General features: G+C 40.0%; 1 long non-coding RNA gene across 2 annotated transcripts; it reads left to right on the top strand.

The window, feature by feature from the left end:
* The first annotated feature begins 58,195 nt into the window (after window positions 1-58,195).
* LOC111926934 (uncharacterized) lies at window positions 58,196-71,410 on the top strand. 2 transcript variants are annotated; one of them, XR_015283463.1, is made up of 5 exons: window positions 58,196-58,695; window positions 63,838-64,003; window positions 65,568-66,777; window positions 68,024-68,228; window positions 70,082-71,410. It is a non-coding gene; the product is annotated as an uncharacterized LOC111926934 (long non-coding RNA). The 2 variants fall into 2 exon arrangements; XR_015283464.1 differs by lacking the exon at window positions 63,838-64,003 and having other exon boundaries at window positions 58,307-58,695; window positions 65,568-66,642.
* Window positions 71,411-72,089: the final 679 nt, after the last annotated feature.

Genomic DNA, 72,089 nt, shown 5'->3' with positions numbered 1-72,089 from the left:
AACTTGATAGTCTTATCACAGTGTATGCTAAACATACGATAAAAAAATCCAGCTAGTCCATTACCCCTAATAGCATCTGTGAGTTTCTAAAACTGACATTTCTGTCGACATCTGAATTGGTCACTGGAGGTGGTAAATAAGATGATTTGCCACAGATGCGAGGAAGCGAATCCCAGAGCTCTGCAGAGAACAAATGAGAGCTCTGTTCGAGCCACAGCAGAGCCTTCTTTCCTCCCTGTTTGAGGCCAAACGCACCCACAAACAGCTGCAATAAAGCCATCGCATCAGTTACGGCCCTACCACTGCTGGGGAACAGCACAAAGTTGCATTTACTTGTTAAAAATGATTGATTTTAGCTGCCCTCCATATCCACGCTCCACACAATTCCCCTGCACGCTATACCATCTGCTTAATTCTCCCAGGTTGGCTGTGGCATACCGTGACACACAAAAATCAATCAAAATCACTCGATACGTCAGCAACCAAGGAAGAGCGGCTGCATGTCTGATCTCACCACTTGTTTTGCAGAGTACTCTTGCTGCCTGCCCAGCTAGTGTGGAGACAGTACGTTTCTCCCCTTTCCAACAATGTGATCTTATCTCAGGCAGCTGGCCTGCACTCTGCACTTTCATTTTTATTGTGTGGGTTCTCAAACTCTGATGCAAATAGTCTGCTGAACATCCTCCCTCCACGGCATGTAGAGGCTTTTTTTTTCCCTCTTCAGCCTCCTTCCACGCGGCGCGCTCCAGCGTCAGGCTGGCTCCGGCCAGCTCCCATTGTTCACATTGTTATTTTCATGTCAAGGGCGTGAGAGGAATTTTTTTTTATTTTTTTTTTCTGCCAGAACAACCATTTAAAGCCTAGGCCTTGAAAATACACTTGCCATTTGCAGGAAAACAGTTACTGGATTCCCTGCAAGGCCAAAGGTGAGGGACAGAGCCAGGCAGTTAAAAAAAGTGAATGCTGATACAAATGAAAAGCTGAACCAAAGAAGGAGGCCATTCTCAGAAGAAAACTACAACACCAAAAGTTTAATTTGTTCTGCAGTGGCCTACATAGAAGGCAAACTGCCACAGCAGATTAGACAAGGGGTCCACTGGGGCTGCCGTGCCAGCACCGCCGCAGCTATCTCTAAAAGCGCGAGAGAAATGATGCGTGTGACCTGGAGTGACAAACGGGAAGAGGTAAGTGGCCGGCTAATTGCGCACGGCTGTGCCTGAGCTCTACAGGAGGCTCCTGCCCATCACCTGCTTGTGAGCAATACCACCACTTATTCCTTCAGGTACTATGATACAAATGCTGCATTGTGCTGCAAAATTGACAATCTTTCAATGGTAAGTCCACAGTGTTTATTTCATGTGTCTCCACCTCTTCCAACTGCAGGCTGCAGCAGCTGACAGCGTGTTGGGAAAGGAAGTATATCCTTTGATTAGCTCTAAATTTACTAAACTAACTTTACATTAAGGAGTGTAAAGGGGCTTCATTCAAGAAGAAAACCAGGAAGGAAATGAAAATGTTTCAATGTTCCTTTCACAGGTTTTGGGGTTTTAAGAATATTTTTAGATATGATCTCCTTCACAGTTCAGAAAGCCTCAGGCCTGTCTCCTGTAACCTTGCTTTAAAATCTCTTACACACTGATCCTGCCTCCTCCTGTGACCGCTTTTATCACATCTTTTCCGACTGCTGCCACTGAAGAGATGGCAACCTTTCACATGATATTCCTGCCTGCCCTCAATTCTATGCCATGTAGGTTTACACCTTCTGGTTGAATTTTAATCCCCTCTTTAATATAACTGAGTATCCTAGCAACTCTGATGGCTATCATGGTGTCCCTAAATACCCCCACCAGGTTACTTGTAAGAAACTAAGTGTTTGGAAGAAGGAAACCCATGAGAATTCATGGAAACCCCTCAACATTGGTAGGGTTTTCAGCTAATATGGAATTTCCCACTTCTCTCTGAACCTCCAGTGTTCATGCTCAGAACCGATTTACTTTCTGCTCCCTCTTAGAAATCTTTCAAACCCTTACAATGCTCTTGGTTCAAGTAGCAGCTTCTCCTAATTATGAGTTCCCTCTTAACTTTTGTCCACTCTGAGTTGCTGTCAGTCATCATTTATTTATTCTGTGGCATCAGAGCATGCCCCTTGTTTGGAATAGCAGATACCTGCACTTCCAAATCTTACCTCATCTGTTCAGGATAGGCTCCTTGCCTAGTAGCTCTGTATTTGCTTTCAAAGCTTTTATCAAAGAGGTCCACTAAAAAAAGGTCTTAAAAGATAGAGGCACTTGGCCAGGAACTGATTCTTCAGGACCCTACATTGGCCTTTCATCTCTCTAATTATGCTCTAAGTGACTCAGCAAGCAGTCAATAACAGGCACTACAACAACAACAACTTCCCCTCATTACAAACAGCTAGTTATAACTGGCTAAAATACAACAGTTATTCATAAAGCTGTCTGGTCCCTTAAAGAAATCATCAAGTCTATTTGTTAATCACTTGGGATATCATAACTCCATCTGAAGAAGCATGCTGAGACCCCTCTGGTCTTCACCAGGATTGAGGTGAAGCCCATAATTCATTATTTTTGTGACTCCACACTATTTAATCAAAAAACCTTAGATGTTTACTGGTATCTTTTAGTCCTGGTAATTTTTTGAACTTCAGGTTCTCAGGCAGCTTTAAAGTTTTCCCCTTAGACACTCCAGTTTCTGTTAAAGAGACACAAATAAAAACTTGTAAAAAAATTATTTACAAAAGTCAGGTCTCTTTTCCTGTCCCAAGCTGATACTGATATGGTACTTAGAGTTTTAGCTCAACTTGAGTGACCCCAGGTTTTAATTATGCTCTTCTGCATATTTCTAGCCAGATTCCATCATGTCACTATGGATGGTCATGGGAGGCCAAACTACTGACCTTTCCCACCTCTGCTGCCAACACATTCATCTAAATTACTCATCCCTTTCTAAAACAGAAGCTTTTTTCCTGCTCTTCCCTCACATCCAGCAAACCTTCCTCTTCCACTCGTGTTGCATACATTCCCACACAAGTTTTCTAGATGGCAGCCTAGAGAGTTATGGCAATGGTAGAAGGGCTGGCAGCAGAAGTCAACACTAGTTCTGACAGGGTACGGGGAGTAGATGGGTCCCAACTGTGCTCACGATGGCCACCTTCGACAATCAGCCTTTATTTCACCCTTAAAGAGCTCAGCCCTCCCAGGTAGGAGGGAAAGGAATGTGAGGTACCTCCTCACTAGCACAGGGTTGGGAAGCTAAGTTTGGCATGACTGTTGGGTAATCCAGATGTAAGGCAGACAACTACTCCTTCCTCAGAGGAGCTACCCACCATCAGTGTGCAGTCACAACTACTGCTACAGTCATGTCTCTCAGGGGAGCTTCTCTGGCAGCCCTGTCCTCTCACCCCACAAAGAGCATATGGAAATTATGCCATTTGCCCCCAGAAGCATAAAGGAGTCAAGACATGCACAAGTGCATGCAGGAGTCCATCATGGAGCTACCAATGCTCTCTCCTAAAGCCTTCCCTCATGCTGGGGAGAGGATGACCAAGAGACTGACTATTGGAGAGGAGCAGTAGATCTCGGCAAAGTGCTTTGCTACTGGCTGGCCTGTTATTAAAAATAAGACCAGCAACATTATATAGGAAATTGAATTCCCCCAAACTTTGAAGAGTTTATCTGATGTGGGAAGAGATCAGGTCATCTCCCTCAAGTAACTATGTGCAACACATACTTGAGTGAAATGTACTGAGACAGCTAAGGAGGCACCTCGCTTTAAACAAAGACTATAACCACATAGTTTGTTCTTGTAGTCATCAGCCTTCTAAGCACTAATACTTTTGTCATGGGCTTTGATTAGTAAATCATTGCTTTATTTTACTGCGAGGCTTGCCCAGCTCTGTGGAACAAGATAAATTATGTTAGAAAAACAATAAGGGAAGAAGACAGATACAGTGCTGAACAATGTGAAAACCAGAAGTATGCTGCAGGAGTTTGCGGGGCAGGACTATGAAAGGGCAGGTGGAACAGGATGCTTACCCCCTGCTGGAAGAATACAAATCTCATTTAACCTGTGCCTCCTCTCCACATCCTTCCAGAGCAGCTACTGGGGTGCAGGCACAGAGCTCACAGGGAACATTTCCATACCCCTTCCTTCACACCACTTGCCACGGAACTGGTAGAGGCAAGCCAGGACATCAATTCACTTCCAAACCTTAAAGAGGAATAGATGCATTTTGGTAGTCATTAAACAAGCTGTCCTTCATGCACTTTGTCTAGGTGATACAGTTCTCTGATGGAAGGATGTTAGGGACACTAGCTCTCCCACACACCCTGAACATGTCCAGAGGAGGTGTAGGACTCTCACACACTACTCTGTTTTAATAAACTTTGCTGTTTCTTTTAGCCTTACGCTCTGTTGTGCTCATAAAATTCAGTTATGGCCATGAAGTGTTAGCAATTACTTAGCAGTAATTAGCCATGCTAGCAACAGGTATAAATCCCCAGAGAGTACTCTCATTTTTCTTCCTTTTGGACATTTTGGACATTCACTGAGTAAGAGTTATTTCTCAATAAAACTGGAGCTAATCTTTTCTGCACTTTAACTCATCCCTGAATTTTGAGCATGCAATTGATAAAATTGGAGGGAAAAAACACCAAAGTAAAGCAAAGTGAAAAATGGCTGAAAGTAATCAAAATAAACAGAAAACTGCACTGGATTATGCTTTCAAAACTGTTACTAAATGCTCTTTGGATTTGTCAGCCATCTAAAATAACTTGGGCTAAAAAATTTGCATTATTTTTCTTACACTGAGAAACTGTGCTCTTGACTACTCTCTTATGTATTTTTGGGGGTTATTTTTTGGTGAGGGTTACATGAAGAATTAGACAAATTTATTAACTACCCAGAGAACACAATCATTTACTCACAAGCAATATAAAGAATACATGCAGTTAATCTGATACATTCACAGCAGACCTATTCCTGTCTAACTACTTCTTGGAAGACTTAATTGGCAAGATCTCCCTAATGAGCTAGAAAGGGAAGACTGAGGATAGAGTAGGGAGCACCACCCCATACTTTGGAGGCAACCATTCTATATCCTTGGTGGACTGGGTTTCTGACTCTCAAAAGACATAAAATAAGTGAAGAATGAGAGTGGATCTGACCTGCCAGATGATCAATTTCCCATGGGAAGCCAACAGGTTCCCTGCAGAGGATTTTTGATTTCTCCCTGTCCCCTCACGTAACACAGTGCTACCAGAGGCATAGTCATGCCTCTTACTAATTTTCTTCTGCTTTGATACACAAGACTTGCATTCTCAACTTCTGCATTTTACTTGATGCAGAGGAAAAAGCATGTTTTGTGCCAAATAATTACTTGATTTGAAAGGGTTAAATTTAATAGATGCCAATGTAATTCTTTAAAATCCCATCCAATACTTAATTGCTGGTAACAAAGACTATTTGCAGCACACGGTGTTGCCGGGAATACTCTTCTGCTTCAGTGTTGCTGGCAAGGAAAAGGCTTGTCGACAAATGCTTATTTTTCTGTGGCACACTTTGCACACCCTGATTTGGCTGATGCCACCAGGGTGGTAATACTGATGAGAGGGGTACACAAAATACCTAAAGGTAGCACAGAAAGCTCCCTAATCTAATTATAAAAATAACAAGACCAAGGTCAGAATAACCACCTCCAGACACTCCAGCCCCATGGCACCATGGGCACAGGAAGGCATCTAAGCACACTGCTTAGTCCCACCTTTCAGTAACCAGATGCTAGTTAAGAGGGACCTATGGAGATGAAGGGAGAAGGGTGAAGAAATGAGGGGAGGTATAATAAGGTATGCAGACCAGGTGGTTGGGACTGTCTGGAGGCACCTACTGAGTGGCCCTGCTCTTGATTCCTGCAGCTTGGGCAGGGCAATACCACACACCAGACCTGTTGCTCAGACCATACCACACTCATCAAACTTGCTATGCTCTCACTAGGAGCAAAGGGAGGCAGCTGAAAAGAATGAATTCTTCTCTGACTAACAGGACAACATCCAGGATGGGCAGAGCAAGTGTGCCACAGCAACAGTGCCCATGCAAGGCACCTTTCTGGCAAGCCCCAGTCTTCTGAGCCCCTATTATGCACATGGGCAGCTGGCCACTGAACACCTTATCACATTCTCATATTCCCATATTCTTTTGGCTGAAATGAGACATCTTACCCAAACAGCAACAGGAAATGTTGGGCAACATAGTCTCTCCACAGAATAAAGCAGCAGGTGAAAAAACAAAAAAAAAAAAATAAAATCAATAGTTTGGCAGCTTTCATTCCTTGCAAAAATTTCTTCTCACTGATGAAAGTTTCCTGAGACACACAGGAGCCACCACCTTTCACCTGTCCCCACCATTGTCCTTCAGTCCCGGTGCCCATACTCCAGCCCATACGCACAGACACTTCTTTTCAGAGCAATGTAATGCCTTGCTCCCAGGAGACCACTCTATACTTGGAGCCTTTGGAAATGAGCATTAGTCACCTTTCTTTCCCCTGGAAAATGCTGTGTTTTCTTACATGCTTTTTCTTGCCCTTCCTTGCTGATAATCCTCATGGCCTTTACGTTCCTCTCCCACAGCTCACCAAAGGGCACCCCTGCCCCATGGGAAGGCCTCCTGTATCCCATAACTGACTATGGGAATCTCCTGATTCTTTGTATTCACTTTTGAGACCATTACAGGTGCAGTGCAGATTGTGGCCTCCCAAGGCATCAGATTAAACACATCCTGTGACTTTCAGCTAACCTTCCACTGAGCAGCACTGTAATACTCACTTACAGACACTATAAGTGCAGAAGCACTTTTTAATAGCAATAAAAATAATGTTCTTTTCACTCTGCTGAAAACATGGAAGATTTCCAGAAGCAAGTCAGGCAGTCAGCCTCCCCTCAACACCCACTCCTGCAGGCGTGCGTAGGGAAGATGTTCACTTTCTGACATGGAAGCCTGTCATTCCTCCAACCCCTCTCTCTTCTCTGATGCCCACATAGACACTCTTACACTTTCTTCCTGGATACCTTCCCTCCTTCAGAGATTGGCTGAACCACCAAAGCAGATCACAGGCCTCTGTATTCAAGGTGCAGCTCAAAAAGTAAAAAGAGCATCTTTCTATAAGACCACAGTAACATTCTAGGGTCTGGCTCAGTGAAAAAATATATTTGTCACCCTCTCCACACCATCATAAATTAACTTAAAGTGATAAAATTATTCATTGAGACTTTACTACCTCCTCTGATGAAGATTGCGTTGGCCAATTATTTCAAGGAATGCCACATTACAAATGGGAACTCATTCACTGAATTGTTTTATAGGCCAGTGTTCATCAATTTTGCATAGGCTGCTTTGTTTTTAGAGCTGATTTCTAATCCTAACTCACATCACAGACACACATCTCTGCTTGGATTAATTAAGATCTCAGAGAGAGCCTTCTGCTCCATTACCCTCCGTTACTGATTTATAAAAGAGGCCATGAAGCAATGTTCTTAATGATAATGAAGAGGATATTTTATCTCTTAATTCCATTCCTGTGCTTAAAATGAAGAGAGATGTAGATATTTCAGGGAGTAAGGAGAAAATCTTTACTAGCTGCATGGCATCCTTCATTGGCAGGTGCAATCCTTAATTTTTCTCTCCATAACAAGCATTTTGGTTAGTGATCCTTCACACTATCAAACAGTGACTAATATGACATAGACAACCACCACCCAACACTAAGGGGACAGACCATCAGGAGCAGGAACTCATTTTTAACACTAATGATGTGAAACAGCTCGAGAGGACCAAAAGCAGTAAAGGTCATAGGAAACTAAGGCCAGTACTAAGAGGTGAAGACAGGATGACTATGCAATTCCTGAGAGTAAGGACAAGACAAGTGGGGAAAGCACTGAGAAAAGACACCAGGCTAAGTGAGTTCTCCTGCAGGCACTAACTGAGATGCTTAGCCTCCTCAGATGAGAGAAACCACCTAAGTTTATTTTATACAACCAAAGTAAAAAATTCCACATCAGCTGTGAGCCACAGACAAAAATAAATTCAACAAGTTGGGTAGTGAGGATTTGCCCCTACCAAGCCCCACACTGTTTGAAGGGACAGAAATCCAGCTCCTGGCAAGAGAAAGCACCAAAGGGAAGGTGGAAAAGCTGAGTTACAGAATCAGGAGTGGATAACTGAAGTGGTCAAAACAGCCACAGTTCTGGCTCTCAGGACTTCGACTTTATTTGAGCGGTAATCCAAAACAATCTTATTCCCACTATGAATTTCCCATAAACAGGAAGCAGCAGTGACATTGCTAAAAATGACAGCTTCACAGCACAGTAGAAGGGAATCCCAGGATATTCCTCTCACAGGCAGTCACTGCTCTGCAAATGCGGGAGAGTTGCAGACTTTGGGAGGACAGCCTGTATTTCCATGGGATGAGACCTTGGTAAAGAGATACACCTTTTCTCCAGCATGTCCTTCATTGCCTGCTTCTCTGCACCTCCCAGCATCCACCCACAGATACTTTCACTTAGAAAATTAGACTATCAAAAAAGGTTATCTTCATTTTAAACTGTTTACCTAATCTCACCCAACCTCAATTTTGACTATGTTGTTTTTGTAAAGCTGAACACAATTGGCAAAACAAAAGTGTTTGTCTTTTACCTATCTACAACATCATCACACACAAAATACACTGTCAAAAGCAGGTCTGCTTCTATACAAAAACAGCAAGCTAGGTGGGTAACCCACAGAACCTACTGGAGGATTTACCTGGATTTATCTCTAAATACCTGGTAGCATCCAGGCAATTCTCTCTCTGCATTTTATACTAATTGGGCAAAAATATATACCAGAATTTATTTCCCTTATACCACACAAAAAAATTAACAGAATAGATAAGCCCTGACTCCTTCAGAACCTGTAAGTGACGTTAAAGAGGTGATGGGCCATGTAGGTGTGCGCCATCAGGCATATCAAAACTATATCCCATTTACCAGTTTGTACAAGTCTGCTAAAAAAGGATGTTTATCTCAGAGTGAAAACTGATATTTGGCATTTTTGAGAGATTTTTTTAATGAGATATTGTATACCATGACTTAAATGCCCTTGTTTTCAGTCTCAGGAAAATGAGTTTTTATTAAATACTTTTTCTGTACAGAGAAAATTATTCTGCTCTGCTACATTTTTTTGCATTTTTTTATTTCCTTACACCAGCTTAATTTTGGGAAGTCATGCTAAGGAAGGCACAAACTGAAGCCTACAGCATTTGCATTAGTAGCTATAGAACAAGAAAGATACAATTCATGTTGTCTAGCATTTCTCCACCAAACTAAAGGCAAATTTTACTCTTGCTGAAGCCCTAATCCTATCTGAATTCTTCAAAAGACAGGCAGAGTTGCTCTGTCTTGTACCACACTGAAGACATACATTACATACAAGTAATTTGATAAACAAATTATTTTGCAGTTAAGATGAGTTTGGCAGATAAAAATGGAATCACACTAATTTTGTCTGATTGGGTCAAAACAGCATTCCATCTTGGCCACTAGAAGAAAATAAAAGGAGAACCTGCTTGCATTTTAAAGAGCACTGCCTGAAGGCCAGATTTCTTTCCCACCAGTGCCAAGCTGCAGAGCTCTGATTTTGTAGGTGTTCAGAGCCAGACAGGACCTTTCCCTCAGACTGCTCCCTCAGACACAGCTAATGAGAGCACCACTCTGCTACAGGGCTGACAAAAGATGATGACCTTTATTCCATAGGGCTGTTTCGCTGACACTGATGGCTGTGACTTCTGCAGCTGAGTAAAGACAACAAAGATATGTACTTGTAGAATACTTGTGCCATTCATTTGCCCCCCCACACACTATTATTTCTTATCCACCCTGTGTCCCTGCATCTTAGCCAGAACCTCACAGTTCCCAGCAGCCAGGTCTTTCCGTCTGTTGCTAAGAGCAGTAACTTGTAAGAAAGCTGTTGAGTAATCAGGGGCCTCACAGCAAGGAATACTTGCAGGAAGTACCTGCAATATAAACATGCACACACATGCTAACAGGTAGACAGTGAATCATCTCACACCCCGTGAATCCTACACAGCCCATATGAAGCATCACACAGCAAACACTGAACTACCTAATCTGTGCATGGAAGTCTTTTTCCAGTTTAAGGGGAATGCCTGGGCAATATGAGGTGAGAGCTGATTCTGCATCAGTGCCTCAATCAAGCCTTTCCAGGACAGGAAAGGCAAGGCCAGAACAACACATTGGAGAAACCACTTCAAGGGATCAGACACACCAGCTCAGGGACAGATCTAGGAGCCAAACAACAAATCAGACCCCACCCTGGCTACAGATTTCCAGAGATCTAAGGACTGCCCAGCTTCCTGGGCACAATAAGCCCAGGGAGAAAACTGCGCCTACCTTTTCCAGGTTCACTATAATGACGGCAATTTCTCACATACACTCGGCAATGATAGCTCAAAAGCCATGCAGCAGAGCAAGCAGAGTTGAAAACACCCTTCCTGGCTTTATAACTACACTGTAAACAATCACCTTTGCTTCCATTATATTCCTACCCAGACACTCAGATTTTTTTTTGTTTTATTATTTTAAGAGGAGAAACATACACGTTCTATTTTCCATCAAGCTTTCCACATATGTGTTTTCCTGATGATCTTCTGATGATCACCATTCAGATCTTCCTTCACAAAGACCAGGTGACAAAAAAAAAAAAAAAAAAAAAAAAGCCATTTATTCTCCCCACATTTACCACATTTATAAAGCTGACAGTTTTTTCTTCAGGACTGACTGGGAGCAATGGGGGTAGGAAAGTTATTTGTTTGTTTTAAAATGATAACAGGCAGACTTGGAGAACAAACGGAATGAAATCTCAGAGGGCTCAAGCAGTCTTAAAAAAATTCTCCACAAGCAGTTTAATAGCATTAAAGGTTGATTCATGCAATAAATAATGCATCAAAGGCATATAATTTTTACTGTTACAACTAGAGCTCAAGTCTACATGTATGTCCTCATGCATAATCAAGACCTGCAATACAACTTAAATCTGAGTCAAACTGCAAAAAGGCTTTTTCATCCTCTAACATGAAGCATACATTAAGAGCATGCTCTCTTTACAAATTTCAGCATAAATTTGGAGTACACTGATTTAGATACCAACATGAATTATGACATGAATTGAAGAAGATATCTCTATTTGAATCTTTAAAACTTGTGCTTTAAGTGGCTGCATCCCAGCAAAGAGAAAATAGCAGAGTCTAAATTCTAAGGCCAAAAGCTTGAAAGTATTTAATAATTTTAGATGCCCCCTCCGAGACACTTTGGGTCTGCCAAAACTGCAACAAAATAAAAGCTCATAATTTTATAAATGTCAAACTCACTCCAAATTCAGATGTAAAAGCTTAGGTCCCTAGCCCCATATTTTGTTACATTCAAGTTTAAATACTGACAGTTTCAGCACATAGTCCATACTCCTTCATGAGATCCTGATTCCTATAGTCAATATAGTTTAGCACTTTCCTGTATGCAGAGTGATGTCCTAGGTTTCATTTCAATTGTATTTGCTTCCCATTTCTGAAAATCCTATTATTTTCTATTTAGGAGTCCTGACACAGAAGTGTAGCATGATATTTAAGAGGCATACAAGTCCTTCTGTCCAGAGGTTTCAGTATTTTGTCAGAGTAATGAAATATCACAATCCTCTCACAGATTAGAAAACTTAAAGTGAAAAAGACATTTGGTACTAATGGAGATGGTCTTAAAAAAAGAGTGCTGCTTTAAATGTCAAAATTGCAAACCGCAGAATTACAGCCTTCTACAAAGATAACACATTAAAGAGCCTGCAATAGCCAAACATTGCATCTGAAGTTAGGCAAGAAATTAGCCAGATACTTAGCAGAAGCAAGGCTTTCTTGGAAAACTAAAGGAAGCTACAATTTCATAGCAAGAGATCTGAATGCTGTCAACTAAAAACAAAAAACTTAAGCATTAAACAATTATCCTTCTGACAAATAGTCTTAACAGGGTATTTCCATAACAGAAAATATGTGGCTCAAAGAAGTTATGCACCATTTAAGTGCCTCATTTGGGAAATGTAATCCTTTGATGGTACTGGTATGTGACACCAGTCCCCTTAGTGGCTGAATTTTAGTAAGTCCTATGCACAACCAAGGATTCTGACTTAAGAATCTCAGGACAAAAAGTTACACTGGGGACTCCCTAGAAGTGAACATTCTTCACCTCCAAGCAAGAACCCCTGAGATAGTCATGATTCAGAGAACAAATTTCCATTGCTGCATACAAAATAGCAGTCAAAGCAATATCTGTTTCAGAACTTAAAGTTATGCTGAAACAGACAAATACCAGTTCACTTACGTAGCTTGCTGACTTGCTTTCTGCATTTCCACATTTCCAGTTGAATGTGAAGATGTACTTTTCCCAATTTCTCTGCTGCTTCATCTTCTGCATACAGGCAATGCTGGACAGCACATCACAGCAGCTGCATCCTTCTTCTTTTCAAACTCCAGGCCAAGATTCTGTTTACACATGTTGATAAAAATTCTTTTGATAGGTACAATTTGCAATATTAAATGAACAGAAGCTTGCCATCCTGATGAAAATTTGCAAACCATAAAACTAACTTGGTCAGAGAATCAAGGCTTACCAAAAATGGCTTCCATAAGAAGCCAACAACAGCTCCATAAGAAGTTGTTTGTTTTCACTGGGATCTTTAGAAAGAAAAACCATGAATTTGAAAGTGGCATATTAAGAACAGTTTTCTGTTTATTTTTGTTTTCTTGCTGTTTTTTATGATAAAGGATGATTTGTCAGGGAAAAACTGCACTTTTGGTGCAAAAGAGGTACCCAAGATCCTGTAGACTACATAGGATGGGGAAATACTTGTCTAACTTGTAACTCTGTGGAGTGAGAGAATAATGGGTGGTTCTTGTTTCTGTCAACTTTATTTCCTGCAGTATCACCATGGCAGTGCAGGGAGCCCTCATTCTTCATGGCTCCAAACACCTCAGAACAGGAGCAAGTTTTTGCAGTAGGAGGCCATCTCCCCACACAAAACAACATAGTCAGTTGTTAATTGGACTGTTTAAATCCAGACTAACTCTAGGGACCTCAGCAGACATACTGAATATCCATGTTAACAAATATTAATATAAGGTCTCTTGTTCTACACAGGTGAGCAATTTATTAGAGAGACTGGAACAAACAAGACTTAATGCCTTAATTGCATTTTTTACACACAGGTCTCCACCCTTCACACTAAATCTAGCCCTGACAGCTAACTAAATACTTCTGCTCCAGAACCCAGGTAGGTAGTAGGTTGGCTGGTGGCTCACTGGCTGGAAACTCCTCTGCCATGTTGAAAGGTCTTTATAAATAATGTCAATATTTCATGTAATTGTTTTTTCAACCTGGTCAGGTTTCTGTGCACTCTAATTGTTCTATATCAATGTGGTAAACACTTCCTGCAGACAATTTGTTAGGAAGTTAGGATTTTATATAACCCAGGAAATGAAGTCACCAGACCTGTGGGCTGCCTGGAGTGATTCAGCCCCCTGGTTCCTGCAATAAGCAGGCACTTGAGACACAAAAATCCAGAGGCAATAACAAACTAGTGGAAAGAAACAGGGTGCATACTAGCTTCTCTGTACTCAATTCATACTTAAAAATTCAGAAAGTTACAAAGAACTTCCACAAACTTTCAGCCATTTATTTTTATCCCTGGTGTCAAAATTATAAATAAATTCTGATCCCTCTTCTCCTCTTGTCTTCATTGCACTGGGGAACAGAACGGGACAGGATGTGTAGGAGGGGATTGAAGTTTCTTTCTGTATCTTTTCACCAAGGGAGCAGTACTTTTCCTTCTTTACTTTGTATTTCTATTGGTTACAAAATACGTGTGTCATTTTCTATTAATGTCCTTGGTTTTGCGTCATCAATCACTTATCAATGCTCTGGAAAAATGCTATATAGCTACAGCTAATGCAGCATTCCCTGAAATGGCCTAAGGGTTCTGAAAAGTTCATAGCTTTTAGTTCAGAATTAACTTGGACTTGGATGTTTCTGTGGTTTTGATTGTTTCAGCCTGTGAGAAAGCTCAGGAAAACGTAACATCTAGACAGTGGAACAGGCTGTTCAGAGAAGTTGTGGACTCCCCATCCCTGGAAGGGATCAAAGACAGGTTGGATGGTGCTTGAGCAACCTGGTCTAGTGGAAGGTGTCACTACCAATGGAAGGGGAGTTGGAACAGGATTGATCTTTACAGTCCCTTTCAACCCAAACCATTCTATGGTGTAATTTTCTTCCTTGAAAGTTATTTTACCAGTCTTTTTGAAATGCAGCTTGTCTCCTTCACTGTGAGTGTATCTCCTGAGCCATGCTCTTTAGCATCTTCAGCACGTATGGAAGTTCTTGTCTAGCCATCACCACCAGCTACAGCTGTGGTGTGTGACCTCAACTCTGCCTTCCACTAAAGTCCTCTAAATATGCAAGAGGAATCAAAATATTAGCTAAGCAGAATAACATTTCCTTCCAATGGTCATAACAAATGCCATTGCAAACAAGGAGGAGAAAGAGAGACAAAAGAGAAAATGCAGAAAGACTAAAGGAATTTCACACTGCAGACAAAGGAATAATCCTTGGCTGCATAATATCCTGGAAAATATTCCACATTTAATAAAGGTTTAAATCAGGAAATTTATCCAGCCCATATATGTTCCAGTGGTAAGATCAAACCAAAAAATCACCTTTTTCTGAACTGACTGGCCTCGGGGACAGCTGCCGGAACCCGAGGACTTCTGCATGTCTAAGCTTTCTACAGAGGAGAGATTACTCTGCAAATCACTGTCAGCTCCTCTTCCTATATGGTCCTTACTGTTGGTATGGGTGGGTGGGCACACTTAGGTATCTTTTCCGCTACCCTTCCAACACTTAGGCAGAGAGTTGAATTGGTACAGCTCCTACCAGCAGCCATCCTGTTACTGTTGTTATGCCTTTCTCCCACAAGTACACCACAACTGCAAATCTCTCTCTGTTGCTGGCACACAGGGCTTAACAGTGTTGTATAGTGTTGCATTACCCTCACAGTGTGCTGCACACACACACCAGCAGGGATTAGCACAAGCCAGTATCTACCTGTGAACTCTGACTCCAAACTCAGCAAAATGTAGCCGTATCCAGCACATACCTTTTTTGGCAGGGACCACAGAAAAGTCTGAGTTGCAGAGGAGAAGGGGGAGAAATCTGAATGATCATACAAGGGCTAAACAGCCAGCGTAGTAGCAAGCAGATGAGAAGAGAGAAGGAAAAGTCTGAGCCTCCCTTTGTGCGCTTGAATGCTGACAGGTGAGAGGAGGCTTTGCACTATCCCCATTTCAACACTACATAGGAAGAGAATGAGTAGAAGACAAGTACTTCTGAGTTTCTTGAAAAATACCAGTAAAAGCAAAGAACAGAAAAAAACCAGATAGATAGAAAACAGGAGATAGAAATGTGGAGATAGAAAACACCTGTTTTCTGTAACTGTGAAAGTTACAGAACCAACAGCGTTAGGGGAATAAGGAAAATGAGGATTTTGGCTCCTCCATTACAGAACATAATCATGTACCATTAGGTACCATTTCGACGTGTTTACCCTACTTTGATTAAATGCATGTAGTCACTTTCCTTATACCATCTTTGATAATTCAAAGCCATTATATGTACTGCAGAATTTACTTTATTTTGTTTACTTTTGCTCTCACTGAGATTTTTTTTTCAGAGGTCACTTGATCCTGGAGACAATGATAAAATTCATCTTCAAAAGATGAGTGGAAATAAAATTTGAATTTAAAAATAAAATAAAATCCTGCTGGAGACCATCCTGTGTCGCCCTGAAAACTCAGCTTCTGAGCTTGCTGACATGGTTTTCTAAAGACTTTCCCAGGACAGTAACTGTAAACATAGATATGTGTACATTCTTTCTGTTACATGTCTTGTGATGGGCATCTCTCATGGCCAGTTCAGTGAGAAAGTGTTATCCTGACCATCCAATCCCTGGCTGTGGTCAGAAGCCTATAAATCCTGGGAGGAAAAATAAACTCTCTCCTTCTTTTCACCACACCTCGACCTGTGTCCGTGTGATCTATTCAGCACCAGTGGCAACAATCTTGTGCCCAGCCTGTCCCACTTAACTTAATAGGAATACCCCTGTAAATTAGGCAAGCCTGATTTATCCTTCCATTACCCTTAATACTGGCATTTATTAATTCCCAAGCATAACAACAATTCTGCTAGATGTTTTTACATATTATGCATGCACTCATACTGCTAAGTTCTTCACAGTTAGAAAAGAGATTCAGAGCTTCAAATAGGTAAGAGAGGCAACAGTCATAAAAAATCCCAAGGGAGAAACAAAAGGACTTAATAGCAGGCTATTATTAAACTCTATTTGATATATTAAAAAATCACAAGGAAGCCTGTCAAAAAAATTACCATGATCAAATAAATTGCAAGGCAAAGCTGCCAGTCATGTCTTGTGAACTGGTATGGCAGAGACATGAAGGGAAATAAAATGCCCAGAGCCCAACACAAAATCAGATTTGTCCTGCTTGTGGCCCCCTGCCTTCATCCAGCCTGCTCCAGCTTCCCCCCTTGGAATCTCATCCTTCTTTCCTGCCTGGCCATGCAGCAGCTAAAGGTGCTGCAGAGGCTCAGCATTGGGGCTGGGAGCCCCACTCCCACTTCATTCCACCTCCTCCCTAGCAAAACTGTTCTTCTCCTCAGCTCCTTGTTATCTCCTGCCTACGCACACGCTGTATTCATATGTACTTTGCCACTTTGCAAAGTGCTCTTGGGATTACTTAGGTACTGCACCAACCCAAAGTTGCTCCATTTTACAGCGCTGGCTTCATAAAACTCAACCTCACGTAGCAGAGAACTGCCAGAGAGATTAACTTCAAAACGTTCCCTTTAAAGTACACAGTGTCAAAACTCTGCACAGTGGATCGCAATCAGTGCTTCTTCAACGCAAAAGCCATTCCTCCTTCAAGAGGCTGGGTTGGTGAGGCACCTAAGGTGCAGACACGGGAGAAATCAAGGCTGGACACGCAGCCTCCTCTCTGTCCTTTGCTTCCAGTTGTGCCAGTACTGCTCAAGTGTATAACCTGAGTTTCTCTTTCTGCAGTCCTCTCTACATGCATTTCCCAGCATAAGTGACTACGAGTTTAGAATGGCAGCAGTATTACAGCACACTGGTGTAACAGTATAGCAGGGCAAAGTCTGGAGAAAGAATCAATACTTTACCAGGTAAACTGAAAAAGCTGGAGAAAAAAGAAAAGCATCTGGGCACTAGGGGCCTTCTTCAGACTTTAGGAAGCTAAAAGCTGCAGCAGGGGAATTTTAAAGCTAAAAGACTTTTTCTTTACCTTCAGTTTGTAATATCATCTTAATCTCAAGCAATTTGTTCCTCTTCATTGCACTTACTAGACTTTTAGTTTGCTTCCTTTCTTCCTAAGTTTCATTTGGCCAGATGAACGTCTGAAACTCAAAAAATCCCAGACAAAAAAAAGCAGCCAGAAGCCTGTGCGGCTTTGGGAGTAGTGTTTGCACACCTTGGTGTACCCATGCAGTTCTTTAGTTATTACACTTAAAAAGAAGTTTAGAAAGCAAAAACATTGCTCTGCTTACATTTCGAGATGCTTTGTGTTCCTTGTGTAACCCCCCTCATCCTGGCTAAAAAAACCCAACAAGCGCTGCCTCATTTTAAGGGGCACCAAGAGCTTCTTCTGTTTGGTTGGGGATTTTCCCCCCTTAAACAATTTCAAACCTTGATAATCTCTAACCTGGCTATCAAATGTTGTATGCTTAAGTGAGAAAACCCACTGACATCAACAGAACTACCCACATTAATAGTTACAGCTTGATTTGGCCTTAAGGCTTTAGATGTTTAGATGACCATTTAGATCAATTCTACGCCTTGGATTGGTTTTGCAGTTTAAACCATTTAAAACAAGAAGCACCCCAAAGGAGGCCACAAAGGCAGCATGGGAGAGAGAGCAGAGGTGCTACTACATTATTAACCACGGTGGCTTATTGAAGTCCACGTACACTAAGACCAGCTAAGGCTTTCTGCACCTGCCTTGAAAAGCCCTTCTCCAAAGGCAAAGGTCTGACACACTGCTTGAACGTGGTTCCTGGACTAAAAAGCAATAGGGGACTTACACAGTGAAAGAAAATCTGAAAGCATTTTTTCTTAGGCATCCTCCTTGAAATTGCAGGGAAACTGTAAATTATCCCAAACCAACCATTGCAAAGACAAGAAATGCTCAGTTACTACACTCTATGTCAAGGTACAATTATGTGAATGTACTTTACAAATATATAGTAATAAAAGTGCAAGAATATCACCCAGACTGCCCAAAGCAGGCCCTGAAATGATGCTAGGCTGTAAGTCTGGGACAACGATGTGGACATCCTTGCATCAGTACAGGCCAGGTGACAGAGGGGAGTACTGTCACGACCTCAAAGAAAGTACAACAGCATTGGTTCAATGTTATCTTTGACTGGACCTATCTATCATCACAGAAGCCAGGCCATGAAGCTCTATTCTAATAAGGTCTCACTGAAAGGCATTCTTTTATCCACTTCCTCTTGTTTATTATTCTTTCAAATATCTGATAAGATACTTTTCAACTGTGGCTATTCACTTTCTGTTTGCGTAGGTCTTGGGTTCATCACAAGTTACAAGGTCAGCATTAATCTAAACAATGGTTGGTTATGGGCGATTTTGCCAAGTAGAAAACACTCTAAAGGCTAGATTGTTATCATCAATAGGGCAACGCACAGGCAGCAGTAACAAGCCCTACTTACACGCGTGTGGATTAAGCAGAGCTACTCAGATGCCAGGTCATGGGTGTAGCACATGCACCAGAAGCCACAGTTCCTGCCCAGGGCTTGTTAAGAAGAAAAAGTAGGGAAGGAAGGAGGAGCTTCTCTCCCTTCTGCTTCAACATTTCAGCATGGCCAGCTGGCCAGGCACCTGTGAAGGGTCACTTTTTGGGGCCACCCAAAAAGTGAAGAAAGCTGTCTTAGACCTGCAGAGCAGATTTAAGGCAAGGAAAGAGCCTGCAAAATGTGTCTTTTCCAGCTGTGCTCTGTGCTGTCATCCAGCCCACAGCAGTACCATTTATAATGAACATACTGACAAGGTGCCCTGCAGAAAATTCCAAAACAAAAAACCAAATACAGTAAAACTAGAGAAATAGTAAATCTTTGTGAAACCTTTATAACTGGTTTCTTTGAGGACTGCTGATTGATAGCTGACACAAAAGAGTAAAGCTCCATTGGCTTGTAATACCAAAATACTTTAACTGTATTTACAGTTTGTCACTCATAGAGCCAAAACCTTCCAAAATATACTCCCTGAACCTGAAATGCATGTAGCTTATCTCTTGGCCTTTATATTCCTTTCTTCAAAACACACCCCTTCCTGCACTCTCACCAACAGTGACTCACACCAACCTAATGAAAAAAATTTAAACCCCAAGAATTAAAAAAAAAAAAAAAAAAAAAAAAGAAGGAAGACAACTACTAATCAAACCTTGCATATGCAAGCAATTTTATTCACCCTGTTTTACACAAATCTGTTTTCTGTAGGTCTCCTGTCTGTGAGATACTCTGTGTTTTTCAGACTGGGACTAGGCAAGATGAAGACTGTAGCACTAATACCCATCTATTACCACTGATGGAACAATCTGCAAAGTGATATTTGTTCTCCATGTCTTGTTTGACCTCCAGATCGGCTGATTAACCTTTCCGGAGCAAAAGCTCTTTGCAAAGGAGAGGTAGATACAAGCACTGGCAGTAGTCAGCCCAGCCAGAGTGTTAACCCTGACTCAGGAAAACAGCAGCTCAAGAGGATAAATCTCTATGGTGATGGAATTGCTGGTCTCTCTAAGAATGGTAGCTAGCACTTTTCCAGAGCTGTTATTTTGTGATGAGAGCCAGAAATCAATTAAATAATCTCTTTCCTCTGCTAAATATTCACAGTTTGCAAGTGCTGCTACCTTAAGCGAGATCTGATTTGGAGGCCTTCGAGGGAACCATTCCTAATTCTCTCATTAAACACCTCTGAAATATCCTGTTCTATATATTACTTTTATAAACACCTGAAGTAAAAATATTTACATTATGCTTTAACTATTCACTCTGATTGTGCAGTAACCTTGGGCTGACAATCCACATTGTGTTTTTTTAAATCCCATTTTGTTTAGCAATTGTTCAAGACACAATGGTCTGATGGTCCAGCTGCAGGCAAGTAGCACCCCACAAAGCCAAGGGAAAGTGCAGACACCCAAAAAATGATTCTCTGGCCATCATCATGCCACTGCCCAGCTAGCAAGGCCGGTTATCTAGTCCTTCTGCCAAAATCTCCAAAAGGTCAAAAGATCTGCTGGGAATGGCAGGGCTGAAGGGAAGTCTTCATGACTTCAGCCACCATGAAGAGCAGAAGCACAGCAGCTGTCGAGTTAAAGCTTTACAGCCATAGAAAATTTTTACATGCTGAGATAAGCCTCCAAAGTGGCCAAGGATGAGAACTCACCTCTCACAACATCAAAGCTTTTGTATTTGGGGTGATTCCTTTGAAATGGTGAACTTTGAAGGGAAAAAGGTGAGGGGCTAATTCAGTCTGTATTATAAGTAGCTTGCTGCTCTTCAATTCTGCAGCTATATGAATCTTCACATACTTCTAGCACACTCACTAAAGCATATTTCCTACAAGGATATTTAATACTGTTTATCAAGGTCAACGAGGGAAGCAAGATTAGATATTTCAAAAGATATGTTCCCTTCTGTTGCCATAACAAAGAAAGGTACATTAAATCAACATCGCTAAGTTGAATTCAGATTTCAGCATTCAGATTTCTCCTGGCTGAAGAGTCAAACACACACACACAACACCCTCACCCCACAAAGCCTCTCTCTTGTTACAAGACAGGCTGTGGCACTTAGGCTTACATCACAACTATACATGGCCTTCCCTTAGCAACCACCTAAACTTTATTGATTCTATAGTTGATTATTATGGCAACAAGCTCCATTCTGACTGTTTATAAACTTTCAAAAGGTCATCAAGAAAACAGAAATAAAAGCTGGTTTTCCTGACTATTTTTGTGGCATGCAGACCCATGGAAGCTATTGGGAGGAAAAAAAAAAAAAAAATGCAACAGGAAGGAAAGACAAAACCCAAAAATCCCAAACTAAAAAAGGGAGGGCATGTCTCCCTTGTGGCTGTGGTGGGGTCACCTGTATTCTCTTCTCTGCTCTGCCATAAGGTTGCTCAGTGACTTGGGATACAAACTGGGTCTCCATACATGTTCTTTTGAAAAACTCCCCATCTCCAGTTCTGTAGACTTGACCTTAAAAGTTTTATTTTGTAAGCTGCTTTGTTGTTGGGAGTTTTTTTTTCAATTCCAGGAAGGAGTCATGGATAACTTCTTCAAAAAGAATGAAAAGATAGAGAAAAAAACATGAATTTAATGTTTTTCAAAAATACACTATTTGCAGGCAGATGGATGCAGGATTTCATTATCAGCTAGCAGAGAAGCCTCTCCCCTGTTCCATAGCTGGGACGATACCCAAGTCTAAAGTGCAGTACTCCAAGTACTACTACTTCAGTAGTACTCCAAAAAGCAATCATCTGGCTTTCTTCAGGTCTGCTCCATAGCTCTGACCTGAAGCCCAATACAAATTGCATCAGGGAACTACAAGATCACACATAATATTCCCATTCCTATCGCTCAAAGCTGATATTCCTTTAACAGCACTGCTTAATTATATCCTGGTCCCACCTACACACAGAGAGCCCTTCTTAATCCCAGAAGAAACACAACAGTAAGTTTGCAATGTAAGCAAAGAGTAGACTATGTGGTGGCCAATTTCTTGTTCAGAGGTTTTTCTGGGAAGAATTCCAACTCATGTGATGCACAGGACTCCATCTTATCATTAAAAGGAAATATCACTTAGCAATATTTTACATTTTGAGACAAGGAGCAGCTAACTAAATATCAACTTTTTAAAATAAAAGAACAGCATTTCCTCTGCTTTACCTGAGTTACTCAAAGGTAGCTCCTCCTATCTCTTGTGTTTTCATATAGAGTTCTCAGAAAATGATTTGATACTATTTTTAGAAATTAAAATAACAGATAGTTTTATACCATCATTCAAATGAGATCTGTGAGCAAACTAGTGCATTTCCTGAACAGCATGAATATTTCTTTATGAATGAATCAACTACTTCCAAATATGGATTGGAAAATATTCAGCTACCAGATATTTGGAAAAGCAAGCACCAAAACAAGCTCAGAAGTCCGATACAGATGTCTAAGACTCAAGAAAGCATTCCATCCAATCAGTCTCTGGACTTAGAGTCAGTCATTTCTCTGAGTCACTCATTTTACTGCTATTCTTCACTTATTTTGGGTGTGGACTCTTAGTTCCTGAAAACTCAATGATGTGAAATTCTCACACCCCAAAGCAAAAGAAATAAAGAAAAATACCAGTTTCTGTCCGCAATGAGCCCATGTCCTCTGTGCAGCACCTTCTTTCCCAACCCCCTTTTTGCTTCTGATGTGCATGGCAAATGCCTGCTGCCAGCCCGTATGGCCCATCTTCCAAGCTTTCCCAGTTCCTACTTCTCTGCTCTACTCAGCAAGAAATATTTGTTGCTGGGTTTTGCACTGATGCCTGCCACCATAGACTTTGAGGCCTTGCATCTGTTAGCCATGTTCTCTCATTAAGGTTCCCACAACAAACAAAAGCCTCAAAAGTCTCTTTTCTTCCTGCTCTTTTCATAATGATGCCCTTCATTCTCTGTCCATCATAGCTCATACTTCATCCATCTTACTTCCATTATAAGTTCAAAATCTCAGCATTCCAAAACAGCATCCAAACAAAAGACTCTCCAGATATGAATGCCATCTCAAATCAATTACCAGAGCATTCATCCCTCACAATAATATCTCTGTTATATTCTCTTACTGCTGGATTCAAAGATTACACTGCTGACATGCTTCCAGAGTTTATGGAGGTGGTGGCGGGGAAAGAAAAGACACCACTCTCAAACTGGCCAAGAGAATCGTGTTTTTCAAGTTCCTTAAAACTTAAACCCTGAGCAAGAGGAACAAGAAGCATCTTTCTTGTTATATGTGTACACTGTACATAACACAGAAGAAACTGACACACCCACAAGGTGTTTCCAGAATGCAGTCATCATCAGGCAAAATCAAATTCAGCGTTAGGAGAATGACATTTCCATTGGAGAAAATTAGAACTGCACCTGCATTTAGCCCTCTTTGAATCACATTACTCCAAAGCAAATGGAGACCACAGAGAACATTAAGGCCTCTTAAGAAAAGCAGCAGGTCCAACAAACCATCATCGACCAAACATTATTTATCATAATTATCAGTTTTAAGATTCAGAGTTTTTTTTAATTAAGGGGTGGATAGTTTCAGTTATAGAAAACCAACTAGAAGATTCAATGAAAGAGTCTAATAACTGTTCAGCAATTGTTCCAGGAATTTTCACTGAAGTATATTTTAACATTTTGATTATGCTCAAAAATATGTTATACATTATAAATGTTTAAAGCGGTCAAGTACAAACACGAAACCATTTTTGTATCAGATTTTAAATAATCCTTCCCTTGCTATAAAACATAAGCAAGATTATGCAATACCTCAACAATGCAGGTAACACTGTGCTGACAACTAAACCCAACTTGCCCTTTTCTAAATACCTTCAAAAATGTTTAACACATTCCAGGCTGTGCAGTCATGCATGTCAACTAAGACTGGGTATAAAACACATAAAGAAATATATGCAGCCTCCAAAAACCACATGCTTCATGATTCATTCCCCCATATCAAACTTTATTTCATTTCTTGCCTCTTCCTACTGTTTCCTGCATCTTAAGCTAAAACCCTTCACAGCCAGGATTCTCCCTTTACTTCTTTTGCACTTCTAATAAAGTCCTTTGGCACCATATCAACACCAACAACATGAAAACAAGAAATAAAAAGTGCTGATTATAGGCATGTTTATCAGACTTCTGAGCCCAACATCCATTAACCACAGCCTTCTATGACACTGTCAGTATCACTTTGTAGGCAGCCAAAATGATATGACAGAGGTGCTGCAAAGACCACGCCATGAATCACTTTGCTAGTTCACACGGCTAATGTGTTTGGCAACACAGGAGTGCAGCGAAAAGTCCCGCGCTGAACCAGCTGACACACGGCTCATGACGCTTTGTCTGTGTTAGAAAGGCCTCGTGGTTAGCACCTACTAGTTAAGCATCGATTTATTCTGGTTTTAAGTCTGTGCTCCGGATGAAAAAGAAAGCACTGAGGAAAGGATCATGGATAAATTTCTGAACAGCAGTTGACACTTCCCTCCTGAGCAGAGGAAGATGCTCAGCTTATATTGAGGCTGGGCGCATTGTTCCAAAATGTGCTAGCAAAAATACACTTATCTTTTATTGACTGCATTATTCTTATTACATGGAAAAAAAAAATATAAAGGAGCACTAAATATTCAAAATCTTCTTCTGAAATTTAACTTTTCAGGTGAACTCAGAAGCAACTTTAAATATGCCACGTGGTATATTTCAGGTATTCAAACTTCACATATGTTTTAGACTAGAAGAAAAATTATTAGTTTACCCAGTCCTCCTCCCTACCATATTTTAACAAATAGTTTTAATATATTAACTTTATTCATGGTTATCTAATACTTCAGCTGTTATTAACTTCTATAATTTAATGTGGTCTTTAACTCACATTTCCAATACCAGCCAATAATATGTAGCTCTTCTATGCAAGTTACATTTGTATTCCTGCCAAATCACAAGTTTTACTAGAAAATTCCAAAGAAAAAACAACTTTCCATGAGAGTCAGGAAGGATACTTTTTTTTTTTTTTTTTTTTTTAATGAAGGTTGTAAAAAGCAACAGCCATGGGCTATGATATAAATAGTTTGAAATTTTTTCATTTGGTGTTCTGAATGCTTTTTATATGGTATGATGGGCATTATAGTCTACTACTATAGTCAACTTCTATACTGAATGTTTACCAGAAACTCTCCAAAAACTAAATCAGAACTTGATCCAATCCTTGATGAAGTAGTACAGATTATTTTTTAAGACAAGACAGCTTTCCACACACAAGAAAAGAGTTCAGTGTATTCTCTGCAGGCAATCTAGCAGTAATAAGCTTAAATTTTAGCAAGAAAGATTTGGTCTTGACATTGGGAAAAACTCCAAAGCTTAGGCCAGTGAAACACCTTACCAGAGTAGGTTACCTGCAAAGTCATTGGATATTTGTCACATGAGGCACTGAAGACAAACCCCCAGCAGGATTCACTGCTCTCAGTGATCATCTGCATTCAAAGAGAGGGCCCTGATGGCCTCCAGCAGCTCCTGATACTTTCTGTGAGCCAATCACTCCGAAGCTATGACTCCAACAAGCAGTTTTACAAATAGAATAACTCAAACCATACTATCTATGGATTCCTAGCCCACAACTCCTAATGCCTCCTTCCCTGCTCAGCTGACTCTCTCTCTCCTGTGTGCCAAGTGGCTTTCCTCCTCCTTGTGTTTGCCCCAACACTCCATGCTGGATTAGCCAAGTGACAGCACATGCTTTGACCAGTCTGGAGCTACCTGTGTACGCTGCTGCTTGACCAGATGACTACTACTCCTGGGAAAGCAGGAGGAAAAAAAAAAAAAAAAAAGAGTGCTTGATTATAACTTCCTTTGCAATGGAGAGATCATTTTGACTCTCTGTATCTATCTGTCTTCTTTTTTTCTTTTTCTGTCATCTCTATTTCTGCTAGCCTTCCAATTAGGTATGTGGAAAAGGGCTTTAAACAAACAGAAAAGTTATCTGTAGATAAGTGAAGTAACTGAAAGGCAAACATAAAGACAAATATTACATTAGCCTTGTTAAAAATGGACTTTGGATTATCCTCAGTGGGAAGAGTTTGCTAAAACTTTTGCTTTTTTACAAACTAAAAATTAAAAGAATATACTAAACAACAAAAAACTCACAAAAACCCAAGGAAATTTTATGACTGGATTTTCTTAGTGATGTTTCTGTAAAACACAGTGCCTTAAGTCATCACATGAATCACTGACAATTTAATCAGCTTCTGCAAGTTTGTCATCCTCATCAAGAGTTGAATTTAAGACCTTCAAAAACTTCTTTCACTCCATTTAAGAACTGCTGCACCTACTGATTCAGCCACCCACGCTACACTTTAGACTACCAGAGATTCTGCTAAGAATCCAGAAAGCTAATATTCAACTCAGAGTCTAAATGAGCTCCAAACAATCTATAGGTCTCAAGGCTTTAGGAACTCTTGCTCTAAAATGGAGCACCATCAGGAGAGAGCTCCTTTTGCCCAAATGCAGAAAACTTCACAGACATTTTTGAAAACCTTTATGTGAACAGCAGTGGGAGAACCCATATATCACAAGAGGCAGAGCAGGTATAAAATCCAGTGCTAGATTCATCTCATCTATCCTAGAGCTCTCCTGGAAAAAAACTTTAGCCTGCTAACGTGCTTAGACCAGGAGTTATTTTTTAAGATAAAATTACTATGTATGAATGCATGTGGCACAAAATAGGAACAGTTTTTTTTAAAACTAAAGCTCTGTAGGTCACAATCTGCTCCTCTGCCCAGTTAAATGGATACTGCCATCAGTGGTAATTAACCCTACAGTTCAAAGTTCTTGGGATAAGAGATCTTCAAAGCTTATGCCATTAAGGTCTCATATCCTCAAAAGTGAGAGCAGTGCACTTCCTGACTCTTCTGCAGAATGAAATAATAGCCCCAGCATTGTAGATGCCCTGGTTTTAAGTCTTTTATTACTTACGTAATTTATGATATATCAGATGATGTCTTTCCAGAAAAGCCAGTGTTGAGAGTTCTTAGAATCTCTGGGTAAAGAATCATACTAAAGTACAAACAAGTGCAACACTAAATAGCATGTTAGATATTTCTTCTGCCTTCTTTGGAAGCAGTATTTTGTTATCAGCTTGAAACAAATGGTGACCCTTTCAGGTGATGAACATCACAGCTGCACAACTTTTATGGTTCAGTTTTGGCTACAGTGTGAAAAAAACTTGAGACTTTTTCTAAGGAAAGCAAAGATTTTTCTGTCATTGAAAAGACAAGGGCAAAGTGCTCAGTACCCCATAATTTGAGTACCTGGTATAATGTCATTCATCTGCCTGAAAATTTGTGGATAGTGATTGACATTTTGGAAAATGTGATCAACATATTTGCAATACTTCATTTTGTTTTCCTGTTCCTTGACTTTTACTGACATCCAGTGGAGACACACTCAAACCTCTTTTAGGGGCTAATACAAACTCCTTTCTTGTAGAAAACCCCTAGGTTAAGTTACCACTGGAATGAAAAGCCTGCCTTGAATGTATCTGGTTTTCAGAAGGCCCTTCCATGCTATCTTCACAATACACATTCCTTTACAAATTCAATCCTTAAAACTTTTTCATTTTAAACAATATGTATTTCCAGTTCTGACAAATCCATTTTCATGGTTTAGTTGCTGTTGCACTGGTACAAATCCATATTCTCCTCCTTCATCTTATCAACCTACAAATATAGGAAAACAGATCAGAAACAACGCCTGCTTCAAAGACTGTGTCCTCATCACTGTCAAATGAAGCCATCTCTGTTCTCATCATAATTTGAGAGAAGGCTAGCATATTATTTTTGTATGTGCGAACTCTGCTTACCGACTGGAGGAATTTGTGAATACCATAATTAAACCCCACATAAGTACATACAAAACACAGATCTTTACAAGGGAGCATGTGAAATCCATTAACCAGAATCATCTTAAGAATAAATGGAAATTAAACAATGTTGCCTGAACCTTTTTTTATACTTCTCAAATAAAAGTAGCTCCTAGAATCCACACTTATTACTGATAATTCAAACCCCAGCAATCCAACAATGATCAATGCAGTAGATTCAGTCGTGCCAAGATGCTCAGCAGCAAAACGCAAACCTAAAGCCCACACTTCCATACTCTATCCACACTGCTGACTACTCAGTAGTCACTCAAGAAAAGCAGAGGTTTACATCACCCAAGAAGTCTACAACCCTTTCAAGAGAATGAAAAGGGAATCATTTTCAGACTGGAGAACATATGTTTGCTACAATCTTAAACACCCATATTTAAAGGTGCAGCATGTTCTTCCTGAATATGTGCATGCAAATCCCACTTAGATTACAAGGGAGCTCTGGACAAGGAAGCTGGAAACTAACATAGCCTTATATGAAAAGTCTTTACTCAACCATCTAAGAGGGAAAAACACAACAGAGCTCAAGGTGAGTCATGTTTTACCATGGAGGTATATGTTCTTTGCCTAGGCAATTGTTAATTAACAGCAGGCGTGTCACCCACTCCTGTTTGTCTTCCAAATACATAAAATGTCTGCATATTGGAAAGGTAGATTCAGCCTGAATTTCTCAGGTAAGCACATTTCACCTGGAAACCTAGGTTTCAAAAGATTCATATAGCTTACAGTGCTATATGAATTGTTGAAAATCTGGATCAAGTGGCTAGCAGCAATGGACATGGTAGCTCCCACAATAGTGCTTGCAGAAGAGGAAAAACACGAGCTCACACTGTGTGAGATACAGGTCTGGTAAATGAACAGCAATAAGAAAATTGTAATTGTCCTTAGAGTGAAGTTATTGTAAGGCAAACTGACAAGAGTGGGTCCCTCACTCTTTCTCTCTTAAAAATATTAAAATATGGAATAACCATAGCAACATCAAAGATGGGCTGAACCAATTGAATACTACTGATAATCTCCTCAAATTCAGGCAAAACTGATTTAGGTCCATGTGTCCAATCTGTGAAGTTCAGTTGCCTCTGAAGAAAAAGTAATTTTACTGGATTCCCCTCATCCCAATTCCAGCAAGGAAAAAACAAGTGGTCAGTATAATTATTCTTGTGTATCTCTGTAAATGCAAGAGCAGGCACATGTTCTCTGAAATATGTAATCACTCCCAAGACAGTGTCCTGGCACATCTCAGATAATCCATATGACCTTCTGGCCCGTACCTCAAATAGGAACGCCTTCTTTGTTTGTTTTCTTTGGCAATGATCTCCCCCTTACTTCACCTCCAGTTTAAGTTTCCTGCTTCCAGAAACTATTTCTCTGACAGAGTGCCAGAGAAATATTCTTGCTATCTAGCAAGGTTGGATGACAAATTTCTCTATGGGCAGAAAATAATACTTTCTGTAAAGCCCGCAGTTGCTAAATGAGGTATCTCCACCCATCCTGTTCTTCAACAGAGAGAACTTCTTTCTAAAACAGTTTCTGTGGTTGTCAAGTATCAGAAGTATCCTGACCTGTAGAAGTGCTACCTCATACTGATATTGACATATTAATGTCAAAACAACAGCAGAATGTGACCCTGACAAGGACTGGTCATCGCATTAGTAGTCACTAATCAGTCAAATCATTAGTAGTGCGTGCACACAGTCCTGTCAGCTTCGCTTCAGTGCTACAACTTGCATTCCTCAAGGGAAGAGCTGACAGGAAACAGGCCACCAGGAGAAAAATCCTAATGAATTCCAATAATATCCAAGTTTGGCCTTCTGTGGAAATGAGGAATGAGAAACAAGCAGGAGACCATTTTTTTCTGCACTGTGACATATCTACAACGCCTTTCCACAGACCTTTCACCCAAATACATAATTTGGAGATCCAGGTTTAGAGCCTGCATTTAGTTTCTGCAGTTCTTCAGCTCCTCCTGCTGCCCCACATCCCAGCTACAGATCCAGCCATGGCCATGTCTCCAGCAAGAATCAAGGGGGCCCCATCACCTGTTTTTGCTTTGGGCTGGGTTGTGCTGTTACATGCCAGTCTATGGTGGAACATAACTTTCACTCCACCTCATAGTTTGAGCAGCTTCAATGATGTTTCAGCTAACAACAGGTATGGGTATGACAGCGAAAGGGAAATCCAAGGAAATCTAGACAAGACTTTTGCCCAAAGATTTAAACAGAAATCTTACTGAAAGGCAACAGATTTGATTTTAAGGACCTCTACCACTGACTATACACCATGTGATGTACTAACTGTGTTAAAATTCTGAACAACTTTTAGGAAGAGAAACACCTTCACAATGCAGTAGCATTTCTCTAGTTAAAATACAGAGAAGCAAACGGAAGCAGTAATATTCAGGTTCCAACTTTAAGGCTCCGTTTTCCCACACTCTATGCAAACAATTCAGTCAACTCCACCCTTCTTATGCATTTCCAAGCTCTAACATAGATATACAGACAAGGTAGTCAAGTGTTTTTATAACAGAGATGTAAACAGTTCTGAAATACAAGCCAGGAGATTAGCACAGACAGAGAGAATTACATTTCTCTGATGTGTTTGCATACTAATCACATAATACTGGAAAGAGATGACATTTGGTCATTATTTGCTTTCAACTGCCGCTGACTAAAGTGGAAGAAGGAGAATTTTTTTTTTTAAAAAATCCCAAAAAAATGCACAAAACCCCAAAATAAAACAGGTAAGACCATAGGACTGTCAGAAAGGACAAAGCCAAGTAGTGATTAAAATATTCATTTTACACTCAAACTGCCTTGATGTGTACCATACTTTTCTGTGTTTCATTTAATTTCAAATGCCAACTGTAAGCAGCATGTTAAATACATTGACAAGATGTCTCATTTCATGTAACATGCAGTTTTGTCTTTTATAAGTACAATGTTCAGCAATGTTCTCACTGAGTTTTCATAAAGATGCCTGCCCTTGCTGGAGAAGTTTCGATGTGGCACAGCCTAAATCCATGATTTTGTTATAAATGATTGATTAATAACACCTCTCTCTCCAGGCAGGCCTTCAACACAATGGAGTTGAAAGAAAATTGTTAGTAAGTGCCTCAGTGTATACTCTTTGAAATACAAACTGACATTTGAATTATGTTCTGTGCAATTCAGAGCACAAAAGGACTCAACCTTGTACTGGAGCTTAGATAACGGAACATCACATGAATGTAATACTTCACTAATAATTGTTCTGTGCATGTCAGATTTGGGGTCCCAATTTATGAGCCATATATTAGAACAGAATCTGCCTACCTACCTACCTGAAAACTTCAGCTTGCCAAATTGCCTGAGCATCACATTCTTAAAAATTAGTATGTCAAATAATGCAGACACTTCAGTAAATATACACTTGAGTGACCCAGACAACAAGGTGCAAGTTAAAAACCGGCAGAAGGAATTCTGAACAGCCAGTTCTCATCTGAGCAATCCCCAGGCTGATCAGAGATTTGGCAACACCTTATGCTCCCATACAAGAACGGTGTATGTCAGGTGCAGCACTACAGCTTCATGTCAACCCCAAGATTTAAGACCAGATCCTTTCTGGACATGTCATAACAATGACTAATCCTTGATTCTTGGTACATGCAAGACTGTAGTGGGATGCACAAGGGAACTCATGGTTGTTCCACATCCCCAGCAGGTTAGCTGAGAAGATATTATACCAGAAAGGACTACTAAAACATCTGCTCCTGGGATGGCATCTTAGGAAGGCAGACTGGGGAAGCCATAAATTCTACTTCATCACATGCCTGTTCTGGGTCCTCCTAAGAATGAGCTGAGAAGAGGAAGAGGAAATAAGTTGTCATATGAAAACGGTGGTAAACTTCTGCTGAATAGCATTCTTTGGACCTCTCTCACTTGATACTGTCTCAAACTGGGCTCAGGAATACCCTGGCATGGGTGGTACACGGAGGCCTTTTTTTTTTATATAGATACCATAGGTTCCATGAGGTAAAACTATCTCCAGTCTACTGAAAAATGTGGGCACAAGCATCTGCCCCACAAAATTCTGCTTCATGGCTCTCTATGCCTCTGCAAATCACTTGTAGTGTCATGGCTCAGATATAACTGAGAACCATTAAAAACTTCTCATCCATGCAAAAATAGCACAAGTTATATTAAGCAATATATCTCATGATCAGGCTTTCTTAAAAGAAACTAATTATATACACAAGATTATAAATTCAGTAATACCTTAACACAATAGTGAAGTGTCACTCAGTGTCTGTTTTACTTGGGCTGTACATTATGAACCATATGTGCCATTAGTTATTAGCAAAAAAGCACAATTTTACTCTCTCTGACAATGAAAGTATAGACAAGTACAGATTTTCCAGGTTTAAGCAGATCTGTCCTACCACTAGCAGAAGCGTGCAAGAACTGCATGCCTCATGTCTGATGCAGGTGCAACCATGCCTCTCTTTGACATAGATTAGAGGTGACTCTATCCTTGGCAGATTAACATCCTCATCTTAAAAGAAACTATTAGACTTCAAGAGAAGTTTATAAAACAAAACTAAATTGCTTTAATTCAAGAGTCAAAAGCCCCTCACTCTCTAGAGAATATTCTTATGCTGGATGTGTGGAAGCAAACCAGGTGATGCAGGACATGCCTTCCTGACACCTGGAATGTATAAAAAATACAGGACTGCAAATAGTAACCAGGAGCATGCAAATATAAAATGCAAAGTCTTTGTGTGCATCTGGAAAGCAAACAAAGAATGAATCTTCTGATGAGTCAATACAGACATCAACTGCAAGAAATTATACATGCAGTACAAGTCAGCCAAGGGCATGTCCTACAGGTTTTTGTAACATACACAAGCAGTACCACTAAGATACATTTGGGTAACATTCATATTTTACCAAGCATGTGTAAGAAATGCTCAATGATAAAGCCAGAAAAATTGTTTCCTTCCCCTTAACTCTTTTTCTAGAAGTAAAAAGCAAATGCTGCTTTTAATTATCACAAATTAAAGAAAAGCCTATTAAATTATTTTGCCATAATAAAACCATTCAAAGCTAGGTCACAACTGTCTTTGCACAAATATACAGTAGGTAGGAGACAGAAAAGATACAGGTCCTTCTCCTAACCTACTACAAGGAACATTTGATTTTAATTCCTGCTTTAGAGAACAGCTTTATCCCAAAGGACACACAGGCATAAGCACATCCCACCAAGAGTTTTGCATGTATGCAAAAGCAGGAGAACCAGAACCACTGAGATGCTCCATGATGCCCAGAGTTCAAGGAAGACAGCTTGGGCATCACAGAACCAGCCCTAAGCCTGAAATCTGAAGCCAGATGCAAGCTGAAAATAAGGTGCATCTCTCTAAACAGAGGAGATGATTAATCACTGGAATGAGCTACCAAGAGAAGCAGGAGACTCTCCACCCCTTGAGATCCTTGAATCATGTCCGAGCACTTCTCTGAAAGATGTGCTTAGCCAAACAAATGTTTCTCTGTATAGGACAGTTGAGATGGGTAACATGAAACCTCTTGTATTACAAAACAAATCGCACAAAGCAATCAAATGTCCCTGCTGGCTTTACGTCCTGGACGATTTCGTGAATCACACGTAAGCATCTCCATAGGCTCAGAACCTTGCACTGCATGTTATTCATGAAAAGAGAAGTGCTTTCATATTCATTTGTAACACACTACATGCATAAACATGAAACATATAGAAAACTTAATTTTCATGCCATAAGGGAAAAACATGGTTAATCTGCTTAGTTTTTCTCTGACTTTTAAGAAGCATATTGGGAAAAAAAATGGTTTAAATAACTCAGGGAAAGATTACTTTTCCCAGTTCTACAATTTCACTTAAAATTAATGATCTCTATTTACACATAACACTATTAAAAGTTCATTTTGCTACAAAACTTTAAATTACTTCAACTATTAAAAGCTACACAGATATTTCCATACCTCTGGTTTTGTAGTGCCTACATATCAGACAGTTTTAAACCTTCTATGCAAAACTTGATGTATCTGAATTCTAAAGGCTTGGCAAACCTATCTTCTGACATTGGCCTTACAAACTGGAGCTTCACATTGTCGTTTTCAGCATAAAAAAACTTACCTTCCTTGTCCACCAAAAAGCTCCTCTCTTTAAATCATAAGATACTCTCCTACTATTGCAATCTTTTCTTTCTCCCTGGAGTTTAGTCAACAGTCATCTCCAGTCACTTCTCTTGGCAAGTTGGGCTTTTTTCACAATGTTACAATTAAGAACTTAATCCTGAATCCTTAATTCACTAGTTGAATAATAATAAAATTGTTTGTGCTTGGGTTAAACCAACTTTGAAGTTTATTTACTTTTTGTGAGAGAGAGAGATGATGAAAGACAAGGAAGTTTTCAGTACAAGAAACCCTCCTTCTCATTTCTAGTCTGTCCTTGTACTGAAACAAAAAATATGCCACTCACACATATGATGTAATTTGTTTTGAACCATTACAAGAGTGAAGGGCAATCAAGGGCTAGACTCACAGCTTTTGAGAAGTTGTCACCCATCTCTTCACTCAATATAAAACTGGTCAGAGACTGGTCAGAGCACTCACACATAAACATCATGCTTCAATCTCAGTACCCACTTCAAATTCTTTTTACTTCCTAAGGTGAATTGAATGAATTTATTTTCTGTTTCAAAAAAATGTCCAAGACTCTAGTCACGGAATATCAATTAAAACATCCCCTACTAGAGCTATTCTTAAAAAAATTAGATACATGGAGAAAAATATTACATAAGGCATAGGAGTTGAGATCTATACATTTCAGACCTTTGTCAAACTAGGACAGCTTCTACACAGGAGAGTGCAAACCCCCTCCCCCGGCGCATCCTCCATTAATTTGGAAAACAGAAATTTTCAAACTTTCACAGCAGAGAATCCAAGTCTCTCACTAGACTTAGAGAGAGAAAGGAAACTCTTAATTAGTCCAGACCACTTTACCCCATCTCCTTCCCCTCCTCAGTTCCAGTGAAAACCAAGTCCAGAATTTGACTCCAATTTTCAAGTGGTCTCAGGCCAAGAACTTGGAACAAAGTAGTTTAATATTCACAGAAATTAATCTTTAAAGGAAAGAAGTCAGTGTATAAAAAGCAGAAGAAAATCCTCCCTTTGCCATTTTATAAAACAGATTTTTTTTTCAGTTTTAATACAGAATTGCTGAAAAATTTGGTATTTTTAAATACCTACAGGACTGGAACTCTCAAGAGTCGGACTTATTTCTTGCTATCGCTCGTCTTCCTAATTGTTTTCTCCAGATGCATCTTGGACATCCTAATCCAACTCCCATTTCAGTAACATTTAATCTCACACTTACTTTGGGGTGTGGATTTTCAAACCCATTTGTCCAAATGGAGGGATTAAATTCTTTGAACTCTGGCTTAGCTGTACTGAAGCAGAAGTAGGAGTAAACCTTTCTAACAAGCTTTTTACATAAATAGTCAGCTTTACAGTTTCAGTCTGCAGACTGAAGGAGAGATGGATGAAAAGCAACAGGGAATAAAAAAGCAAAACCCCTTAGGCTGAAGTTTATACTCTTATTTTAGACTTTTGGCAAAGTCAAGGTTCAGGAAGAGCATAAAACAGACCTCATGAAAGGTGTACAAACTGTACTGGAACATGACAGGAAAGTAATTTGTCTCCATCAATAGTTCTCTTTTGCACATATGAATCATGCTAGTTCGCTTAGGACACTACAGATTCCAAGTAATAGCAAACACCACCAATCCACACATGCTTCAAAAGCCAAATGAAAAATCCATTATAGGAAAAAAAGTAAGAGAATAACAAGTCTTGAATATATCACAACAAATTCTGGAGAATGGAATACATCCCTACATAGTATACCTCAAAACATGGACAAGTTAGGTAAACATCTGTCTTTGAAGAGGCTGAAGAATTTAAAACAGAGTAGTAATGATCCACAGCAGTTCTGCAGCATATTACAAATATTTCTTTTAAATAGTTCAAGATTTTGTAACAGAACAGCCACAAAAAAAAGTATGTTCTTTTGTTTAAGGATTTGTTTCTAAATTGTTTCAAAAAGTTGAAATAACATTGCAGCATTGTGAACTGAAATCAGTATGATAAACACTTATAAATTTGCAATAGTAGGAAAGAAAATAAAAAAAAATACTTGTTTGCTTTCTTCAAAACCCAAAAGAAATCCAAAATTTTAAAATTATATTTACAAGTTTTCAAAGAGGATTGCTGCCATGGAAATTGTTTCCTATTGTTGCCTTGTAGATTCGGTTACTTATTTTTTTTTCTATTACCTATCCGCAAAATATACTATTTAGAATAATTTTTTAAATTTTGTTTACTTATTTTGCATCATTGATTTTGATGAAAGCAGCCTAATTTAAAACAGAAGATTTCATTTTCACTGCCAGTCAGTGAGAAAAGTTAAAAGCCAAACAGATTAAAAGGAGATAAATATCTAAAAGTACTGCAATTGGAAAGTAATTTTCCCCTGCTGGGGACAATAAACTGTATGTCTTAAATTTCTTAATAGAAGTAAATTTTAAATAACCTGCTTTATATCCTTCTCTCAACATATTGGTACACAGTGCAGCATTTTTATCACAGCTGTTATAACAGATTTATCATCAAGTCGCAGCTCTCAGAGTCAGGTGAATCAGGCGATTGTATAAGATTGAACAGACCCTTAAGAAAATAATACTTTCTAGTTCCAGTAGATGCAGAGAAACAAACAAACAAAAAAATAAAAAAAACCCAAAAAATAAAATAAAATAAAAAAATCCAGAAGTCTGGTTCTGTTACATCCTAATGAGTTAAAACTTCAAAATACATTATCACATTCACTGTGTTACCCTTCAATCACTTTGAAGATCCCTCCACTTAGTTACAAGTTCTTGGACAATGGCAAACATGCACATGGCCTTCAGCCTAATTCCCAAGTGGATCTCCCAAAACCCAGGAGTTTATTGTCAACACATGAATGAAATTTCTGTAAAAGAGAAAAATACTTACAACTAGAAAAACAGAAATAAATCCTATAATTTCTCTAGATGTCTATATAAATGTGCAGGAAGAAAAATTAGAAAATAAAGGTCTTTGCTACTTGCAACAAATCAAACAGTTACAATTACTACAACTACTTCTTCTGACAGAAGTAATGCTCCTGAAAAATTCCTCTATCAAAACGGTTTGAAAATTAAGTGCGTTAATCTTGCCTATTTCCCTGAACTCCTGGAAGAACCGCTTTAGGTACTGGCCTCCCACCCACATACCAGATGTTTCTTCCTTTAGTTAGGGATTTGAAATCCAACAAGATTGGTATTTGACTCAAATGCGGTCACTGCATATTTTTAAAGTTACTTCATTGAACAATAACTGCATTAGGCAAAAAGAAAGTGACAGTAAAACATGTTCCAGTCTGTAAGTGTTAAATAAAATCGGTTTCCATGTGCATTACAGAGGTATTTTTATGTATTGTTGAAAAATTATCACAGAAACTGAGTCAAAAACTTCATTTACACAAGGGCAGTCAAAGACAGTCCTTGACAGAAATTCCAGGGGAGTCCCATGCAAATCACTTGAGAAGTCAGTAAGAACATAATATCCAAACATAATCTATGTGAATTCTTGGCTCTGACATGGATGCTGCACGTGAGAACAGCTCCAAATGATGGTCATGTGATACACATTACCACAGAACTTGCTGGATCTCAAAGACCTGAATTGCCACAGCAAAAGAAGCACATTAAATTTTAAAAAAGCTAACTTGCAAAAGACTGCTCAGTAACTCCTCTGTTATAAAAGAGCAATATATATTTATTATCACAGGGAGTTTTAACATCTTTGGTGAAAGTTAAAATTATGCAACAAACGGGAAAGTTTTCCAGAGCAGAGCTAAGTTGATTATTGTAATTCATATCTGGAAGTGAAAACACATATCCTTAAAACCCCTCTGTCTGGCATAAGAGGTGACAGCCTGTTAAGAAAAACAGATAACATTGAATATCCCATCTTTATACTCTCAATAAATTATTTAATTCCACCAGAGCGGTGACATTCAAAGACCTTCAGGGAATCTGACCCACAAAATCATTTGATCCAGACCCATGTCTGTCACCTACATATTACTGAAACACATCATTACTTGCCAATAAGGAAAAGACAAAAGATTGACCAGAAAAAGGTCTGAATACAATTCACTCTGAGAAAGCAAATCAATGAACAACAATTTTTGCTACTTCCCAGATGCATGGGAGTCAGATTTATCTCTGCAAGATTTGAATTTCCTTTCCTTTAAATACCTCAAAGTAATAACACTTTAACGCTTACATGCGCAACAGTGAATTAGTAACAACTGGACATGTTCATAGTCAAAAAGTTAACACTATGAAGAGTCCATTAGTTTCTTGCCAGTATAAATTCAACTAAACATTCCACAGTTAGTATCACAGTTGATAGTACATGAGGTCTATTACAGATAGTTTTGCTGTCATCATCAGACAGGCTGATGATCACACCTGTAGTCTTAATTTTTGCCATTGCAAGCTAATGCTTGCACCTGTTTCAAAGGGTAAGGCAGATAATCTATATGATTTCATAGACCAATGAGATGTTTAAATGCAATGCAAATCTGCACTGAAATATAGTATTTTTTAATAGAAATTAAAAGAACATAAAAGAGAGCATGCCATATCTGAGATGGAAAAAAACCTAAGTCTGCTTGCTGCAATTTGCAAAGTAAGAAGAATCTTCATTTCAGAATACTAAAACACCTGACATAAGAAATTGCAAATCCAGAACAATAAATTTTTAATACAATAATTTCTTTCTCTAGTGATTCTCTATAGAATTCCCTCTATAGAAAGACATGATAGTTCATGTATCCCTGGGGAACAACAAGAATAGCATCTGCATTTTAAAAAGCAAAACATGTGAGCAAGGTCACTGCAAATTAAACTTAAGGCCTAAAATACTATTAGCTCATTCCCAGTAGTATAAAAGTCTTTTAAACCAACATAACATACAATTAAAGGCATAAACAAATGGGAAATAAATACATTATCATTTATCAGAGGCAGGTGATGTCAGAATAGCCTATTTCTTTTGGAGGGTAGCTAATTTTCTGAGAAATAAAATGGAGTAGATCAGATTTTAACAAAGCATTTGGTAGCATGCCATGAGAGGAAGTTGGTAAAATGGAGATTGATACTGTAACATTACACAGGGGAAGATAGCTAGAGCAGATACCTTGAAAGCCTTACTCCAAACTGCAGAAGGTCTAATACAGTTCCTCCAAACCTAATCTTGGCAGCAGCATTTTTATAATAACTTTGGCATGAAAGTATGTATAAGAGGATGAAATCTGCTTAAAAGACCAATACTGATGTGACTGAGGTATCATTCAGGAAAGACTGGAGTGCTCAGAGACAGTATGAAATGCGGAAACATGAAACCAAAGTAATAAACTTTGGAACCTGAAAGTAAAAAATTATTGTTTGGAACTGGCAGAGGAGAAGGTGGGGGGAGGTTTAATCCCAGGATCAGTTCAGAGATAACAGTGTGCCACCATGGATCAAGCAGCCTGAAAGAGGCAAATGTGATTTTAAAGCGTGCCAAATGAGACACACATTTGACATACATATTCATCATCTGCAATATTGTGTGTCATTCTGGTTACTTGCATATAAGAAGGAAAAAGTCAAACAGGAGGATGATGCTACAAAAAGCAGAGGAACTGAAAAGCTAACATCCCAAGAGGAGACTAAAGAGTTCAGTTTATTTAGCTCCGCAGAAAAGAAACAGACAGGACATGATTACAGAATCACAGGATATGTTGAGCTGGAAGGGACTCACAAAGGTCCTCGAGTCCAACTCCTGGCCCTGCACAGCACCATCCCCAAGAGTCCCACCCTGTGTCCAAGCATATTGGCCAAACACTTCTTGAGCTCTGTCAGGCTGGTGCTGTGACCACTGCCCTGGGGAGCTGTTCCAGTGCCCAACTGCCCACTGGGTGAAGAACCTTTTCCTAATATCCACCCTAAACCTTTCTGACACAACTCCAGCCATCCATTTGAGCCCCATCACTGATCACTACAGAGAAGAGATCAGTGCCTTCCCCTCCTCTCTCCTCTTCCCCTCATGAGGAAGTTGTGACTGCAATGAGGTTCCCCCCTCAGTCTCCTCTTCTTGAGACTGAACAGACCAAGTGACCTCAGCTGTTCCTCCTACATCTTCCCCTCAAGGCCCTTTACCATCCTTGTGGCTGTCTTTTGGACACTCTTTAATAGTTTAGTATCTTTCTTGTATTGTGTCACCCAGAACTGCCCCCAGCACTGGAGCTGAGGCTGCCCCAGCTCAGAGCAGAGCAGGACAATCCCCTCCCTTGCCCAGCTGGCCATGCTGTGCCTGATGCCCCCCCGGACAGGGCTGCCCCTCCTGGCTGCCAGGGCACTGCTGGCTCTTGTTCAGCTTTCCATTAAGCAGGATACACAGGGCCCTTTCTGGGGCTCTTCTCTCCAGCATCTCCTTCCCCAGCCTGTCCATACATCCAGGGTTAGCTCTCCCAGGTGCAGAATCTGGCACTTTCCCTTGTTGAACTTCATAGTTGTTAAATGCTCATCTCTCTAGTCTCTACAGGTCTTTCTGCAGGGCCTCACTGCCTTCAAGGGACTCAACATTTCCTCCCAATTTGTTATCATCTGCAAACTTGCTCCGTATCCCTTCCAGTCCTGTGTCCAAGTCCATGAAGATGTTGAAGAGCACAGGCCCAAGGATGGAGCCCTGCAAAATCCTACTAGTGACCTGAACATATATTTTTATTCAACAAGTTGGAGGGAGAGGAATAGTCCTCAAATTAAAGAAAAGCACATGTAAAGCAACTGAAGATTCTGCTTAGTCCCTAGCTGGCAAATAACGCCCCTGATTCATCATATTTGACACAAACTAAATTTATTTCATAAGTCACCACAAGAGAGTGGAGGCCTGTTTCAGGCCAGTGAATTTGTGCTGCTTTTGTCTGGGGTAAAATTAACTTTCTCTACAGTGGTTGGTATGGGGCTATGTCCTGGATCTGTGCTGAACAACAGAGTTAAAAATACAGAAATGTTTACTCTATTGCTGAGCAGGGCTTGCACAGAGCCAAGGCTTTTTCTGCTTTTCCTGTAGCCACACTGGTGAGGAAGTTCAGGTGAATGGGAGGCTGGGTGGGGACACAGCCAGGGCAGGTGACCCAAACTGACCAAAGAGATATTCCAGACCATGTGACATCATGCTCAGTGCATAAAGTGGGGAGAAGAAAGGAGGAGGGGAACATTTGGAGTGATGGCATTTGTCATGTGCAGTTCCAAGGAGTCACTGCACATGATGAGGCCCTGGAGATGGCTGAACACCTGCCCGCCCACAGGAAGCAGTGAATTAATTCCTCGCTTTCCTTTGCCTGTGGTGCATGCTTTTGCTTCCCTATTAAACTGTCTTTATCGTGAGCTTTTCAGCTTTCACCCTTCTGATTCTCTCCCCAGAACTGCTGGTGGGGGAGTGAGAGAGCAGCTGAGTGGGGCTTGGCTGCTGGCTGGGGGTAAACCACAACAAAGGTGAACTCCAGCCAAACCTTTGGGTATGCCTTCAGCTCGTTTTGAGCATTGTAACTACCTTCAGAGCAGACCCTTTATGCCACTGCAGTTCACCCCCAGGTTTGTGCAGAAACGATTGAATGAAGGAAGGAGCCACAGCAGGGACCGAACAAATGACTGCTGTGAGGTTAGAAAATGCACCTAGATAATTTAAATTTACCTCAGAAGAACAGAGTATTCAAAGATCCCATGAGGAACACTGCTCCAAGTCCTGCAGAAGCTCTGCTTTCACAGCACTCTGAGCTGCAGATAATAGAAAGTAAAAGTTTTAAAAATGTTTTACACAGCAGAGATGAGCTCAGAGTTGGGGACTGCTTGAGGATTGCAATTTACCATCTAATGCAGTTCTTGAACAGCATTCATCTAGAAATTTTAATAAACTAAACCGTGCAGTCTGAAAATTAAGAATTAAATAATCTGGCAAACCTTATTAGTGATAATGTTGTAAGTTGTTAAAGTTCAGCAAAACTTTAAAGACATGATGAAGGTAGCTCAGGGGGAGTGTGTACCATTATGCAAAATTAAGCACAAAATTTCAAAGCCAGTAAGTCTGAGTGACAAGTTGGTTAAGTTAATTGCAAGCAAAAATGGAGCTCTAAAAATTACAGGGAGCATAAAACTACAGCATTGTTACTTCTAAAAAGAAAAATCAAAGGAATGTAATGATGGTACTTGAAGCGCACGAAGGAATAATGAAGCACAAATAGCTAGGAATATTAAGACTAACAATAAGTTTTTTTTAAATATATTGGAAGCTTGAAAAATGCTAGAGAACATTTAGTTCCCTAAATAAGGTGATGGAGTAAGGAAATATTTGCTATTTGGAAAAAGAATTACGGAATAAGGCATTCCTTTTTTGTATTTGAATTTCACAAGCAAAATATTCTCAAATATAAAACCTTAGAGAGCATACTGTAGCCATGAGAAATTCACAAGGAAAGAAGAACCTAATACTCTTCTTTAATGCTAATAAATGTCTGAGATCTCACTTGAACTAAAATATTGAATCTTAAGCTTGCCTTGTATTTTTCATTGTTTTGAAAAGGTGAAACTTCTTTAGGAGATAAAGCTTCAACAGAGCTTGCAACAGAAACCTGAATCTAGACAGAAACTCTTGTTATGTCCACAGTTGCTTGCTAGAACAATGAGCATTCATTCAGAAAGGAGCATCTTAGGAGCACTAGTAAATAACAATTTGTTGTTCACAGCATTAAGCTCAGTGAACCTTGTGAAAGTCCTTAGTGAAATCTCTAGACATTCCCTCTTCAAAAGCATGCATAATTCTTTGCATCATTCCCAATCAGTAACACAGGAATAAAATATAAGGACTGTATCCTTCCCCAAATTACTATCACTTCAGATTTCCTTATCAGAGTTAGGACAAAAAAACCTAAGCCAAACAAAAATAAGACAAAACTCTGCTTCTTCCTGCTGTTTAACTCCCTTCAGTGCCTCCTGGGTGCAGTCAGTCACTGCCTGCTCTCAACCATAAACCCCCGGGCTGGCTGCACACCGGCAGCACAGAGGCAGGGTCTGCTGGTGGGCTCCTGTGCAGGCAGGAGAGTGTGCCCCAGGGGATGGGGGATCCCTGTGAGCCAGGAGTGCCAAAGCAGCATGTGTGCTCAGCGACATGAGGGCTACTGTCAAGCACAAAGACAGACACAATGGCAGAACTGAAGCTGCAAGAAGTATTCTGTCCTATTTTTTTTAATACTAACAATGCCTTTACCATCAAAGACCTTGATGGTTTGGGGTTTTTTGGCTTTTATTCCCTTTGCTTCCATTTGACAATAAGAAACGCTTAGGTGGAAGGAATACAGTGCATCTTCCCAAGAACTGCCTAGAAGACAGCAGAACGAAAGACCTGAAAGACAGAAGAAGAATGAAAACCACTGCCATCACAGGGCTGAGCTGGATAAGAGAGACACTGTTTAATCTAGGGGGAAAACTCATTCAAAAATTGGCAAATGCACAAGTATTGAACAAGGTCACAGCTTTAGGATTTCTTGCTAATGAGCAAGAACACAAGGAGGTAGAGTATGGTGAGTAGCTCTTAGTTAAGAAGAATTAAAGGAAAGCAATGCATTTAAAGTAGTAAGTGGTTATATGAGTTGTAACAAGCTTTAGTCCATTCTTTTGTACTTGCTAATTTAGCTTCTGGAGAGACAGACGGATTAAGTTTCCCTTAATAATTTTCTTCTCTCTCTTTTTCCTGAGGGTGGATAGAGCAATTAGTTTTGGTGGTTTTTTTGGGTTTTGTTTTTTTTTTTCCTAGCATAAACAGCTAATGAAACAAAGTAACATACTCTGAAAATACAGAATGAAAAAACCCCAAACAATCTCAAACACTAAATAAGTAAGGATGTGGGATAAATACTGTTTGTGTTGTTCCTCAAATGGGTTGGCCCTTGGCTTGTTTCTTTCCCTGTGCAACACTGGGGCTTGTGGTATCAAAAAATGGCTGCTGTCTGAGCCATTAGCAGCCAAAACAAAGATAGTCAAAAATGAAGGAAATTAAGACACTGAGCCATAAACATTCCTACTTTAATGCAGCAATTCCAGTGGACCAAGGTTAGTACTCAGGGTGTAAGTGATTCTCCACATGACAAACTATGGAAAAAGTGCAGGATAGTTATGAAATCTACAGGAACACAGTCTTTACTACTTGCCTGCTACTTCTGGTCACAATATCCTTGTAGTTTATCTGGGAGTATGTCATCAAACCCCATGACAAAATTAGTCTAATGACCAAAACACTTGGTCATCTCCTCCTTGTTAGCTCAGCTAGCATGTTAATGCGCTGCAGAACAAACACAATGTACTACATTTTGTGCCTCCTCCAGCTTTTACTTCAGCTATCTACTCTAACACAGAATGGATAAACAGTTTTCTTGCCAAATAGTAGTGGATTAGCCACAGTGGTGGTGACGACAGCACAGTGTATGGAAGGGTAAGAGTTACAATAGATATTCCCAAAGCAGTAACGTGAGCTGGGATAAGACGGGAATGAAATGTCATCATCCAGATGAATATTTACACACTATGGAAATGATGACTACTATTTGGATTGAACAGCAGGGCGAATTCAGTGACACAACTTCTAACAAAGTTCACCTGACCAAGATCATATACTCTGAAATTTTATCCCGTAATCCAGTTCTCCATCTTGAATACAGGTTACATTACTAAAATTTATTTTATACAGTAAAACAAAATATAAATACTTGAATAGTCATACTATAATGCCTGTGATTGGAAATACTTTGCTTTTGATATTCTTTCAACCTTGGCCTGATCCTGAGACCTAGTAAATGTGTATTTCATATCTACCTGAAATCCCTGCCAATTTTCACAGCCTCTCAGGACAGGAAAATTAACTGAATTTAGTTGAGAATAATAAAATAATAAATAGTAATAAATAAAACTGCCAAGATTTCAGGATGCCTGAATAGCTGAAGTGAAATCCACAATTTGCTATGCATTAGAAGGAAAAGCATTGTGACATTATATCCATGCTTTTTATGACTTTAAAATTAATGCAACATTTAGAAAATCAAACAGAATATTTTATGACCTGTTCAGTTCTGCTACTTTTGTATATACACATTAATGTAGTAAAATTGTTTACCACTCTGTGAGCTGGAGCATGTTCATTACATTTTATACAGAGTAAGAACAACTAAAGCACTGTGGTGGTTTTAAAGAAAATACCAATATTATAAAGTCACCCCAAGACAAGCACAAACGCTCATAAGATCTTAAACCTTCAAGCCAGTTTTCAGTCCCACCACAAATTTTCCGTGCATTCTGATAGTGAGTCCAGTTTTCTATGAGAAGGCATGAAAAATGGGTACACTGCATAGAAAACTGTAATTCAGATTGCAAGGAGCTCTGACATTGCTGGCATGGCAGTGGAATAAGCCCTGGGAATTCTGTCCAAGGTGTCAGAGAGATCTTCTGGAACACATGAGACCATAAGTAAGCCTTATAAGCATAAATCTTGTACCTTATTAGGTAGGAGGAGAAAACTGTTTCTTTCCCTGAAATGTCCATTGATTGATATAATCAAAATTATTTTAAAATTCTTTAGGGACTCTTGTGTCATAACATACTACACTATTCTTAAATTAATTGGCACATGGAATGCTCTGATTCACAAAATTTCTTGTCAATCAGGAAAGTTTTATTAGGAAAAATTTCTCAAAATGTTTTTGGGGCCCATTATTTACTTCCATTTTCCTGTGTCATTTTCTACCTTTCTCATTACTGGATGTCCTTCAACTGTTTTCAGCATGCCACTTATCCTCTCACTCATTTCTGGTGCTTGTCCCTCCTCTCTTAGACTCCAGGAAGTCTGAAGCTCTCTGCTTCACTGCCTGGGTTACATTTCATCACACCAGCCACATTATCTGCAACAACCATCATTAAAAAGGCCACTGCATTATCCCTAGAAAGGGAGCAACATTTCAACAGCTTTGTGCAGCAAATGTACTCAGGGAGGGTTTCTGCTGCTTCTTGCCAAGCTCCTATTGCTTCACTTTCCCCACTGGTTCTCCTGCTTTGTAACTCAGGTTCTGAATTTGTCTCAGGTTCCCTCCGTTTTGCTCTCATTAGGAAGGCATTTGGGCAGCATTCCTTTCCCCTCATGAGGAGAATTTGTTCCAGGTCACTGCTGAGCTGTAGACATTGTCCTTGAACATGTAACCTGTAGAGAAATGAATGACTACCCTGTAAGATACCAAACCTTTTCTGCAGGATTCTGCATCCTGACCCAACTGGCCATCCAGTTACCTGGATGAATTTAGAATAACAGAAGAAAGATAAAAGTGTAAAGGAAACATTTTAACTGTTCCTTATCTCCCAATATATGTTTAGTAATGTATCTTGGGAAAGCTTCCACTAACCAAAATTGTTTGTGTTTGGAAAGCTAAAGAACAGCTGTGCTATACACCCAGCTGTTGATGTTTTCTTACGGATACCAGCTATGTAAATATGCCTCAAGTTCTTAGATATTAATCCAGTTCTTTGATATTAATCTTTCTATTAAATAAAAAAATCGTAGAAGCACTCAATCTACCAAAAGTTAAGATTATAAATCAGAGGTGCTACATCTTAATTCACAGAAAGGGGACATCTTTTAAAATAAATACCTGTTTCTAGCTGTCCCCATCTAAACCCATGCTGCTGTCCTCTTCTAAGCCCAAATAAAGCTGCTGTAATTTAAAAAAAAAAATGTGAATCTTCTCTCAAATAATCCTTAGTATAGATTAGCAAGGGTGTAGTTTGAAAAGTAGTCTTTCATGTTTATAATGCATCCTTCTGGAGAATATTTGGTTGCACCATTAATAGTCCTCCTTGATCAGACAACCTTCAGAAAATCACCACAAGACAGCATGAGAAACTGCAAACACTATGCACTGTACTGCTTCAAGCAATGTGAGGAGACATGGACAAATTAATAGGATGATGAGAGATGAGATGGGAACAGCTCTTGGCTGGAGAGATCCTTGGAAGAGGAAAGGGCAAGAATCATTCCAAAAAGAGAAGCATTATTGCTGAACAAACACAAGTGACCGATTTGGGAAGGGCAGTTCTTATTAGACTCTGTATGCTGTACATGTGAGAAGAAATTATACCCTAGATGGCAATTCAGAGCAAGAGACTAAACTGGAGGAGTGAAGTCTCAGGAGGATGCCTAAGCTGAGATGCAAGGCACCCAGAATATTCTCCCTTTTGTAGTTTAACATCGATCAACACGACCCTTCATCATTCAGCAACCTCTCCGTAGTTCCTCTGAACTGAGTTGGTGAGACTTGTGCAAGGGAGCTGAGTATGTAACCTGTTGACCAATGTGGCTAAATGTTTCCTCTCAGCACTTCTGTTAACATGGGTGAAACTTTGGCTCTAACTTCTCTCCTGTTGGAGAACACACATCATTGTGTGAAGACTCCAAGAATCCATACCAGCAGTAAAGCAACCTCCTCTGTAAATCTGCTTACCTCCATCAGCTGACTACTGAACAGAGCCCAATCAACAAAGAGTTACTTCACAATTAGCTGTGCTCAATTTTGCTTTTTAATAATCACTACCTTTCAGAGATCTAAGCTTTGACAGTTCCACGGGCCCCCCAAAAGAAAGGAGGATCAAACATGCTGCAGCTGTTTCTCTGCAGCATTTCTCTTCCTCTACAAGTGTTCTGAAGCTAATTTTGATGAGGTTTGAAAGGAGTAGGCTTGTGCTCCTCGCTGAAAACGTTTTCAATTTGACAGCTCTGTCTGTGTGGGGGAGGGAGAAAGATCAGTGATATCTTTAAGTTATGCAATAAAAAGTTAGCTGTCTTCTTTGAATGCAGATTTCTATTGAAGTTTTAAATAGTCCTATTCACTAAGGAAAGGACTGAAAAGGTGGTTCACGTAAGTAAGCTGAAGCAACCTGCTGCTGTTCCTGTGAATAAAGCTGACCTTCTGGAGTAGTGGCAGAGGCCGTCAACCTTGTTTTTCTCCCTTAACTCGTGTATCCTTACACGAGTATCCTATTTCCAGGCAAACAGCCAACTTTCACGTATGGCAGCACAGAGTAGTATACAGCACCAGCACTCTCTATAATAAAACTTGCTTGCTTTCATAAAGACTTCAAGGACTCAAGCTTATGCTAAGCTTTGTACTGACCACAATTTTCCCAAGGGGTGGACAAAAGATTCCTGGGAACTATAAGGAAAAAAGCATCAATGATTTTGCAACACATTCCAGAAATCACAGGCCACAAGACATCTGATGCTGTAGCTTTGCTGTGGAAAGACATGGCTTTACCTTCTTTCATGTAGCGTTATGCCTCCATTTCAGAGTTGTAAGGAGAAGGGAAGATACGCTTCTAACACATTAAAGAAAACCAGCCAAAGAGAATCCTAAAAAGATCACGAGTTTAAATTAGTTCTTTTTGACCTTTTCCCATCACACAGTAAATTACCTTCCATTTACAGTAAGGCACTACTCCTTCATGCAGTTTTCCTTCTCCCTCTCTGAGGTTTAGAATATAGAGCTTGTACTCCAGAAAACAATGGAACTCTTACTACATTAATTTTGTCGAATCTATCAATGCCATATCAACACCTGAATGCTTCACATGAATGATCTTTACCCACACTGTGATTCAGTGAAGCAACTGTGTCTTTCACATTTCACAGATAAGAGTTTCAAGATTATGTGATTTACCAAAATAACAGGTGAAGTTTGTGGCTGAGGTACTGCACCTGACCTTCAAGTCCGAGCCTTCTCTTTTTCTAGCACTATATATCTAAGACCTCATCTTTCTATTCTTGTATTCTTCTCCACAGTCCACTGCTTTCTTCCCCGCTAGAAATAAGTCCAAACATATAGTAATGACAACTTCTTCTACTCCACCAGGAACACTGTAGATCCAAGGAGTCTAGCCATTTTTCCCATCACATCTGCTTACCCCTTTCTAGGACCACCAAAAAAGGAAGTCAAGGAAGAGCTTTAGAATCAGTAAAGGTCACTTGCACCTCTAACTGCAAGACCACTGCAAAGAAATAAGTGAGTTAAACTAATTGTCTGGGGCCAGTGCTTCCCAAAGACAGGGTTCCAAAAGAGCTGGCCAAAGCTTGTACCAAACAGTAAGTCCAGCCCACAGGCTGAGGAAAGCAACACTCACAGCCTCAGCCCAAATATTCTACCTCGATAAACCCATGACAATAAAGAAGTAGGTCCAAGCATGTCTCACTGTGGTGATCACCTTGGATCTTTTCCAAAGCAGTCAACACTATCAACATAATGAGGATATTAATTGATAGACTTGTGGGAGGACATTTTACCCACATCACATTTACCACAGGTCTGGTACAAAAAGAAAAGAGACATTTGCAGGAGAATCAAATATTCTCTTTCATAACAAAGAGCAATATATTTTTAGGCTTTAAAAAATCATATTAGTTCTACATGTCAGTCTTTCAGATTTTTTTTCGTAATAGATATCTATTTTAAATGAAGTAATTTCATTTCAAAAACTATTGTATTGTACAGTTACTTCTTTTACTTTCTTTCCTTTTCTTTTGAACCTTTATCCTATAGTTAAATAATATGCTGCATTAACTACACTATAATATGAGTTGAAGTGTACATATTTCTTTGTATTTATTTGTTAAAATATTACTCCTGTACCCTAAAGCTATAGCCTTTCTTCTTGCAACACCTTCGATACTTTCTGTCTTCAGCGTTATTATTGCCCAAATTCCCGAAGTCTGTCAAAGGCAGAAAAGCACTGAAGAACCTTCAGATGCATCAGAGCTCCAATACCAGAAAGATCTGCAACTAATTAAAAGTTACCAATTTATAGCACATTATTTTGTGAGTAAAACAAGCAGTATTTTCTATGTGGAAATAATGATGCACAGAACTCTGAGCAACACAACATAATTTCCAAGTTGTGCCTTACTTAGTAGAGGTTGGACCAGCTGTCCTTTGAGGAGCCTTTGATAGTACAATTTCAATAATCAAAATTTCACCTGAAAAAGCAAATAAATAAATACTGCAGATCTTTCATGTTTTCTCAGTTTTCAGTTGTTTCTTTTTTTGCTACTTGGAAAAAATATTTTGGGAGGGAGGGTGTTTTCTTTAAATTGTCCAGTCTAATGGTCCTCTAACCACCACCTGTCTCTTCGTCAGAAAATATTCAAACAATTCACTAGTTTCTACAAAGAATTATAATTCTTGAAAGCATTTGAGATACTTTACATTCATTTATGCCTCTCCAAGGAGCTTCTGAAATACAGTGCAGTAGAAGTAGAGTTATTTGCAGTATGCCTTGCTTGCCTTGCCTTCATGGGACTGCTCTGCCAGCAAGTAACTTCACTATACATATCTAAATAAATAAAAATATAAATATATCTATTCATCATATAAACCCATTGCTATAGTTTGATGTTTTGTGCTGAGTTTTTCTGACATCCAGAGAGATAAAATTTCAAAGCCTGAGCCCCAATTATCCCATCGCCTACAAAGCTTTGCAAGAGACTTCAGAGTATGTAAATGAGCAGTAAAGAAGAGAGGCAACAAATACAGGCTGGATGAAAAAAAAAAAGAATGCATTGATTATTAACTGTAGGCAAAGAAGTCTAACACTTTCACTGAATTCCAGAAATAGTGATAAAACTGCCCTCAGAAACTATAAGCCCCTTATTATGGTCTAAATATAGTTAAAATTGAGAATACCTAAGCTGTCAGTATTTGTGGAACAAGAAGATACCAAAAACATCTGGAAACAGACAAATTTGGAATAATTAACTTGGACTGATGATGATTAGAAACTCAAGGAGAGAAAATTTTTATTGCCTAGATCTATGAGCCTAGATAGTTAAAAATCTAATTAAGACATCAGGTTTCTGTGCAGAAAGTATTTGAAGATGAAATATCAAATTTTAAACTAGATATTGAAATACATTTTCTTTTACTGTACCAGTCCATTGAAGTACAAAAACCTAACTGGAAAAAAACCAAAACCTGTTTTTCTGAAACACAATGTATTCATCTGTGATGTGAGAGATAAATGATCTTTACTAACATCAGTCAGTCCAATCCACTTGATCTCATTTAGGCAAGCACCTTTTGTAGTTTTTATTGTTCAATGGTCCAGAAAGTGACTGTGTAAAAATATTGTATAAAATTACATCTTTTTCTTCTTCTTGCATATGTTCATACTCAAAATTAATCTGTATTACTGTCAGAAAGCAAGTTTCTTCCAGCCTGTGATTCTACACCTAGAAGACATACAAAAGCATTTTTATCCTGCTATGTGCATTGAGAATAGCACCAAGTAATTACACAATTATCTAACACAGAAAAACGACACAAATTACTTCCCACAATTCTGCTGAAGATGGACAGGAAAACAACAATTTTGTGTATGCACATGTAACTATTAAGATCTACAAAAGCAGAGAGAGAACAGCAACCCATACCCACATCTTCAATGTTGAATATGTCACTTAAGTAGAAAGTCTAGCTGGGAGCTATTTTCAAAGAGGAATATGTCTGCAAACATCACGTGTAGCTCACAAATCATTTTTTGAGACAAATCCAAATAGGAAAAATCCCATATTCTATGAATACAATTCAAAGAGGAACACCTGAAAAATGCATTTTCAGAATTGAATAATACTTTAAAAGCATCAGAAAACTTCTCTTCATGACTTACAAAGTAATATAAAAGAAAATACATTTTAAAATCCTGAATTTTTATTTCCTTATGCCAAAGTATGCTATTAAATCAATTTAAGGCACAATTAAATATAATTGTGTGTTGATTTAATAATAAACTTTGGGATATTCAGTTACACCTCCTACATACAGAAGATTGTGTTGCATAGGTAGTTTTATGACAGAAATATATATTTAGAGTTGGTTCTGTAAATATAACAAAACAAACTATGGAAAAAATAAATATTTACCTAACCAGGACTAAAAGTTTCTTCATGTGGGAAAAAGAGCCTGATGTTTAAACCCCTGTTCTAGTGACAACAATTACAAAAGGAAATCTGAGTAAAATGTAGTCAGTGGAATATAAGCTCTGACGAGATAATACCACATCTCCAAATGTCATTCTTTTCAACATATTTGCAAAATGAAGTGGAATTTTGAGTTCTTTCTCAGAAGTTTAACACCCTTCTTATATGCAAAAAAAATACCCCACAACTTCTATTAAGCCAGTGTAACCGAGCAATGAAGAAACAAGATGGAATAAAGAATACTACTGAACATCACTTCCCTCATTTTCTGTTCAAAAGTATTTATGACAAGATTACATAAAAGCTGTACTTTAGAAACTCAGAGAAGGGCTTTAATCAATCTCTTTATACCTCTGACAAGTTTGAATATAACTTTCTTCAACCATGCAGCCCCTTCAAATCAGCCTTCCAAGCAGATTTCTACTGCCCATACCCTCCAACTAGATCTCTACTAAAAACAGAAAAAAAAAAATCTAGTGTTTCTGAATTAAAAAAAAAAAAAAAAATAAAAATAGAGAAGCAAAAATAAAGAAAAAAAGGAAAATGTGTTTTTTATAAATCATGGAACAGCTCACTGATGTTCTCAGTCCCTCAAAGTAAAAGCCCCACTTGCAGTTCCTTCTGTGAATCACTATATGCTACAACTGCACCTCTATCTCCTCCGGACTCAAAATCAATGGTTTGGCTGTTTTTCAAGTGACTCCACCAGCTGTTGGGGTTTTTTTCCATTTCCTGTCTGCCTTCTCCTGTCCTGCAACATGCTCTCATGTGCATTCAGATTTTCCCATTTCTCAAATGAAATATTCAGATTTCAGAGCAATCTCTTATTCAGGGAAATTTACTGACAAGTTCCCCAAATAATTTCTAACTTGCTATATACCTATGATTAAAACAACATTTTTATGAAAACTTCTAATTCTTCTGAAACAATAAAGAAGAGTTTAATCAAGGATTGACTATGTCAGACTGAGACAAATTTTGTGCTTGGTTATTTTTCAGAGAGGCCACACTTCATAAACGATGTGGGAAATTAGCTTTCCTTTGGAAAAAGCCAATAATTTCCTCTCAGCAGCATGTAGCCAGACTGCTGCTACAAAACATTTAGTAAGCATTCATAAGTTCTCTGCTCCAGAGGTATTAAATTGATTCTCAGTACCTGGGAAAGCTCATCTATGCAAGTCCAGATCTCTTTAGGACACTGAAGACCACACCATAAATGGAGTTGCCAAAGACTTGCATGCTTGTCAGAAAATGTGATACTTAAAAAAATCAGCTCTGGAGAATATAACCATTTCATAGAGGCTGGGCAATAGATTAACAGATAAACTTTTGCAAAAGTTATCCTTACCTCTTCACACGGCAGTGTATGAGCCAGTTTACAAACACATTGTCTTAATATGTTTGCACAAAGAGCTAAGTCTTAATTCACATTACAGAATTCCATTCCTATAATTACATACCATATTCTGATATTATATGTTTCTCTTATATCCTCAGGTTATATAAATTCTCAGACTTTAACAACTTTTAATTTTTGAATTCTTGTCCCAGAGCCAAATGTCACTGCACATTGTTTCACAATTTCATATGGATTTTACTCTAAGCTTTCATTTGAGCTACATCAGAAGTATCAGATCCTTAAAAGTATAAAAATTAGCTGTCATCAATGTTCAAGCAGTCATGGTATAAAATACAGAAGAAAGACTAAAAGCTTTTATTAACCATACTGTCATCAAATTTCTTCTACTGAGCAATGAGTGGAGAAAGGCAATACAAGTACTGACACAGTACTTGTTTAGGCATATTCTTATATTCCCAATCAGATGGACTGGCTCTGCCACCTGATTTTCATAACTACTAAAGAAAGATGCTCCTAAATAAATCCACATCATCCATATTTTCTTTGTCTGACATTCACTATTAATCAGAATTTTCAGGAATTTGCTTCCTGTTCATGCTTCCTTTCCAGAAAAATACAGTAAGCATCTGAGAGAGAGAAAACATATATTGGAAAAATTATTGGAAAACCAGAGAAAATAATTTTAGCTTACAAGTAAAGAATAACAATGAAACCCTACAAGCATGAACTTGTTTCATTCTCTGCTGCTTCTACCAAGCTTCTGGCACCTCTGTGCGTGTCCCAGTAAAATCTACAACAAATCTGGAAGCATTTTATTCTCTTTGTGCAGGAGTTTTTCCTACCAGGAAACTGAAGATTGAAACATTTTATGGTTACCTTGTCTGCATTTAGTGAAAATTAAATGCTTCATTCTAATAAACACAGAATTTTGAATCTATTACTCATTCCTTTTAGGTTTTAATATTATTAAATATTTCACACAGCATTTTGTCAAAACAAAAGCCAAAGGATAAAACAAGACAATAAAAAAAACAAGGCACATTTTCTTCAGAATTTTTAAATCCCCTTATTTTCCACAGATAACAGATACTTGGAATTAGCAAATTATCCTGCACAGACTAACTATATTTACAGAACTGAAAATTCAATCTTGGTCCTAAATTTTCACAGCTAAGACAGTTTTGCAGTACAAAATATTGCAAATACATGTGAAGGATCATATGATGACTGCAAGCCAGTTCTGAATGTCTTTCTGAAGAACTGAAGCAGCAGAAATGGAAATTACTAACTTGGGTCAAGAGTCAGAAAATTCTATCTTTGTCTTACTGCAAAAAATTGGATTAAGGTATCAACCTCTCTATTTAGCATTAACAATGAGGGATGACAGTACAAATACTTCCCTGTATTTATAGATGAATCACACATCAGGAGAAGAAATACATAAAAACTGGTGAAGACTCCTAGCAATAATTTTGAACTGTGCATGGATCCACAGGCCAATTGGGAGGGATCCACAAAAGTAAGTCATGGAAAGGTTGTTTCAAATGGAACGAAAAAGGAATCTGAAGCTCTACCTGAATGTCCATCGTGGTCCCAAATAAAAAAAAAAAAATTTTGCAAGCCACCAATTACAGCTATAGTAATCAGATACACATTTTCCCATGGGTCTACATAACCCTCATGTTATATAACCCTTATATGTCTACATAACCCTTTATAGCTCAGGGATCTGACATCCTGTATGAGCTTCAACAGGTCAGCTCCCACATTATACCAGTGCTGCAGCCGCTCCTTTAGCTCAGAAGAGCTACATGGCTGTGTTGTGCTGTTCCCCGAGAGGTTTTCCAGAGGTGACTGATGCACTTTCATTAGAATATGTAAATTTGCTTTTTATATTTCCCCACCCAGAAGAAAAAGCTGGCTTTGAACAAGAGAGTTGTACAGGTAATACCTTTACCATGGGAACAAGCTGTCCAGAGGGGTTGTGCAGTCACTGGACAGAGCCCAGAACAACCTGGTCTCATTTCAGGGCTGATCCTGCTTTGACCTGGAAACTGGACAAGGGATGTACTGAAGTCCCCTCCCACTAAAGTATCCCATGATACTACAAAAAGGCATCAAAGTCAGCTTTTTATTTCACTTTATTTCACTTCTTTCACTCCATTCAGGTATCCCTAGCTTTGCTTTGCTATTTACTTTTTTCTCACTTTTAATTTGTTCTGAGGCTTTACAGAACATTCACATCATATTTGCGTGTGTTTTTACAGAAATATAAGGGTTTCCAAACAGTTGCTTGGGTTTGGGTTTTGGGGTTTTTTTCAATTTTTTTTAAAGAATGGAACAGAAAGCTTCATGGAAACTCTTGTTTCCAGGAAGTCTTCAGAAAAGTAAGGTTATCAAAAATCTTGAAGAAATCTCTGCAGCAGGTAAAATATTCCTGACAAGAAATCTAGAGGCAGGTTATGCCTCATCCCTATGATTACATCTATACTGTCTTTCAGAAGAACAGGCTAAAACTTCCACCAAAAAATTGCTGGGAAATTTGTTTGCAAATTGATTTCAAAAGCTCAATGAAAACAAAAATAGAATAGCAGGCTTCTATGTATTTATTCTCCCTGCTCTTTCCTACCCTTTCAATTTTCAGACTGAAAGAGCAAATGCTTAGTTATTAAAGAATTTGATACTGCTCAGGAAGGAACACTTACAACTGAAATATAGCATCAGAACCAGGCAACTACATAAACACTTACCAGAAATCCTTGTACTTTAACTACCTCACCCTGCATTTAGGGGACAAAAGATTCAAGAAGCTATTCTGTTTGTTTGTCATCTATTAGAGAATGAATATAGCCTTCTCATAATGTTGGTGATTTGCTAAATGTCCCTATGAAGCACAAAAGCCTGCTGTCCAGTTTGCAGGCCAAGTGGAATAAGGCACAAGCTGCCATTTTGCAGCACTCTGATTTCAAAGCCTTCTCAGAAGTCTGAATTTCTTTGTGCTTTTTATCTACAAAAGCTTTACTTGCTTTGTCCTTTCAGAGGCCACCTAAAGGTATCATTTCAACTGGAGGCCGCCTATGGGTCTGTATTTCTTCATCTGATAATATACCCGTATATTTCCCTCTGCGCTTAGTGGTCAAGCTGCTTGCTGAACTGGTTTTGATGTGTAATATTCAGTCTTAATTATTTTATTGCATTTCTATCTCTGATGCATTATAAGCAGGTCTGGTTACTTTACGTATCTGAACTTTGGCTGCACAGCCCAACTGCTCTCTGGCTTGCTCACGGTCTGCACCTAAAGCTGCTGCAGCAGCACAGTCTCTATTGCTATTGCAGCATGCTCACCTTGCTTCTTTTGGACTGCTATGCAGTAAAACTTCATTTTTACTGTTGGTTGTTAAAACAGGTTGTGCTTCACAGCACGGTCTATGTCTCACCTACTTCCTGCAATACCCCAGGTATTTTACTTGGTACTGGCATATATTTTTTCTATTTCTGTATCTCTGGGGTTTTTTTTATTTTTTTTTTTTAACGTTAGCAGTGATTGAAGTGTTGGATTGGCAGTTCTGAGAGAGCTCAAGCAGTAACCAAGTACCATTTTCCTTCTACTGCTGCTTTCCAGCACCTTGTGGTTCCCTGGGAAGCCTCACTGGGGAGGAGAGGAAGTCAGTGCAGCTCCAGTTGAATCTCTCACCCCTCCCATAACTGAGACGGACCAAGAGGACTCAAGGGGCCACAAAACTTCTCCTGCTGAGGAAGGGCTCATCAAGACAGGATTAAGCAAGAAACACCTCGGCTACAAACAGCCAAAGCGCCTTGGTGTGACAGCTAAAAAAAAAAAGAAAACCAAAAGCCTCCCTCTCCTGCTCCATTAAAAATTGTCTTCTCCACACCAAGAAGCAACTTCAGCAAACTAGAGGGATTCGGGCGGTGGCAAAAAACCTTGCTACACACGCGGCCCCGACCCAAAGGAAACATGATGGGTCACGGCAGGTCTCCTCTTAGGGCGCTGCAAGTTGCTGACTGGCATTTTCACATTACAAGGTGCTACAGTTCGAAGCTTTTCGCTTAGCTGAATGTAATACCTCTGCCGCCCTACGCCCACGCTCTTTTGAACACAGGACTAGCCCCCCAGAACCCCTTTTCCACGCACAAGGGTTTTCTGCTCCCTTCAGAGGCCGAACGCAATTGCGGATGCATAGCTGGGCGACGAAGAAGGTTTCGGCTTCCGTCTAAGCCGGCACTCCAGATTCAATCAGAGGTAGCTGGTGGCACTTGAGCCGCATCTCTGGGAACCTGCCCACTTTAGCTGCAACCTGAGACAGGGCAAGGACGCGAACGCGGCTCTGCCGATCGATGCCCGCCCTGCGAGCGGCCAGAGGCCGGCAGCTCGGGGCGGGCAGGCGGCGGGAGCAGAGGAGCCTCACACAAACAAAAGGTGCGCGCTGACGTTAATCTCCGCTAACGAAGCCTGCACCGAGCCCGCGCTCTGAGTCACCCGGCGCAGCGGCGAGCCGAGAGAAAGCTCATGAATCAAAGGGCCCTGCAGAAAGCTCATGAATCAAACCACCCTGCCGTAACGAGGGGAAGCGGTGCGGGCAGGGGGAGGGGAGGAGAGCGGGTCAGGGCTTGCGTCAGACCCGCAGCCGCTGCCTCCGCGCTGCCCCTGCCGGCCGGGCAGCGGGACCCGCGGGCGGCCTCGCCCGGCCCCGCAGGCCTCGCCCAGCAGAGCCGTGCCGGGACAGCCGACGGGGTGCGGGAGGGCCTCAGCAGGGCACAGCTCCGCCGTGTGCACCGCAGCCCGCAGGAGAGGAGCACTCTCACACAGGGCAGCTGTGAGGAGCGCTCTCACACAGGGCTGCCGCCGGGGAGTGGGGGATGACCAAAGCAAGCCCCTGAGGGGAGCGCTGTGAGTGTGCGGCCAAGTCTCCGTAACCATTTTGTTCGGTTAGGTGCCCATGTGTAAGGAAGGTCAGAGCAGAAGCAACCAGCTATGTAGATCAGGCCATAAAGATAATTTTTGCAGCTTCATTGGCGTGCAAAACACCAAGTGACACAAGTACGTAAACCTTAACCTATTTACCATGGCAGTGACATGTGGGCAAAGAGGCTCCTTTCCTCTCCGGTCAGTTGAAGACTTGGGACAGGCGGACAGCTGCTGGGAAATTTGCTCCAGTTCTTTTGTATAATCAAATGTAAGTTTACATAAAAAGTATGTCAAAGAAGAGAACCATAAACCACCTTTCTCCGTAATATATACCAGGCAGCAAAACATATGTTTCTAACCATACAGAAACAAGAGGGTTTTTTCACATCTCCAACCTGCTTTTCTTTTGGCTGAGTTCTCAACATGCCTCCAGGCTGGGCGGTGAGGGGTTTGATGTGGCAATTCCAGGTGCTGGAGCAATTACACACATCTTCACAGACACAAAATCCTGGATTATTGCAAGGTAGGCCAGAAACGAAAGCCAAGAGCCTGCAAGCAAATTTTGCAGTCTTTCCAGGCTGGCAGGAGGAAAGGCCTTCACCAAATACTCAGGTGGCTCCTTGACGGAAAAAGACAGATTAAGCTGATGGAAGATGCATTCAAGAGCCCACATGCCTTGCAGAAGTGGCAGATATTGCAAAGCAAACCTGCTATCAATAAAGGTTGCTGTGGGGCATTTGCTTCTCCTTTATTTATATTTTGGAAAGAGAAAATAAAAAGAGAAAAGCAGGCCATTTTGCTGACTGATGCAGAGGGGCTGACTATATAAACACCATAGTGAAATACACAGTATGGCCATGCAAATCATGGGCCTTGGGAGCAGGAATAGCTAGCCTCTCCTAGCAGAGTCATCAAGAGGGAAGAGGAGCTTTCCTGTGTGAATGCAGTACTTTTCTTAGTGCTTACCTGAAAGATGAGTGGGGTTTGTGATGATAAACAAGCACAAAAACCGTGTCCGGGGGATGTTCACTTGATAGATACTAGCTTACTAGCACTTTCAAGAGAGACAAGCAAGAAGGAAACAGATTGGCATGAAAAAAAAAAAAAAAACAAACCTCTGCAAGCTTTTGCATGTTGTTAAGACAGTGCAGAAGACAGCAGTGAACATCTGAGATCAAAGGGCTCTAGTGATTTTTAAATGGTCTCTCTCAGGTGGCAGAGAAGTTAGAATTGCTCAAGGAAAAGAAACAAAGATGACAGATCATAAAAGCCTGCTTAGGTTATCTCCTTAGAACAGCAGAGCCTCAGGAACTGCTATGCACATGTACCTTTTTTCTTAAAAGATCTGGTCCTAGCACATAATTTCAGGTATTAAAATTAATTATGTCATGTAGCCATCACTTGAAGCTCAATTTATTTTGCAGGCAGACATCACTACACTCTGCCTGCTCCTGAGTTTGCTAGAAGATGATTGGTTCTGTTATTCTAATGTCAAGCAAAAAACTGTATGCCATGCCTCTCAGGCATATGGGGAGAATCAACTGGGGCTCAGTGGCTCACTAACCACCACTATGCAGCTTTCAAGGTGAACAAGCTCATTTCTGACCCAGAGGTTCTGCAGGACAGATGAGTCCTCTTCACTGTGGGTCTCATTATGGAAAAGAGGAAGAACTGAAAGTGTCTGAAATAATCTGGACTTTATGAACAGAGTTGATCTGGAGGGTTCATGCATGGGTCTAGATTAAGATAAATGAACATTAAGGAAACTTAGGCTGGAGGGAAGGGAAAAGCAGATAGCCTCAAGCCTGACAAAGATGCAATACAAAGAACGCAAAACTGACCACAATGGAAGTTGATCCGTGTGAGATCAGAACAGTTTCACTCAAGTTTAACTGTGAGTTTTCCCAAGTTTTGACTCTCAGAGGCAAAAAGTAGTTGAGCTGCACTGATTTAATAAGGAAATCAAGTGTTCAGAAAGCAAAGGTAGCGAGTACCATCTTCCTGGGCTTGAAACTGTTATCAGCTTGAAGCCAATTCTGCTATTCCTCCTACAGCATCACAATTTTTGCTTAGGAAATTAATGCTCTGTGTCTAGTTCTGCACCGAACTTTGAAACCGAAACCTCTGCTCTTAAGGGCTAGAGAAGACCTGCAGCTTTCAATCAGAGCAGCTTGCAGATGCCAGGTTTTGTCAATTTTGGAGTAGAAAAAGCTGAGACAAAACCAAAGCAGAACTTCCCAAATATGCTTTTATGAGCTTTTTTACTTTTCTCAGTCTGAAAGTGTAACTGCAAACCAGGGGCAACAGGATGAATTACTGCTGTTAGTTTCTTTTGAGCTTTTGGTTATGGTGTGTTTGGTAATTTCACACGAGCAGCTCAATAATAAACTGGCATGCCAGCACCACTGCAACAGCAAGGCACCCTGCAGACCACCAGCTATAGCAAAATAACATTCCTCTCCAGCTTTTATTCTGGCACCACTGTTAGGAGGATTGAGGCGGGTTTTTTCCTCCTCCCTGTGCAAAGAACAATTAAAAGACAGGTATGGAAAGTGTTTCTCTGGCTGCAGCCTGGCTAGGAGGGGCCAGTTTTCTTTTGCCACCAATGGCAATATGCAAGGAGGAGCACCCAGCTGGCAGATTTTCTCTAGCTGGAAAGGAGAGGCTACACAGAGTAGTTTTAGCTCAGAACACAGGAGGCTTGCCAGTACATTGACTTCATATCGCTGGCATTCAAGCAGTTAAACACAACTGCGAACTCTGGAAGATTTCCCACTCCTTGCTGAAGCTTCTCCCCAGTACACTGGTAACTGGTAAACAGATGGTACGACAGATACGGTGTCAGCTCCCTCCTTGTTGGAAATGCAGCTATCCAACATTTAGTCAACCTGCCTACAGTGAGAAATGACTGAATTAGAAGTAAAAACATGCTTCCATTTCCCTTTCAGTTTTAACTACTGCACATACACAGTCTGTGCCTTTTGTATCTCTAACAGAGTCCAAAATTCAATTTTCTCAGGGGAGTCTCTCTCTGTAACTCTCCCATCCTGGCTGTTGTGGCAAAAGGTAGTAGAAACTCCCCCTTTTTCAGTCTCCTGCAACCAGTCTAGGATAAACAGTCGTTCAGACTGGCAGCATTTTCCTCCTCCAAGCTGTATCCAAAGAAGAATACAGACACCGCAAACAGTGTCATGAACTCCAACATTCACCAACCAGCAAGACTGCCAGAAGCATCTGGCACTATTTTGAGGAAAAGTTTTCAGTTTGTTTCTAGCTGGGCTTCCTCTGTGCCTTGCTGTCATCTCTGACTCCCCTCCAGCCATTTGCTGCAGCTTCACCAAACTGTGCTTCATGTTAAACATTTCTTGCACTCTCCAACAACTCCTTTGTTCTCTCCTGTGATTTCCACATCACATTTCCCTAGCTGTACACGCTCTCATTGGCCTCCCACCACCTTTCTGTCCTCTGATAACAAGGCTTATTTCTCTTCTCTCCATGTAAGGCTTTATTTCATCAATACCTTGTTGCCTACTTCCCCCAAAGCTCTGTCCCAAAGCCAAACAAAATAACAAAACCACATCTTGTTCTGAATTCTGCACTTCTAGCAAAGCGTACATTTTCTTTTACAAATGCCTTGTATTGAGACATAACTGTGATTTGGAACAACTTGCCAACCAAATTTCCACTTTCTTTATGTACCAAACTCTTTAAAAGTCACTTGACATGGATAAAAAACACAAGGTTTTAAACAGGCTCCATTACTTTTGCCAGAAATGGATACAGCAAGGTTTGGGGAATTTTATGTGTGTCTTTTCAGTTCCAGGCTAGTCAGTATATTATGGAAAACAGACCTGCCTCCAGTTACCTAGAGACTGCATAACCAGGGGGGGTTCAAGTGTCACTGTAAAACCACTCCAGAGGAATATCATTCAATTGCTCAGTTCAGCAAACCCTATTGGTGGATTTTCCTCCCTTATAGATTGCATTTGCCTATTTGTTACTTCCCATATTGCATAAGAAAAGAAAAAGGAAAAAGCGTTATTAATTTATTATTTTAATTAATTTATGGAGATTTATGTCTGAGATTTAAACACACAGTTAAGTCAGGAAAGTCAAAATTATATATTTTTTTCTGCTTCCATTCCTTTATCTATTATTTCCCCATCACAAAGGTATGCTCTCTTTCCTATGACCCCTGAAATCAAGCACCTATGGACAAAAAAGCTTTGTTATTTCCAAAATGGTGTACAATGCCAACTTCAGCAGCTCAGCCTCACAGCCTTCTCCTGTGATATAGCAAAGTATTTATTACTATTTTCACATGAGTGAACTGTACCCACCCAAAGTGTAAAGTTTTTCTTCTCTGCTTCAGTGCCTAAAACTTGGCTCCTTTTCCAGAGGGGCCAAATACCTGTAAACACCCTCCCTTCTCAGAGTGCTGCATCTCTGCAAAGTAAACAGTGTTCATGAGGGTGCCTAAATACATCTCCAAGTGCCTATCTTTAGGCCCCTGAGTCTCTGTGAACCTCAGGCCCTGCTTGTGGCATGAATCACTCTGCAGAGCAAGGTTAGGACAGAGGAATACCCAAGTCTTAATTTAATTCTCTCAACCAGCCTGCTGCTTAAATGAGAAACCCAACTGGGAATCTTAGTTACAGTAATATACTCACCAAACATATTGTGTTCATTTATTTGAATTACTTTAGGAATAGAATCACCAGCCGGGAGAACAAAAACAATCCTGCACAAAATGGATAAAGGGTTCACATCTTGCTGTAAAAGGAATCCCCAGAATGCACCACATTTGGATCCAAGCACTCCCGTGGGTTTCCTTAGCCACAGAGGTGCCAGAGCCCCAGCAGCAGGCAGCTAGCATTGCAAACCTACTCCCTTTCTCAGGTTTTTCTTAGCTAGCTTCTTTTGTACCTGCATTCAGATGACAAAGTATTTGAGCATGAATTATCATCAGTATGGATATGTGATTTTTTGCCCTTAGTCTCCATTCTCCTGCTACACACAGGTCACCTGATCACCCACTTCAGCAAAGGAGGAGCATGCCAGACAGTCCATGTTTTTCATAATCTCCTGTTTGGTATGATGGAGGGGATATATTTTGATCTTCTTCAGTCCCTGCCCCTTGCCCAGTAGAATCAGACTGGGAGAAAATGGTATGTAAACTAGCAGAAACTCTTTGGGGAAAAAAAAAGCAATTACAGCAAAAGCAGAGCTGCTCTCAAGCTTAAGCCCCTCTGCAGAGCCTGGTGGCAGCTAGAGCCAGAAGTAAACTTAAATAGCAGCCATCAGACAGGTCTTCATGTAAGGATGCACCAGTTACAAAACAAACACATTTGCAAGGGAAAATACAGAGATCTGAAGTTAAGCCTAGTTTTGTTTTTTCTGTTTGACCTAGCAGCTTCCCAAGACTGCCTTTTGGGACACCAACTTCCTTCTTCCCTCACATCTGCAAAGGACAACCTCAGAAAAGAGAAGCATTTAGAAAACCTCTGCATAAAACCGTTCCCAGACAGAGCTCTCTGTAGAGCCCAGAAGGACAGGCGATATCATCGGTTTGCCAGGTCTGACAAAGCAACACAACCGCTTAGACGTGACTGTGTTTGTTTGTCTCACTGGTAGCACAACCCTGAATCCTGCTGTCACATGCCTCTGAGCACTTCAGGCCAGGGAATGTCTCTCAAGATTGTTGGTAAATTCTTATCTGTATTACAGTTGCAGAGGTGACGCTTGCAGACGTAACCCTGAGCAAATCTGAGCCAGGCGGTAACCCTGGTAATTTGGAGGGGGATGGGAGAACAGCAGCAGCCAGCTGGGAGCTGATCAAGATGCCTCATGCACAACCATTTGCCTTCTACAGCTGCTAGGGCTCAAGCTAGGACCTGTACTCAGCAAGACAGGTTATGAACACACAGAAGAAAGGTTATTGCTGCCTGAAAATGCTCCTTGAATCCTTGGTGCCACAAAACAATAGTTCTTTTAGCTCCCTTTTCTTGATCTGCACTGCTCAGAGCTGCTGCAGTGGGGCCTGATTTATACTTAGAACTAGCTGACATATTGAATGAAAAAGCACACTTGAAAAAACACACCCTTTGGTGCTCATTCCAAAAGCTGCTGATGTGTCGTGGCGATGTGTGTGTTGTCGTGGTGCCTTGATTCACGCCATACCTAAGCCCTCGGTGTGTTTCACCAATGAGAAGATTCTTCTCTCTGATTATTAGGACACAGTGATGTCAGCTTGTCACATACAGGAGGTAAAACCATTAGTATAGATCATCATCAAAAGATACTTAGACAAATTTGTCTCACCTCAGGCTTGCCTCGAGCTACCAGAGCAGTTGACTGCTTTCTGCAGCTCCATTCAGGTGCAATGACTCTTCCAGCTGTGGTGACTCAGCAAGACACCTGACCCCAGCCAATATTCCACTGGGGTGAAATATTTCAGCCCTTTCACAATAAGCAGAAAACTCTAGTGTGTGTTTACTCCTCTTAACCAATTTTGCTTTCCCCTGCCTAAATATTGTTCCTTGACCTCTAAAAATCTGAGGAGTAGAGGATACCATTGGGAAATGCATAGATCTTACCTTAATTCAGCAGTGAAGTCAAAGTTTATAAAAGTAGAGTACAACCAGACTTTTTTTTTTTTTTTTCCCTCCTTCTCATAAACAGCTAAAATTAGCTAAAACCTACAACTTCAGGGGAAAGGGGGGCAGTGAGGAGCAGGGGGAAAATGCAGAACTATTCCCATGTCAAGTCACATCTAGTGAAAATGTTGGTCACGAAGACTAGGAAGTTTTTTTTAAACAATGTAAGGTTTTACATTAATATTTTCTAATTGTAAGAATTTCAGAAATACTGATACACTTCATTTTCACATTATTACACATGTCAATGTTTTGCTATGACACAGAATTTTTTAACCAACTAAAAATTAAAATGAAGAAGTTAAAAAAAACAAATAGATTGAAGATTGAATGTTTCACATTTATACAAAGCATTTAGAATTCCCACTGTGCCATTTTTTTTTATTTGAAAACTAACCCAGGAAATCCTGGTTGTAGGAATGTCGTAATTAATGCACCCAGTCTATTTGCTGAACTTCTAAATTGAAAATGTTCTCTTCCTCAGGTACTGTAACCTCACCTTGAACAAGGCCAGCAGAAAAACAAATTGTGGGGTGTCTAGCAATTCACCCTGTGTGAAAGCCTATTAACCCATTTCATCTGTAGTGGTGTTGATGTTTGCACCTGACGATAAAGTGCTCTCAAATCCAAGAGAAAACTGTTTTAGAGCACTGCTTTCTTCATGCATCTCTAGAGAACTAATCTGAGAAAGCTCCTCTGGGGTTTTCAACCAAGAGGCAAAAGTACAGCATTTCCTAACACCTTCCTGCTATGTCCAGGCACTGGACATTTCACCAGCTGAGATACAGCAGGAATTGTTACCAACAGTTGTCTTCTCAAGGAATAGGCAGTTTAGAGACAGTTTAGAGAAAAATCTCCACACCCTACCTAATCTCCTATTCATCTCTGCGCAAAGCAGGCAGTGGATAATATCAAATGAAACTGAGAACAGCTCTCATCTTCCCGAGCAGCTAAACTGCAGTTTTAAACATGTAATAGATATTTTACCTTTACCATTAACAAGCAGAATACATAAAGCGTGACTGCCTTGATACCCGCTGGGCACTCGAGCTTAGACTTTCATTAATGACCTCATTAGCAATAAGAGATACACAGTGTTCTGCATTATGAAAATTATCATAAACCTGTGCTTTTGGGAGCTACTGTGTATCAGCTATGTGGCTGTTTCTTTGAACTACAGTCTTACTGTAGGTAATCTAATCAAAATGCTAACGAACCTGTTTCCATATGATCACAGAAAAAACCCTGCACTCCTGGAGAAACAAGTGATAAGCAACAGATACTCCTAATTGTCCTTTCATGCACATTACAGTGATGCTGAAGAAGACAATCTGTATTCTGCAGGGAGCAACAGCAAAACCAGCAGACATGACTGCAGTCAAGAAATCACAATCCAACACTCCCAGAGGCTGGCATTAGTATCATCAATAGCTCAAGTTTTGATTATTGATCAGCCCTACCTTCATCCCCACTTTGAGCAGGCTCCTTACACTGAGCAGTGCCACACAAAGTCAAATGTTAACAACTGCTGAGCATCTAAAAATCTCTCAAAGTCAATGGTGAGAGTTTCATTCTAGAAAACATTAAAAAAAGTATGAAAGAGTAGGAAAAATACTGAGGCGGTGGGATCTCAAACTGAATTGAGTTTGAGGGAGAAGAAAGGCTGTTTTTTTATTCCTCATGCCTTACCACAGGTAAGCTTCTCAATCCTATGAGCCTCCTCAGCTAGGTCTCATTCTAAGGGATGGCCCTCAGAGAATACAAGGCCATCAACAATTTGCAGTCTTCACTTCCTTGGTTGATTGCTTGGAGTTTTTTGGGTTTTTTTTTAAATACCCACTAATCTGTCTTCTGTATTTTCCTGTATCATGTATATTTTTCCTCTGGGCTCTTAAATCTTCCTCGTTTTGTTCTCAGATCACCATTTGCCATCATTAAAATTTTATCCTGAAATTTGGAAAATAAGAGTTGCTGCATGCCTTGAAGCTTCAAATCCAAAAATAACTCAGTCATTGGGGAAGTAAAGGGATATATATATATTGTTTTGTTTGGGGATTTTTTTTTTTTTTTAAATTTTTCTAGTTGAAAAGTAGCCTAAGATCCATATGTCACAAGTTTCCATTCTAAAACACCATGCTTGTAGGCCTGAGAATCAGAGGAATAAAAGCACTGAGACATTGTTCTTCCACCCTAACAACATTAAGAGTAAACTGTTTCTCTGAATTCATTTCATGTAAAAAATAATAGTTCTTGGACAGGAATTTAATGTGCCAAGTTTAAGTTCTCTGTAGACCAGGATCACAGAATTGCCCACCTTTGAAACAATAGTTCAAAAGTAATGCATCTTTCACTGAAACATTGAAAGTGATGCTGCTGGCAGAGAGACTGAGCACATGTAAATTAAAGACATATTGCAAGATTCAATCACTCCTGTCCAGCATTTATGAGTGTTCTTAAAATATAAGATCTGAGCAGACATCATCTGTCTAAATAAGTCTGTTTAAAGTTAAAGGTTATTTATTAAATATTATTTATGCACTGTTAAACCTCAGAGGGAGAAATATTAAACGTGTCTGGGATTCACAGAATACACAAAACAGGCACCAAAATTGTACTGTTTGATATATAACTTCCTACAGTGGATAAATCCATGAACATCTGCTAAATATGTAGAAGACTTATTACATTTTCATATGGTTTACTTACTATGTAGACTTCCCAATTTGGCAAACAAAGCCTGACTATGAGGAAAACTTATTTCATTATTTTAAACCCTTTGGGGTTTAAAATAACCTTTGGAGGATGCATGAATATTTCCTCATTACCTTCCCTGTCACCCAATGGGGAAGAATAGTCCTTGAACTGTAAAACCAGCTTAAATAGAGAATTTATGTCTCATGTCCTGTTTAGATGATGGAATCTTTGTATTTCTCTTGGCAGTTCCCAGAGCAAGGTACAATCCTGCATATTATCTCTCTCCAGAATTTTGCTGATGGATTTGGAGAGTCAACATAGATCCTAATGCAGTGCAAGACCCTCCCAACCCCTGTGGGAGAACTCAGCAGGTTCTCCTCCCAGGGCATAGTGAAGTCAGACATTTATTTTGGCATCCAGAAAACTCTTTCTGAAATCTGCAAGAAACTTGGTAAGTTCCCATAGTCTGGGAAACTGATGAAATACTGTATTTTTTTTTTATTTTTTTTTTATTGTCACCAGGCAATAATGCTCTATGTCAGAAGTAGAAATGGAAAATTTGGGCACAGGGAAATCCTGTTTTAGGAAAGTAAGGGAAATCCAGTTGCCTTCCCCTGCTTCATTTCTGTCGTTCTTGTTCATGTAAATGAGCAGTTAAGCTTCATCAGCAACAGTGAAATTGATTTCCCTTGTTTTAGATGAACATTTGAAAGTGAAACCAGAGAAAGCACAGATTTTTCCTGTTTACTGCCAGAGATGTGCATTATATATCTCCAGTATCTATCAAGAGCATGGCTGAAAGTGCATCAGGGACAGAGGGCTACTGTCCAGAAGCCTAATTAGCAATTGCTTATTCTTCTTCTTTATCTCATGAGCAACCAGGAGTGGCTTTTAGCCCAGGAATTATCATAAATAGGTAAAATATTTCTTAAACAGAAAGATAATTTCCCTCCTAGCAAGCTCTCCATACATAACACTTCAGATCTTGGGCTAATAAATCCTTTCCTTGAAATAGGCATACTTACATAAACAATGTTTCTTTTCCTTCTTTCTGATCTGTACTACATTCCTTTAAACTTTCTTAGAAGATGTGGCTCAGTTTTAAGGTGAATATTTGTTATCAGGAATTTGTAAATGGTTCTGGCAAGGCTGTAGGAACAGGTGTATCTTGGAAGGAATCTAACCATCCAGGATAACATTCAGCCATTTAACTGAAGTGCTGATTTATCAGTACAGCCCTCCACTCCCACAGCTACTTCTTTCTGGAGAATTACTATAGGACAATGCCTCTAACTCTAAATGGCTGTTCTCAGCAGCCATACAAGCACTTAATGTAATGTCAATTCACGTCTTCTTTTATACCCCTTAAATCCAGCTTCATCCCAAACTCTCAGTCATGATTTGATGTCATAACTCACCAAGGTTTCCAGGACAGGGAGACCTTTTTACATCATTTTTTAAGCTTTTACTAGGTTCTCTGTAGACTGATCAGTATCAGAGATTGACAAACAAGTATGTGTACTGATAAAATGGACACTTTCCTGCTAAAAAACTTAATATCTCAGCTTCCTGGTGAAATAAACATTAATTTGAATGTATAAAGCCCTGGGTCTGTTACTGTATTTATTATTTAACATTTGTGTGTTAGAACCACAGATGGGAAAGCAACAAGCAATAGCTATTGGGGAAAAACATTATTACTCCTTGTACAAATACATCCCTAAGAGAAGTTACAATATTCTCCTGCCAAAATGGAACAGATAATGATTTTCTTGCAGTCTGAGAAGTCCCAGATCGCAGATGGCCAGCTGAATAGTGGCTCAAGTAATGCTAAGCAATGAACAGCTGCTAACAATGAGGAAATTGTGCTTATAAGGCCTGATTCAATACCCGTTGAAGTCAATGAAAATCATATGAACAGCAGTGAGTGCCCTACTGGCACTATTCTTTGGCAAGAAGCCAAAAATCAGATAACAAAATGTTTTTAAATTCCCCCTACCAGAATACTCACTGCTTTCCCAGGGAAACAAACTTTGATCTCCAGGAAAGCCTAAAAGCATCCTAGTGAATGCAGCTGCATCTAAAATGCTAAGGTATGTTAAAATAAAAGTGTTACATATCTTACAGAGAAATTATGTTTTCATTTAGAATGACTACAGACATTAAGGGATCTAGTTGATTTTCTCCCAGATCACATTGTAGAAAAAAAGTAATATCTATAATTATCTATATCTAAAATAATAGCAGTATCTAATTTTGAAATACCACTACCTCTAATCCTTCCTTTCATTACATGTTTATTAGCAGATGACCCTACTCTTGGTTAGACCACCACCACCGCTGTTCCTATTAACATGCATCCATGAAGAACGTGTAAGAGATCAAGTGTCTGCCTCAAGTGTTTTGTAGTCACTGCTTTAGGTGGATGAGGGTGGCTACCAACCAACAAGGAAGAAAGTCACAGAGCTAGAGACAGCTTGGTTTTCAGAACACCATACAAAATAAATCTCTTGTGTGATTTCTTAAACCAATGAAATGGCAGATATCCAATTTTTGAAGTGCTTAGAAGGAGCAGCACCGAAAGCCTAAAGATAAAATTTACACACTTTCTATCCCTGTCCTAACCACAGTTCAGTGCCTGAGAAGATCATGGTGCAGTTTCTCCTGGAAATGCCATGTGCTTAGGCACGTGAAAAATAATGAGGTGATTGGTGACAACTACCATGGCTTCACTAGGGGCAAGCCATGCCTAACAATATTGGTGGCCATCTAGGATGGGGTTACAGCAATGGTGGACAGGGGAAAGGCAACAGACGTCAACTACCTGGACTTGTGCAAAGCATTTGACACTGTCCTGCAAAATATCCTTGTCCCCAAACTGGAGAGGTGTGGATTTGATGTACAGACCACCCAGTGGATAAGAAACTGGCTGGATGGTTGCACTCAGGGAGTTGTGGTCAGCAGCTCAATGCCTAGGTGGAGACCCGTGGAGTGTCATTCCTCAGGGGTTAGCACAGGAACCGGCATTGTTAAACATCTTTGTTGGCAACATAGACAGTGGGATTGAGCACAGCCTCAGAAAGTTGTCATATCACAGTAAGCAGTGTGATGTGGTCAACAGACTGGAGAAAAGCCAGCAATCCAGAGGCAACTTGACAGGTTTGAGAGGTGCAGCTGTGCAAACCTCATGAATTCAATGAAGCCAAGTGCAAGGTCCCCGGATTGGATCTGGATTGGGCTGTTCCCAAGCACAGCCACAGGATGGAAGGAGAAGGATAAAGACTAGCCCTGGTGTCTGTGGAAAAAAATCTCAATACTACCTGGCCATCTGTGCTTACAGCCCAGAAAACCAATTTTATCCTACTGCCTCTGACAAGGAGGCCAGTAATTGTTGGCCAATTATTTCAAGGAATGCTATATTACAAATGCAAACTCATTCACTGAATTGTTTTATAGGGCAGCATTCATCAATTTTGCATAGGCTGCTTTGTTTTTAGAGCTGATTTCTAATCCTAACTCATATCACAGACACACATCTCTACTTGGATTAATTAAGATCTCAAAGAGAACCTTCAGTAATAGAGGGTAATGGAGCAGATTTATAAAAGAAGCCATTTCTTCAGCTTGCTCAAATGCTCTGCTCTTCTGGGTGTCTTTTCAGTCTCAGGAACAGAACGGGTACTTCTGTGTGCCTTCAGATTCTCCTTTCTGCTGCAGAGTGTGTTTATGTTCCATAAATGAATGAATGCACAGGTGAATGCCCACCTGAAGTCAGGTCATATGAAGCAGGGAATCACTTCTGCTATTTGCATAGGCTGGAGGCAGGCATAGTGCAAATAACTCATTGCAGCTGTATCAACATTCTCTGATCTCTGCTTGCATTGTCCAAATCATCCTGTTCTGAGGCCTCAGAAAGAGCTGGAAGATGTGGCTAATCACCAGATTTACAAATTATGTTGTTACAAAAAATGCAAAAGATTGGACTGGGAGCACCAAGGGACTAGAGGAAGCCTCAGCTCAGATGAGCATGATGGCACTCCGACTGCCCAAGGGAAATGTATTAACCAGCACAAAACGGTGCTAACACCAAGAGAGCCCTGATGGCATTTCTGACTGTCCCTGTCACTCACAGTGTGCACCTGCCACCTGGGACTGACAGTTTTGGTCCAGAGCCAGCTTGAAAGGACACTTCTGTTAGGGATCTCTTCCCCAGGGATAACATTGTGTTCCTGCTGAGTGAAAGGTCTTCTGTCTGGTCTAGCACTGCCAGGCAAGATCCCTGCCCAGCACAGATCTGGCCTGAAGCCCTGTT

Source organism: Cyanistes caeruleus, chromosome 2, assembly GCF_971803275.1.
Source record: "Cyanistes caeruleus chromosome 2, bCyaCae1.hap1.1, whole genome shotgun sequence".
Classification (NCBI taxonomy): Eukaryota; Metazoa; Chordata; class Aves; order Passeriformes; family Paridae; genus Cyanistes; species Cyanistes caeruleus.
The sequence above is the reverse complement of the archived record's forward strand: the minus strand, read 5'-3'. Positions and strand labels throughout refer to the sequence as shown.